The sequence below is a fragment of the Cyclopterus lumpus genome, chromosome 21 (genome assembly GCF_009769545.1).
Source record: "Cyclopterus lumpus isolate fCycLum1 chromosome 21, fCycLum1.pri, whole genome shotgun sequence".
Taxonomy (NCBI): Eukaryota; Metazoa; Chordata; class Actinopteri; order Perciformes; family Cyclopteridae; genus Cyclopterus; species Cyclopterus lumpus.
This window is the reverse complement of record NC_046986.1, coordinates 7,008,280-7,078,923: the sequence shown is the minus strand read 5'-3', so window position 1 is coordinate 7,078,923 and position 70,644 is coordinate 7,008,280. Positions and strand designations below refer to the sequence as shown.

At 43.6% G+C, this 70,644-nt stretch overlaps 5 protein-coding genes and 1 long non-coding RNA gene across 8 annotated transcripts in view; 2 read left to right on the top strand and 4 right to left on the bottom strand.

Annotated features, from left to right (window-relative positions):
- Positions 1–2,888, bottom strand: part of il1rapl1a (interleukin 1 receptor accessory protein-like 1a) — a 167,320-nt gene extending 164,432 nt beyond the window's left edge. The window contains exon 1 of the mRNA XM_034561803.1: positions 2,813–2,888. Coding sequence (XP_034417694.1) covers positions 2,813–2,888 — 76 coding nt within the window. The remainder of the gene's footprint in view (positions 1–2,812) is intronic.
- A 25,930-nt stretch (positions 2,889–28,818) lies between these two features.
- On the bottom strand, positions 28,819–31,946 carry LOC117750786. Its single transcript, XR_004611820.1, has 5 exons — positions 31,463–31,946; positions 30,927–31,013; positions 30,595–30,714; positions 29,931–30,194; positions 28,819–28,966 (listed from the first exon to the last, which is right to left on the bottom strand). It is a non-coding gene; the product is annotated as an uncharacterized LOC117750786 (long non-coding RNA).
- Positions 31,947–38,273: 6,327 nt separating this feature from the next.
- LOC117750035 (filamin A-interacting protein 1-like) lies at positions 38,274–42,909 on the bottom strand. 2 transcript variants are annotated; one of them, XM_034560880.1, is made up of 3 exons: positions 42,730–42,909; positions 41,145–41,336; positions 38,274–41,071 (listed from the first exon to the last, which is right to left on the bottom strand). In XM_034560880.1, exon 3 carries the CDS (start codon positions 41,059–41,061, stop codon positions 38,818–38,820), a length of 2,244 nt encoding a protein of 747 aa, XP_034416771.1. In that variant the 5' UTR covers positions 41,062–41,071; positions 41,145–41,336; positions 42,730–42,909; the 3' UTR covers positions 38,274–38,817. The 2 variants fall into 2 exon arrangements, with proteins under 2 accessions (XP_034416771.1, XP_034416770.1); XM_034560879.1 differs by having other exon boundaries at positions 38,274–41,336.
- An 8,849-nt stretch (positions 42,910–51,758) lies between these two features.
- On the top strand, positions 51,759–60,848 carry cmss1 (cms1 ribosomal small subunit homolog). Its single transcript, XM_034561801.1, has 10 exons — positions 51,759–51,765; positions 58,136–58,281; positions 58,853–58,924; positions 59,021–59,153; positions 59,260–59,319; positions 59,416–59,518; positions 59,614–59,674; positions 59,771–59,858; positions 59,988–60,076; positions 60,550–60,848. Exons 1-10 carry the CDS (start codon positions 51,759–51,761, stop codon positions 60,631–60,633), a joined length of 843 nt encoding a protein of 280 aa, XP_034417692.1. The 3' UTR covers positions 60,634–60,848.
- Positions 60,849–60,998: 150 nt separating this feature from the next.
- tmem30c (transmembrane protein 30C) lies at positions 60,999–63,985 on the top strand. Of its 2 annotated transcripts, XM_034560884.1 has the most exons (7): positions 61,002–61,584; positions 61,741–61,857; positions 62,034–62,141; positions 62,461–62,551; positions 62,651–62,800; positions 62,888–63,100; positions 63,239–63,985. In XM_034560884.1, the coding sequence occupies exons 1-7, from the start codon at positions 61,387–61,389 to the stop codon at positions 63,424–63,426; spliced, it is 1,065 nt and encodes a 354-aa protein (XP_034416775.1). In that variant the 5' UTR covers positions 61,002–61,386; the 3' UTR covers positions 63,427–63,985. The 2 variants fall into 2 exon arrangements, with proteins under 2 accessions (XP_034416774.1, XP_034416775.1); XM_034560883.1 differs by having other exon boundaries at positions 60,999–61,584; positions 62,651–63,100.
- dcbld2 (discoidin, CUB and LCCL domain containing 2) overlaps positions 63,962–70,644 on the bottom strand; it is a 13,049-nt gene continuing 6,366 nt past the window's right edge. The window contains exons 5-15 of the mRNA XM_034560882.1: positions 70,478–70,550; positions 68,674–68,807; positions 68,546–68,586; positions 68,049–68,264; positions 67,821–67,945; positions 66,945–67,095; positions 66,692–66,838; positions 66,498–66,591; positions 66,357–66,406; positions 66,135–66,269; positions 63,962–65,806 (exon numbers count right to left, since the gene is read on the bottom strand). Of these exons, the coding sequence (XP_034416773.1) occupies positions 65,388–65,806; positions 66,135–66,269; positions 66,357–66,406; positions 66,498–66,591; positions 66,692–66,838; positions 66,945–67,095; positions 67,821–67,945; positions 68,049–68,264; positions 68,546–68,586; positions 68,674–68,807; positions 70,478–70,550 (1,585 nt within the window). The 3' untranslated portion in view covers positions 63,962–65,387. The remainder of the gene's footprint in view (positions 65,807–66,134; positions 66,270–66,356; positions 66,407–66,497; positions 66,592–66,691; positions 66,839–66,944; positions 67,096–67,820; positions 67,946–68,048; positions 68,265–68,545; positions 68,587–68,673; positions 68,808–70,477; positions 70,551–70,644) is intronic.

The following is a 70,644-nucleotide window of genomic DNA, read 5'->3' as shown; positions in this document are numbered from 1 at the left end:
CTTCTGTATGATGTTTATCTTTCAATATTTAAAGATCTTGATTCCGCTCGCGCTCGGTTGTGCGTTTTCGGTCTGTGATGTGTTTGCTTCGCCTGCTGCTGTTGTCGCTGTTAATGACTTTGAAGGAGCTTGGTGATATATTTAGCTGCTAATCAGACAAAATTAATCTAAAGTCGTCTGGAATTTTTTTTTTTTTGTTGCAGTCCAATAACTTGCAAGAATGCATTGGATAGCGAGTGTGTGTGTGTGTGTGTGTGGGGGGGGGGGGGGGGGGGGGGGGGGGGGGGGGGGGGGGGGGGGGAGGGGGAGAGGGGGGTGTATCCACAAGCGGCTAAAACAGGGATATAATTTCATTTGATTGCCACACTCATCAAATCCAAATGAAGATTAATGAACACATGATGGAGGATTGAAAATAATAATATTCCCGTTGTCTCAAAGGCTCTAATTAGTTTAAGAAACATGCTGTCATGCTCCAGAGGGCTTATTGGCATTTGCTAATGGACTGCTCATTGCAATGGAGACGAGGGGGGGCATCTCGTAAAGCCACTAGCTATAAGTGAGATAATGTATGTGTTTCATAAGTGCTATTTGAGGTGACTGTGATGAAGAGAAACATTGGAGTGTGTGAGCAGAAAGGAGTTGGTGTATGAGGAGGGGAGCGCCAATTCCCTAAATAACTTGCTCATTGATCGCGGCAAGTAGATGCAGTATTGATAGTGTTGTTCGCCCAAAGGACCCAGATCCACTAATAATTAATTGCAATAGAATAAGGAGGCAGGGCGTCTATACTGCATTGCAGCTCTACGCAGTACTGGAGATACAGTATATCCATGTTCAACCAGGGCTCATATATCACACTTCCAGCAAATACATTTTGAGAGAGTAATGCTGCCACAATTAATTAATTTGTTGTTGTTGTTATCAACAGAATGATAAAACCTTCTAAATTAACTCTCTCGGGCCGAGCTGCAAAAAGATCTTACACGTCATGTAAATAACATATTATATGTTTTATTTATTTTGAAATTTTCTTACAATAGACTCAAAGCATGAAACAACTTTTCTATGTCGATGTCTAGGCACTAAGCCATTTAAGTTGTGTATGTTTAGTTGCTTCTTATATTATAACTTTTTTTGTGTTCAAATAAAACTGTTAACTGTTGTTAAACCCACTTATAGCAGTGACCCTGGCAGCTTGCTGGGAAGTCCCAGTGATCACATCACCCCTGTTCTCCAGAGCCTTCACTGATACTAATTTAATGTAATACTTCTTTGAGTATTCTGAAAAGCGCTATATAAATTAAATGCATTATTATTATTATTATTATTATTATTAAGTCCAACCAAATAACGGGACACCCCACGTCTTCACATCATTAAAAAATAATAAAAAAATAATAAACCGCTTGCATTTAACTCGTGAAAAGGAGCAGGGGTTCACATTCTCATTTTAACATGGTTATATAATCATGGCTTAGTAATTACTCTTCGGTTGGACAGCCACTGAAATATGAACAATACGTACTAGCTGCCTTAATAATCGTTAAAAATACAAAAAACAACCTCTCAATATAATAATGCCACCTTCTACTATCTGAGTGCATCTCAAAGAAAAGATAAATTGCACCTTTAATGGGGAAAGAAAGGGGCTACTGTTTTAAAATGTCACAAAAAAAGCTCTGTGTTGGGCTTCATCTCTGATTCTCAGTTATATTTATGATATGAAGATTCAGTTTTCATAGACTCGAGCCTCCAGACCAGCTCAACAGCATTGGATATACAGCTTTGCTTTGTGTTCCACCCACACAGAGTGATCTTTACTTTAGATAGAGAGCACACAGGAATAGACCAATCACTTCACCATGACACTCACACACTGCCCTTTATGTGTGTGTGTGTGTGTGTGTGTGTGTGTGTGTGTGTGTGTGTGTGTGTGTTTGTGTGTGTGTGTGTGTGTGTGTGTGTGTGTGTGTGTGCGTGTGTGTGTACACAACACAAACAGATTGAAACTGATCAGTCAATGATACTCGAGCAAATACCTCACAATGCTGTATCAACAATGCATGTGTGTTCGTTCGATGGAAATCGCCACATAATAATCCCTCATTACACACAAAGCAATGCATCAATCTGAGAACCGTGAGCCTTATTCGGGGTCATTCACTAAGATAAAGGTCCGTATCAGGGATCACTATCATTGTCTGCTTCCTCTCATTTGTTAGGAGCGAGGGACATTCAGTGTTTTTAAGCGACCCAGCTCATCAATACCGAGACTTTCTAGTCTTCCGACCACTCAAAGCGCTTTACACTTCACCCATTCATACACTGATGACAGGGGCTACCACGCAAGGTCCCACCTGCCCATTAGGACCAACGACATTCATGCACCGACGTTACAGCCCTCAGGAGCAATTCGGGGGTTAAGTGGCTTGCCGACGGACACATCGACATGGACTAGAGGAGCCAGGGATCGAACGGCCAGGCTTTCTGGTCGAGGACCCGCTCTACCTTCTGAGTCACATGAGTTATTAATAACAGCCTGCTCTTGATGCTCATGCTCTCAGCGTTGGCTGACACCACAGCTGCACACTTGTCTTATCCCTGTTGTCCAAATTGAAAGCGCGGCAGTACCTGAGGTTTATGAGTTCGGTCACAGTCGGGGCAGGGAAAATCACGTCCAAGACGCTGCCCAGATGACATGCGTGATTCGAAAGGAAGGAGATGGCGTCCCTATTATTTCCTGAGTCAGCAAGCATCCACTCTAATACCTTCCGCCTGCCCTTCGTCACATTTCTTCTTTCACTCTCACTGAGCTCCAGCTCGCCCACAGCCTCCGGTGATCTCTGCTGACACTTGCGCTTGTCTGCAGTTGATAATGACGGCATGACATTGACATCGTTGTGCCTGTGACTTAATGATGGCCGTAACCATTGTGTCCGTGTGGATACAGCGCTTTGATTGCTGCACGATCTAGGCATGAGGGTCTTCTTTTATCTAAAAGATAAATAAAATAAAAGCTTGCAACTGCAGCGGGCTGTGACGACGGCGGCGTTGACTGTAATGAGGTGGTTTGGCGGCCTTTGTTTGATGCTAAAAAGCACAAGCGGCACTTTGATGCCACCTCTTCCACCAACCCCCTCTCTCTCACTGGCGGGAGCAGTGGAGGATCTGCCTGGATAGAGTGGTAGGTGATCTGTGGCCCTGGTGGAGAACCAACACATCAACCTCCTTGAGCTACAGGCAGTTATCCTGGTCCTCTGATACGGGAAAGGCATGCGTGGTGAGGACCAACCACTGCATAACGCTAGCCTCTATCAACAGGCAGGGCAGACTTCAGTCTGCTTGAGGATGGCAGATAGCTTGTGGTTGTGGGCCTCAGAAGCACCAGTTGTCTTTTGAAAAGCTCTTCACATTCCCAGGTTCGGGGAAGCAGAAGTGGATCTGTTTGCCAACCGACGCAACACCTACTGCCCGCTACGGTTCACCCCGGCACAGCGGAACAATCCACCCCTGGGGCTGGACACCCTTCCACCTCTCATCCCTTCCCTGTTGGAGAGAAGGAGGCAGGAGCAGTGTATGCAGCAACCATTTCTCTCGGCCAAAAGGGTTTTGGCGACGGCGTCTCTCCTTGCGGGTGGGTGTCAGGAGGCAATGCCCGGTGATGCATGCCTCCTCCCTGCAGTGGAAAATGCCATTGGTGAAGGCCTTGGTAAAGGTGATTCCTCTGGAGCGCTCCTCTCTGAAAGCATTGTCATTTATTTAGATAGCTTTGCTGCTAGCACTGACCTGAGCAAGAGCGTATGAAGTCTTCCACCCCATTTGCATCTGATTTCTGGTTCTATCTCTTGTTGGGCTCCTTTTCAGGGTCATTGGTTGTATTGATGTTATGTTGTGGCAGAGCGTGCATTGATCGTGTCCACCTACTATACCCATAGAGTCGAGTAGATGGGGAGCCGGTGTGAGTAAGAACCAAGGCTACAATATTGTAGTCCTTTTAAAAGCACATACAGCCCTTTACCAAGGGGGTCTTGCTGCTCCTATGCCGATCGTGTAGGATGTTGATCAAAGATGGGTACTGCCTTATAGGTTTCACACATATTCAGGTGGACATTTCCTGATTGGCAGATATGCTTATTAAAAATGTCATTTGACAAATTGCTTGTGACTGGTGAAGAGTAGTACCGCTAGAGTCCAGTAGAGGGTTCTGTCTGTACTTATAGAATTAAGGTTACAATATCGTAACCTTCTTTCTGAATTGAAGCGCCGGGCACTTTTATTTTCATCCTATATTAAAGCATAGGGCCATTTGCATTAATGCAAAAAAAACAAAACGTAAGAATGCTGCCGCTGCCTTACTCATCGCTGGGGGGGATAATGTGTGGGTGGATCCTTTGGGCAATTTCTGATTCCTCACACCACCCGAGACAGAAGCAGAAGGTGAGAGAAAAAGAAGCAAGAGTGTGATAATGAGAAATAAGTGTGTTTGTGTGTGTGTGTGTGTGTGTGTGTGTGTGTGTGTGTGTGTGTGTGTGTGTGTGTGTGTGTGTGTGTGTGTGTGTGTGTGTGGAGGAAAATGTGGAGGATATGTAAAGGAAGCAAAAGCAATGTCAGCTGTTGACATCTTCCATGAACTTTTGGAAATACAGCTTTTAAAGTAGACTCATCGCCTACAAAGCAGAATAACAAACCGTGTATAAGTCTATTTTGGAGTTTGAGAATGCGAAGGAAGTGGAGAGAGAGTTAGTCAGTAAGCATGCCAGCAAAACCAAGGCATTATGTTTACCCGTGCATTCATCAAACTACACGTGTGTCAAACAATGTTAAGAAAACAGAGGTGTGGAAACCGGAAAAGAGCTTGATCGTTTTAAAAAGTGCCAGGTATGTTTTTTTTTTTTTTTACGTGGCATCACGATAATGCATTAACGTGTAGGTTGCCGATTCCATAAACACAGACACGGTCAGTTGTTGTAGTTCAAATCAGCCAATGAAACACTTATTATTTGAGTAAAAAAAAGTATGGTCCGGACCACCAGCTGCTTTTACACCAGCCGGACACCAGCTGATTCAAGTTATGGCAGCCATATGTATGTTTAATTGTGTGTGTTGTGTATGTAGAAAATGCAAAGGGCAAGATTATAGTGAAATAATCATGTGAATGACTTTGTGCAAGACAACAGTCGCGTTCATATCAATGTAAATCTCCATCAACAGATTCTGCAAAGGTTTCCGTATGTAGTATTGACCGATCGCGTTGGAAATGCAATCTCTGAAACCCGCAACGGCTAACATCGGACGACGATGTAAAACTTCTTAGTGGTTTAACATTGGCTTGTTAACTGGCTGCTTGTGAAACATTCCAGTTGTACACGTTGTCTTTTAAGGCCAACTCCAATGGAGAATCTCAAGTTGCTAATCGGACCATGAACTCAATTTCCGTGTGAGATTAATAAAGGATTATCTTATCTTATCTTAAACAATGAGCATTTTAAGAACAAGGTCTTTTGGCCACTTGCCGCAACCACGAACCACAGAAATAATAGATTTCGCCACCACCCCAAGAGACTTTCTGGGTCTGCGGACCGATTGCGCTTTGGGTTTCCCGAGATTGACATCAATGAGGCCTTTGACGTTATTTTTACAAACGACTCGACAGGAGAAGAAATAGAAAGACGTTGTGATTTAACAAGCAGCGTGACTGACTGCGGCGGTGACATCGCTTCAAAAAATGGCCTGTACCTTTTTATCGAAGCTGCCAAGTTCACACGCCCGACATCTCTGAACCAAACGCAGAGGATTCCTGAAAGAATCACTCGCCAGTGACTACATGCAAACAACATTGAAAAGGGGGGATAATTGGGATGGACCTGTACCGACGTCCATGAGAGCAAACTCTGGGTGGGTGCAGGTCATGATAACCATGTTCTGCTGTTGGTGAAGTTGGCATTGTGCGGTCGATGTTAATCTGTGTACAATAGCAGTGCGCAAATCCACATTTCTGTGTCCCCTGTTGGCTCTCGTCATCCCTGGGGAGTTGTCTTCCCAAAGTAGCTCTCAGGTTTCACTGAGAAAATACGCAACATCATCTCCGCAAGATGGAATTTATTTTAATTGCGTAACCTCCGCCTTTATGGCTTTTATGAGCACTTTCTTTTCACACTTCATTACTATACGCTCCTGTACCCTTGGTGCTTCTAACACTTATCTGATTACAACTTTGGGTTTTTGCATACTTTTAGTGCGGGCCCTCGTCGTCACGTATTGTCTTCACATCTCGCTCCACGTGTCCCTGCGCATATCCTCGCGTCTTTAACTCGAGCTGGCACATATTTTGAACCCAGAGAGGAAATCACGCATGCCCTGATTTATAGTTAAAAGGCCTTTTCATCTATGAAGAAGAAAAACGAGTGTGATGAACCAACACGCTTTTCACCAAACGCGAGCTCATAGCATCACAACTGAGTGTTCCTGGAGGCGCTCACACCTCAGGAGTGATGATGTGTGTGATCAACCTGAGGCAGGACAGCAGTATACATCAAACCTACTAGCGTTGTCAGTAACGAGATATTGATTTGGATCCGTGCCAAATAGGATGATGATACGTGTCTGCTTGGTTTGGCGAGCTGACAAAAGTTTTTTTTATTTATTTATTTTACTCCTGTCTTTCTCTCATCCATTTCAGAGTGTCCTCTCCCGGTGTAGAAGGAGACCCGAGAGAGTGGCAGGGGGCATCTGGGACGTGACACGGAGATAAGGGTTACAGCGCTCAACAGACAGTGTCTGTCTCCAAAACCCCAAGGCCAGATGGCCACTGTCTGCCAGGGGGAGATGGCCAACCCCCCCCCCCCCCCCCCCCCCTCCCCGCACCTTCCCTGGTTCACAAATCCAAATGCACACACAGACCAACACGCGGCAAATAAATACAACACGCAATAAATCATTATCAAGCACACAGCAAATGGATTCTCACGTGAGAATCGCCGGATCAAATATCACATGAAAAGATCCGCCTCGCCAGGCTTCCAGTGGAACCGCTGCACCGGGCCAATCGGGGGGGGCCCTGTGAGGAGCTAGCGGTCGCAGCTTAGGTGTGATTTTTTCTCCGTGATTGTTGTTTTTTGCTCTTCTCTCCCGACTGGCTTTGGCAAGAGTTTGATTGACAGATGGTTCGTATAATCACCTGCCAAGTATTTCTTTTTCGAAGGTGCCTGCCGTCTTCTAAACACTTTTTTTTTTTTTACCAACGATGACTTCTCAGCTCAGTTTTAACGAACCACCTGGCGGCTCAGATTAGCAACATAATGCTACCGTATACGTTAAACCCCAGAAAATAAAGTAGTCACACAGACATATGCAAAATGGTGGAATATCTAACTTCAATACAATACCTTTTTTCAGGTAAACAAACTGACACAATTTGAGATTTTTATCTCGGTGCGTATGTCCGATGCTGCGCAACATGAGTGTTGAACTCGTTCAAGATAATCAGTATTGGCACGTATCAATAGATCGCTTTGACAGCACTACTGCAGATGGGAGCTTCCTTGGCAGTTAAAGCCCCAAAGTAATGAAAGCGTAAACATGTCGAAGCCGTCGGTGTTTTCTGTGGCACATATGCAGGGTTTGTTGCCCATTCCGTCGCTTGGAAAACACTGCGTCTTAAGTCTGTGTTCCAAGATATCTGCCCAAGACTCCCTGTAACCTTCTGTGAGCCCCCCAGATCCACACACAGATGGAGACACTCATCTTTCCTCCTCCTCCTCCTCCCTCCTCCCTCCTCCTCTCTCTCCATATCCTCCCAGGCGGAGCCGTTCATCCCGCCCTCGGGAACATATGTGCTGCTTCTAGGAGGAAGTGCAGAATCTCGTACACGGGGGCCAACATTTTTTCAGATCTGGCATATTTCCCGAGGGGGGCTTTTCTTTTTTATTGTTCTGTTGGACCTTCTGTTTTGATGGACAGGGTTGGATTCAGTGCCCAGTGTAACACGGGCGGGGGGGGGGGGGCACACTGCGACCTCTTCTGTGGTGCCAGGCTTTCAAGGGAAAGTGCATGCGGTCACAGCCTTGCACCCCAGCAAACCGGAGAAGGATTAGTACGACCAAGAGGAAAAAAGGCAGCTACGGCGCTGATAGCCACCATTGTTAAGCCCGGGTGAGCGTCGTGCGAGTCGCAGGCCCTTTTCAGATTGCCGTTGAAAGCCAATTACCTCATCCAATATTCCTTTCACTTTTAGAACGACTGAGGATGATTAAATGCAATTTCCATCCAGGTAGCGGGGCCATTAAATGGCTCCACCTCTTGCCACTCGACAATCAGCTCTTCATTTAATTTTTCCTTACAGAAGAATAAAGGACTGAACGCGGATGATTACCATGTTGTACATCCGAAGGCAATAATGAAGTGAACCCCCCCCCCCCCCCCCCCACACACACACACACACACACACACACACATTTTTGGGGTAATACCAGTTGTCGTTGTGCCTTCTTGGAAATTCTCTAAAATAGATTTCCTTGTGTCATAGAGGCAGCTTTCATACACATCAGTGAACTATGACGGTCGTCAGCAGTAATGCTATATTCAATTCACAGTTTGCAAACCAGTTGTTAAATATTGTTGTTATATAAGTGCCCTATAATGTACAGTATGTATAGGTCAACCTGGACACATGCCTGGGGTTCATAAAAGGTGGAAGATCTGTGAAAATGTTAAAGTTGTGCAATTCATGTTCTTAATTTTTAGTGAAAAAAATTATATACATACATATATATATATATACATTAATACAATTATATATCACTTGTATTATTAAAATATATGTTAATAAAAGTGATATTAATAATTGTAATTAAACAAAATGAATGACATTAATACAATTATTAATATCACTTTTATTATTAAAATATATATATATATGTTAATAATAAAAGTGATATTAATAATTGTATTAATGTCATTCTTTTTGTTTTAAATACTAACTAAATCAACAGTGATTTAAAGTAAAATGGAACTACAGCTGTTCAGAGTGCGGTGGTTTTAAATATGTGTCAACTGTGTGAGCAAATAAAGACAAATATAAACACTTTAATGGTGGTGGATGAAAATCTTCATCAGGAAAACATATTCTGAAATAAAGTTTTCACCAAAGCGTGATTCAAATGAATCTTGTGTAATGTAATAAGACATTTTTGACCTCGGGGTCACTGACAAATAAAATAATGAATGTGCCTACGATGGCCTCCAGCGTTGCTCAAGGACAGCTTCATATTGTGTTGATCAAGCAGGTGGGTGGATCAATAAAAAACAACAATATTCAGTCTGAACCGGGGGGGGGGGGGGGGGGGGGGCTCGAGGGGGGAGCACAGATCACACGGCTAAGTGTGACGCTAAGAGGCAGCATGGAAAATTACCACACAGCAAATTAACTGGCCAGAGTGTGATTAAAAATAATTTTTGTGAAACTAATTTGCACTTGCTGTAGCATTAAATTGAGGTTGCGTTTGAACAGTTGGTTCAATTTTCAGAGGACCATCAGGACTTTTTGAAAATTTAATGAGGATCCAAATTGCCTCTCTTTCTCTCCCCCGTTCGCATCACGTATTTGTGACAACCCCCAATGCCGTCTCCGTCCATAAAAGACCGAAAAGCCATACAGATGAAACATATTAATACTCACGCTTAAAGCACAGGTGGATCCCGACGGCAGAATTTAGAATTTATTGTTTCTTGCTTCATTGGCCCGTATTTTGCACATTAAAAATGTGTTTTTTATTTGACTGCAGAGATTCAGAAGAGTGCATCTGATGGAAATATATATATATATATATATCTTTTTTTTAATGCTCCCATGTTACTGTGATCCACCATGATCAATCTGTGTTAGACGGTGGAGGTCACAGGTCAGCGAAGGGTTAAATGGATGACCTTTTTAAACTCTTGGATGACATTTTCATCCTAATAGTAGTTTTGTTTAGAATTATTTTTAATTTTTTTTAAATCACTGCCGCTTCCGTCTCACGCACTTAATCATTCCAATTACTCAAGATGGCTTTTCTGGAGGAGGAAAGTAGAAATCCATATCAAATAAAAAAAAAAGATATAACGTTAGCGAATATGCACGCGAGGAGCCATGAAAAATCACCCTTGGCGGGCACCATTGTCAGCCATCACAGTTGAAGTATTTTTGGATGCTTGAAGCACTCTGTAACTTCAGTTTCGGTGATCCACCAGTGAGGTCGGCGCTCAGTGTGTGTGTGTGGGTGTGTGTGTGTGTGTGTGCTGTACCTTTTCCCTCATGCAGGCTGACACATGGATTGGCCTACTTGAAGGGGAAAGAGAGCGGATCTTTTACGAGCTCTTCGCGATAAGGCAAGGGGGGGACATTAGGGTGACGGGTGTTCCAACTGTCCTCCTCGTGGTCATTGTGCGGAAGAGAAATGTTATAAGATGACAGCGGAGAGAGCAAGCAGATTATAATCATCCTTTACCTCTATCGTGGCCTCCCATCCAGTGGAGCGGCTCTTTTTTCCCCCCACAGACAGAATAAGAGGCCATGACTGACTTTGATTTGTTAGAGGTGACATGTTTGCTCGCCGGAGCCGCCGTCTCACTCTGTGTATAAACCCGAAGAGCAGATCGTTCACCGGTGATCACGCCCCGTAGTGTTATCAATAACCCCTGTAGTGACGAAACCTCTGAACCACCACCCACGTATCAGTTTGCGGAGCTTAGTTGATCGTCATTCAAAAAATTGGGACTCCATCTTCCTGACAGTGACGTGAAGTGGCGAAAAAAAAAAAATGTGATGACGTTGTAAATACATATATCTGCAACATCTAAAAGCAACGCATTTCTTTCATATATATATATATATATATATACAAAAAGGTTGTCGAATGTGCAATTGCAAACCGCTCGCATGAAAGTAGTCGTATTATTTTCTGTTACCGTAAAATACATATTTATTGGAGATGCTTTAACTAGTCCTAGTAATTGCAACCGCGGCATCTGTGTCAACTGAAAGTGGAATAGTTGGGACGCATACTGATTGGTAGGGGGAAAAAAAAACCAAAAAACATCCTTAATGGATGAAGCGAAACGTCCGGTTTGATCATCCGGCTAGTGTCAATAAAGAATCACTCGGCTCAAACAACACCAATCAATGCATTAAGATAAGATCAAAAAAATCCATGCCACACGACAACTGATGCGGCCGCTTCATTATTAATGCTTTTCCAGAATATATATACGTAAACCTGCACAGTAGCCCCTCCCCGGGAGTGAAAGACGTCAAATAGAAAAGAGCCGATTCCAGATCTGTGGTTGCGGGGGTAGTAACCTTGTACCTACGGCGAGTGAGCCACAGGAGGGCACGTTTTTCTGCCTCGGGGGCCGGGCACCTGTATAGTTGAAAGGCCCGTCTTAAAGCGACGGATATGAAAAGGCCTGAGCTCCAATGAGAAAGTGTAAACGCAACGGTGTCGGGAGGGAGCAGGCCGCAAGCAGGAAAAGTGGCTTCCCGAAGTTCAACTGATACTAGATCAGTCTTGTTAATGCGATACCGTACTTAGAAAATGTATCCCACTGATCTTCTTTCTTTAATTGGTCGGATTTTGAGAGGTTTCTGTACTAGACGGGCTAACCTTTAGTGGACTCCCTTGTTCTTTACTCTATAATAGTTGGATGTTTTCATTGGAGTCAGTTTAAAGGGTGCCTTGGTGACCACCAGACGGCGTTAGACGGATTGGCTCGCTGCCACTCTTAATAAACCTTAAAACTCGTGAATGCATCACTTTAAAAGTAGCCTTTTTGGGGTTTTTTACAGTTGAAGCTGCTTGAGGTGGAGCTTGTTTTCTACTTTATGGTGGTTTAGTCCAGCGGTTCCCAACCTAAAGGGGGTCGGGAGCCTCCAACGGTCGTTAGATGGTTAATGTAAGAAAAAAAAAGAGGAAAAAAGAAGTGATTCTCCGACCAAAATTTGATTCAATCATCAAAAACCAAATGTCTTTCTGATGGAACTGACAACGGTTTATAAATAAAGAAATCATGAGTTTAATCTTTCTTCATTGTATGGTATTTTTAAGTGGAAGCTCTTTTTTTTGTAAAGCTTTCTTAAGCTGACAACTTAATGTAGTCTTAAACTGAAAATACTAGTACATTTAGTTTGGTAATTTCCAACACTGTGTGTGTGTGTGTGAATGGGTTTCCCTGCTCTTGCAACATTCACTGTTCCCTAAATTGCATCTCAAGGGTCTTCATACCGATACCAGTACTGATTATTGAGAATTAACTGTGACAGTAAACACAAATCTAGTAGTCCCATTATCAAAAATACAATCACAAAACATATTCTTGAACCACAAAGAGTAGATAGTAAACCATCGATTAACTTATGGTTTTGATCCGGGGGTCATGGTGGCCATATTGGTCACAGTGGGGTCACTCCACGGGCCTCACAGCTACAGGCCTGGCTGATCTCAACTTGTGCTACTTCTCTCCTCTGTGACTAAGACTCTTCCACCCAAAGTTAATTTTTAATGACACACTTTGTTATGTGGGTCCATAGGGGGCCCTTAGTGGCTGTGCTTTAATAAAGAGAGTCTCACTGCGTGCTCCCTTCTGAGAAGGCTTCATTAAATCCAGGCAACGAAAAAAAAAAAGAAAAGGTCTTTGATGTTCCAGATTCCTATCGAAACTTTCCATTGGTCTGTCTGGTACTTTACACGTTTATTTGACTTTTTACATCAATTGCTGCAATAAACCAATACAATATATATTGAAGGACAGATGATGTGACCCCCCAAAGGGTACTTCATAACTGTATTGGAGCGAGTGTGTGTGTGTGTGTGTGTGTGTGTGTGTGTGTGTGTGTGTGTGTGTGTTATGTGGGTCCACAGGGGGCGGATGTTAGAGAGAAGGTGTACACCATCGATCTTCATCAATAATCCTTCATTATGTCAGCATCATTATGTATATCTCTCAGAGACAAAGCCAGAAGACACGTGACAATGGTGTTGAAGGTGAAATCCTGTATAAACGGTTTATTATAAGTTACGATAATAAAAGATTCCCCAAAATACGCACTTCTTTTTTGATACCTGGCGAGATGCTGTTGGACCCTTGATGCCTTGGACATGAGTTTACCTGGAATGGTGACGAGGAAACATTTGGATCTTTTTATAATCCGTGCAGGTTTCTCCTCGCGATGAAAAGTTATTAATTTCCTCCGTCCGTCCACGTCTGCATAGGTACAAAAAAATATTGGATGTGCACAAACACAACACACTTTAGTCTGTGTCAAGAAAGGCCAGATTATGTTTAGTTACACGTTCAGATTACCTGCAAAGCATTATTTGCTGGAATTTATAGTGAGTTTTCATATTACAGCGTGAGATCATTCGAGGGTATGATAATTGTCTCTGAAGATTTTTTGACGACTCTATGAAATAGATACTCGACGTAGCGCATTATTTGAAAGGTTGAATTGTTTCAGACACAGGCTTAAGTGAACCCTCCAGGACCTACGGGAAGTTTATTGTGCGCTGCTATGGAAACAAGTGGGCTTCAGACTCAGTTAGTGGTGGGGGGCGAGGGGGGGGCATCCATCGCGGTTTTACATGAAGTGAATGGGCCGAGTGACAATTGAAAGACAAACTATAGCCTCAGCGTCACGTGTAACGTTGGTGTATTCGTCGGTAAAACGTCAGTAAAACGTCGGTAAAACGTCAGTAAAACGTTGGTCTAACGTCGGTCTAACATCGGTCTAACATCGGTGTAACGTCACGTGTAACGTCACGTGTAACGTCACGTGTAACGTCACGTCAGTGTAACATCAGTAAAACATCGGTCTAACATCGGTGTAACGTCCATCTAACGTCAATGTTTCGTCGGTGTAACGTCAGTCTAACGTCAATGTAATGTCGGTGTAACGTCACGTGTAATGTTGGTGTAACGTCACGTGTAACGTCACGTGTAGCGTCGGTGTAACGTCACATGTAACGTCACATGTAACATCACATGTAACGTCGGTGTAACATCAGTCTAACGTCAATGTAATGTCGGTGTAACGTCACGTGTAATGTTGGTGTAACGTCACGTGTAACGTCACGTGTAACGTCACATGTAACGTCGGTGTAACGTCAGTCTAACGTCAAAGTTTCGTCGGTGTAATGTCAGTCTAACGTCAATGTTTCGTCGGTGTAATGTCAGTCTAACGTCAATGTTTCGTCGGTGTAATGTCAGTCTAACGTCAATGTTTCGTCGGTGTAATGTCAGTCTAACGTCAATGTAATGTCGGTGTAACGTCACGTGTAATGTCGGTGTAACGTCACGTGTAATGTTGGTGTAACGTCACGTGTAACGTCACGTGTAACGTCACGTGTAACGTTGGTGTAATGTAGAATTAAAGTACCAGTATGTAGCCGGCTCGTGTAAACTGTAGATGGAGCTAACGATATTAGTCACAGGTTGCGGTACCTGTTTCTTATGATGTAGAGGGAACTTTGAAGTTGAGTGGAGCTGCTGGTAATTGTTCTCTTCTACTTCAGTTCCCTGCCAGAATGAACACCTGCCTCCTGGCTTGTTGCTATAATAATCAAGTGGGGGGAAGAAAGAAAAAAGAAAAAAAAGACTGCAGCTGTGCTATAGTTGTATTTAGCCCGTAAATTAATACATATTTTCTACAGGCCACAACTGCCTTTAATTGCTGAAATTGATTAGACATTTTAACGGATGTGTCTCCCCCTCCACCCTCAGCCTCTCCCATCTGTGAGAAGATGTAATTTTCTTTTTCCTACACTTCTCCATTGAGAAAATAATTACGAAACGGAGTGATGAGAAAACAGAAACGAATGCTCGTAAGCTGGGAGAGAATATGGGCAACTTACAGTACATGGGGTCTAGTCAGCACATGAGTCTTCATTACAACCTGCCCTTTGGGAGACTCTTCATCATCTCATCTAAATATCCTGCACGATATTCAATTCTAATTCATAATTAAGGAAGCAGCGGAATATATATATATTTTTGGAGGTGGCGATTACAACTGCGTCGTATTTCTACGGTGGTTTGGAGACGTAGTGGATAAATAAGGAGAATTTGAACACAAAATATGGATTGAAAAATGTATTGTATTTGTATGTAAGGGTTAGGGTTACATTGGTGTGTTTTGTGTATATATATATATATATATATATATATATATATATATATATATATATATATATATATACATCTGGGCCAGCAGGAAATTCCAGCCCATGATTTTGGAGACTGGTATAAAGTTATCACAGATACCAGTGGAATAATTAATTAAATTAAGTTTACTAGATGCACAACTCTCCCTCACTACTGGACAACAGTGTAATGTAATTAAAAGTACTTTATTTAAGTAAAATTTTGAGGTACTTTTAATGCACTTCAGTATTAACTTATTACGGTACTTTAATACTTCTAATCGATTACATTTCTAGAGGCCAATTGTACTTTCTACTCCACATTTATTCGACAGCCGTAGTAGTTGCTTTTTCACAAACATTAAATACAGTTTCTAAGATTAAAACAACGACGACAAACACCGACACATTTATCCAAAAATCTGCTGAAGGATTGAAACGACGCTGCAGAACATTCTTTCATTTCTTGATTCTTGTTATCGTTGCCCCGCTTCTCGTGCTCTTTGATTGGCATCAATGGGTATTTCGTAGTAGATGAGATCGGGAGCAGTTATTGATTTAACAGAGGGGGGGGGAGGGGGACATCAGAATGATACAGAATGACACTAGTTATTACTTCTCACTGCAGAGGCAGCGCTCTGTGTCCTCTCCTTTTAGTTCATGTGGTTTTGCACTCCTTCCTCGCAGGATGGGAAGAGCCTGTTGCAGCGTTCGCCCCATCTTTTTTCAATAAGCCCGGTACTGTCGGCCCCCTCTTTGACTCAAAACTCACGCGTGGAGTGGACCGTCGACCCCGCCGAGGCCCATTCACTCCGGCACGCGCTCCATCCTAAAAAAAAAAAAAAAAACTCCCCGTGTTCCGTCTCTGCATCACAGCTCACAGTCACGTTTCTGCGGCTTTGATCTTGAATTTAGCTCACCTGCAGTCTCTACCCCACAGCTTACCCATCCCCACTCTCCTCCCAATCGTATAACCCCCCCCCCTCCCCCCATCTCCTTCCTTCCCTCCAGCTCCTCTCTGGGCTACATGATAACACACTTTGGAGGGAACCGCTCTCCCCCAAAGCAGCCCCAAAAACTGTGAGCATATTCACTCCATCATAACAGCACTGTAGCAAAACTGCTGTCACGCCGAGTTTGCCACGCTAATGTGGCTCCGGGGCGCCCACCAGCCTGCCCTTAAAATACGGCGATGGAGGTGCGTGGAGTGTTTTTGTATGAGGGGGAAGAGGACGGGATGTTTTGGAGAGGCTAAATAAGCACAACGCGGGCAGGGCTTCTGGGCCAAGGCAGTGGACATAAGGAGGGAGGTTCGGGATGGCTGTGGAGATAGTTCATATCCAGGGAGCAGTTTTCTCTTATTAAATTCCCGGCAAGGTAAACACTGCCCCGTTGCATGGCAAAAAAAAAAAAGTGAAAACACTCCAGCTAGCTCCTCCTATTCTCCTTCATCTACCCTTTGAGAAGGGTGAGAGAGGAGGCTTCAAAGGGCTCCATTGACACCTGGCAAAGCTTTGAACTATGTCATGTGGAAAGACATACACTCCCTTTAATCACCCACTTACAAATGTCATGTATCAAGACAGATGTACTACGATCGTACAGACATCTCAACATTGCGTCAGTCTTAGCCTGTCACATGTACACACACACACCTACACACACACTGAGTATTCCCTTCTTCGGCTACAGTGAGGGACTGACGGCAGTAACAAGGATCTTACTTTCCTCCACATGAGCAATTACTTCCCACTGGCAACATATTGCAGATGTCAACAGAATTATTGGGAGGTACAAATTAAGGCAATCAACCAATTAGCATTACCACATTTTGACTGTTTCCCCCTTTGCGAAAGATACCCGAATATCCCCGAATGGAGTCTAGACACGTGTGGTGGTGTGCAGAACGATAGCTGGAAATCTGGATGGATTTTACCGGGATTTCCGATGAGCTCACTGGACGGATCCACCAGACAGCTGGTTCTTATCACACCTGGAGTCGGGTCGCATACATGAGGCAGTGAAATGGCAGCCGACAGCAGCTCAGCTTAGGAGGACTCATCGATGTAATATGCCAACCTTCATCAAACTCTTTGGCTCCATTGTCAAACTTTTGGCTAGTGCCAGCTTGTTGGTGTGATGGAAAATAGACAATTGTTAATTCATGTTGCTGATGAATAAGTCATTTGGCTCCAGCGTTGGGGGCCAGGCTTAAAGGCACAGGGCATATGGGGAACGAGGAGGGGCAACAGATGCTCCTCAGGGCCAGAGGGCTGAGAGGCAAACTTAAGAGGGACACGGAGAGGGGAGAGGAGAGAGGAGATGCCGGGGCGAGCGTGAGAGAGGACGATAGAACAGAAAAGGCATGCTTACCCTGCGTCAAAAGCCAACTCTGGTCCCACTGTGCAGAACTCAGCGCCCGAACTCACTCAGCGCCCGAACTCAGCCCCTGACCTCAGCGCCCGAACTCAGCGTCCAAACTCAGCGTCCAAACTCAGCGTCCAAACTCAGCGTCCAAACTCAGCGCCCAAACTCAGCCCCTTAACTCAGCCCCTTAACTCAGCGCCCAAACTCAGCGTCCAAACTCAGCCCCTTAACTCAGCCCCTTAACTCAGCGCCCAAACTCAGCGTCCAAACTCAGCCCCTGAACTCAGCCCCTTAACTCAGCGTCCAAACTCAGCGTCCGAACTCAGCGTCTGAACTCAGCGTCTGAACTCAGCGTCTGAACTCAGCGCCCAAACCCAGCCAGTTGACCACGATCGCCTGTTGAGACGCTGCTTCAAGAGTTTGGCCTTTGAGCATTATAGGTTCTGTCCTACTCTGGACCTTCAACAAAAGTAAATTAGCTCTGACCTCATGTGAGTGGACTAGAGCAACTCTACAAAAACATACAGACCACACACCTCCTGGAATCTAAATGCATTTCAATAATGTCAATGTTCATAATCACAAGCATGCAGCAGACATGCAAAAACACCCACACAAATGGACACACGCTGGAACACTATCCCCGGAGCGGGTGAGAGGATCTCGGCTCCATCTACTGGTGGCATTGCGAATAAGCTGCTCTCCACTGTGGCATGAGGGGAAACAAACACCAACTCGGTTCCCTCGAGTCATTTTCTCCACCGTCTCTGCCAAGCTTCCCTCTTCCCATTTGCACCTCCTTCAAGCCAAGAAACTAATCTGACATGATTAGTTACACTTTGCCACTGCAGCAGTATGGTATCTTTTATCGTCCATAAAGACCTTCTTTTATATCAAAGGAGGTGGAAGATAGTTTCAAATTAGATTTGATCCAAAATTTGGGCACAAAATGCCCCCCCCCCCCCAAAAAAAAAAAAAATGAGTCATGCTTTATGTGTAAAAGGAGTAGAAGACATTTAAACCTGCAATGACTGATTTTGTTGGCCACATGTAGGCAGCAGAAACAAGCTGTGGACACAACATTGACATATTATCTAGGTTGGAGGTTAGTGTAAAATATATATCCCTCTTAAATATCTGTCTCTTAAGCTGCTAAATGCTCCGCTTTGTCCACCAGTTAGTCGCCAGTCTGCAGTGTGGTGCTGGTACACTGGGATATGGGAGTCACGGTGGTACTCTCTAACAGAAAGGATATTGGTGCAGAGCCTCTTTCATGTAAATAAACATGCAATCACAAATAAGTAACACAAAGTCACATCTGCCCTTTTAGGTCATGCAAACATGACACATTGGCATCATCAGCTTGATCCCACAATGCATTTTTCCCTAATGGTGTTAAGTTATTAAAAGAGATCTTTAAATGCCATTTGAGGACATGTGTAGAAATGATTGACTTGTAGGTGAGTCACGCTCTAAATGCCCATCAGACAACACAAGGCTACAGTTACTGGGGGAGGCTTGAAGTGGGTATTTCTATCGTTTTGACATAATAATATATATGTAGTACTATTCCACTAGATTCTACTGGCAGTGTGCTTTTCTGTTCTTATCACAGTCGACAGCAGAACGGCAAAAATACTAATAATCTATTGTGTGTCTACTTGTGACACGCTCCTCCCAACAACAAGAGCGTGTGTGGACATCTCCCACGCAACACGCGTGTATATAGTTGACGTAGAGGTTTCAGATAACATTGGCAGAACATATCCACAGGTAAAGTGGGAGCTAGATAACTGTCGCCCTGCATCAGCATACAGCGGTTATGAGTCTGTGCATGAGTCCTCCCATCATCCACACTGTTACAGACAAATGCATCAATTTGTTATCAATGTAAACAGCTGCTCGAGGACGGAGTGTAAAAATGGTAATAAGCAGCTGAGGGGGCCCGCAGAGAAGCAGTGACAAGATAAATCTTCCTCTTGGGAACATCTTTTTTTTTTTTTTATTAAGAAAAGCACCGACGCGGTCCCTCACAGTCGCTATATCTTCACCGAGATCATACAATGAATTGCCGATCGCACGTGTAAAGGATTCCCTCCTTTGTCCAACGGCTTCGTTGTCAGAGCAATGACACAACGAGCTCTAAGGGAATTTATTCATGCCAGTATTTTTGTGTTTTTCTCATGAAAAGTTAGTTCATTTGTGAGAGTCAGTCTTTTTTTCCCTTCTTTTTTGATGAAGAGAACACGATGAACTGGCGGAGCAGAGGTTTCCTTGATAACATCACACACACACACACACACACAGTTACAGAGGGCGGTAGTGAGGGGCTAATAGCTTCTCTAAGGATGAGATCCAACCTAATTTGCACCATGCAAATTTCCCGTGGTGACGTGCACCTGTACAAGATAAACCGTATTAACGTTCAGCGAGCGTCTGCGGTGTCGTGGGAAAATGTACAGGATGTGTGCGTTGTCGCATTCAGGGACGGAAAAAGAAGAGAAGAGGGTGAGAAATACAAAAATAATAAGAAAAAAGGAGAACAAAGGGAGAGAGATATGATTCAATGTTACTAATCTCTTTGATATCCACACTGTGACGTTCTGTCCCAGCCTGAGAATCGCCCAAATTATTCTTTTCGTCTTTTATTCATGACCTGCGGGACATCCTGACTTACCCTCTTACTGCTTTGCTCCGAGGATAACTCAACCTCCACCCTCTCTCTCTCTCTCTCTCTCTCGCATTCTCCTCATTCTTTCATTTCCCATCTTCTCATGCCCATGTGCAATATCTCACTAAGCTCATGCATTCATGAGTGATTTACATAAAGTATATAGTGCATTATTGGGTGGTGGGCTAAGAGCATTAGCATGTATGCTTTTCCATGATTATGATTACCGGTTATTATATATTTATGTAAGTAATGTCCCTTTGAGAAATGAAATATGCAGATATTTGTAAGTAAATGAGTTGCATTACAGTACATGAAGGCAATTATATCAAACTGTATTACATCTTAAGGTTACTGATGAAACACAACTTTTGAATGTATTCTGTGCAAGCTCAATTAGTCAGAAGAAGGCTTTAAAATAGGTTTTGTAAAATCATGATTTACAATTTTGAGTTTTCTATTTGATCCAAATTAATAATAGATAACCCGTCTCTAGTGTATTGAGAGTTCTATTCATATAATCATGGCTCGGTTCGAAGGGAAATAGCTTTCCTTATTTCAGGTAGAAGAAAAGCGCCGTTGCAGTAAAGCCGTCGCCAGGGAATCTAATTAAATCTCGTGTTAAAAATAATTCTGTGCTAATTTATGAAGCTGGTTATCTTCATATCCAAATGGGTTAAAGAATTCACATGAATTAAAAAAAAAAAACGCTAGCTAGCTAACGTTCCTTCTAATGCAGTGACAACAAAAGTGACGTGGGGGGGGAGGAACCCTGCGCCAGTAAAAAGCATTTCATTTGGATTCACAATTTACCAGACATTGGCAAAATACATATTTACATCCCAGTTTTATTTAATTTATTTGGGAATGAATCATTTCTATAATCAAGTAGGCATTGGCAACCGCTGCTCTTGATGGTTTATCTCTTGGCTACGTTACTTATGACCAGAAAAAAGATGTCAAGTGAAAACATTCAGCGTTTTCAATCTAGTTTTTGGCAACGAGCGCACACGGTCAGGCTGAGGAAAAGATTGTGGCGCAGCTTAAAATAAGAACGTTATGTTTGTTACGTGAAATAAGCACTTTGTACGTTACTAGCATTACGTGGGCTACGTAAGTTACAAACAAAACTAAGGTAAAATAAGTAAGAAAGAAAGGAATGTACAAATTCTTCTCTGCATTTGCACCCATCGAGCAACTGGGGGGGGGTTGAGTGCCTTGCTCAAGGACACTTCGACATGCAACTTAATGGGGACGGAGGGGTATCGAACCGGGTACCTTGTGGTTACGGGACAACCGCTAATCCCCCCCCCCCCCCCACTGGGCTACGGCAGACCACGATTGTGATCATTTTCTCCATGAAGGAATTAATTTACTCCGTTGCAACAGCAGCCAGCTGCCATGAACAGATACGATCCGATCCGTCCTGCTGAGTAGTTTCACATCAGAGAACATGAATTCAGAGGTGGACCGTAACCGTGGAGGGAATCAGATTTGTGTAAATGTCAACTCTCCATCGTAGACTAACAATCAATAAATGCAGATGTTTGACCTAACATTTGACACTAAATTCAATAATCTTCACACTGAGTTCCTGAGCAATTGGTACTGATGGCTGGTGATAGCCCGACAGTGAGCTCACGCAGGACGTTCTGTAGCTTTGCTGCTTCTGAAGCGCGCGGAATGGCCGGGACATTTTCAGTATTGAATGTGGAGGCGATTGTGTGTGTGTGTGTGCGTGTGTGTGTGTGTGTGTGTGTGTGTGTGTGTATTACATTCCCTAACTTTATACAACAATTTCACAAAAGAAATATAAACACACAACAAAACCTCCTACTCATTTTAATCTGTTATATTGAGCAAAGAACTTCCAAAGGTCCAAATAATATTGCGTTTTCACATTTGAGGGCGAGAGAGTATACATACATAACATTACATTAACCTTTTATTGCTGCAGATACAGAAAGTAGCCGATTCGATACCTAGAAGTCACATCTCATTTAGCCGACGACGCAGGTATTTCTTTCATTCTCCAGCTGTCCTGGCCTTGGTCTGCCGGGGTCGCATAACAGCATCACAGGCAGCAAGGTCTTATCTGACAGGTGCATCACCCAGAAATCCCCTCTCACCTTGTTTTGTGCCACTGCGTCTCTTCAAAATATGTACGTGTGGCTGAGCTCCCAGCTGTGTGGGTGGCCCTTCCGCCCTTTAACGCTGTCACTTGTGCAGCTAACAACAAATCCCTCTCATCGCTTACCATAATTAGAGAGGGGGCAAGATGTCATGTCACTCGACCCACGATGTAGAGTCTGCAGCATCAACAAGCTATAGCGTCCATACTTTTGAGAGGTATGAGTAAGAACACTCGTTTCCAAAAAAAGGCTTTCAAATGTGCCGGTGGAAGTTTTTGAGCAGCATCGTTATTCATTGTCTGAAAAGCTTTGAACGGAAGTTTCTTGATTACAATTTTGGCCCTTTGCTCTCGTGTGAGCTCACACAGGCTGACTGGCAATGTTTTTGCAATGCGCTACATTGCAGAGGAGGGTTTGAAATGACTTTGCAACGCATTTCGGGAAGATATCATTTAAAAGAAAATATATACATGAGCTGTTCAATTAATAAGTGAAAGGAAAAATGTGTGATTTCTTTCAAATACTGAAGGAGGAAAACCTACATTGTATTGGCGGCTTGTCAAAATGGGGTTCTTACATTTATTCTCTTCACTTTCTCTACACGGACCGTTAAAAAAAATACAATTAAAATAGATAGATAGATATTTTTTATTTTATTCCCATGGATTATCTTTTTCTTGGTGCCTGCCGACAATTCGATCAGAGGTTCAGGTGTCTGATTCTCAGGTAACAAAAAAAACACAACGGCGCTTCATCTTCAGGGGATTACGCAATAATGAAAACACAGTTATAAATATCATTTCCTGCCAATAAATCCCTCCTTAAAGCCGACACAAAAGAGAGCAGAAGAGATGCTTAGCGCCATGACCTCACGGCCTCATTGGCTGTAGCTTCTGAAACGCCACCGCAGGTCACATCAGCCTCGGCTGCAGGAAACACGAGGAAACACGAGGCAACAGTCGGCGGTCGGCCGTCTATATGTTTGAAAAAGGAGTCGCGCTCAAATAATACCGACGCCGGGTTTGCACGCAACCGGAAGATTCGACCGGACAGCGTGTCACCGTGCAACTTCTGAGCTGTCGTTTCCCCTCCGGCGCACGCTGCAGAGCGCGGCCTCAAAACCTCCATCAGGAGCAGCCAGACCCATGTGGTCAGACAGTCGGTCCGAGGTTGACAGGAAGTGGGACCATCGCCATAACGACGAGATACCGTCTGTCTTACCTCTAACTCCCCGTGACACGTCTACATGTTGATCTCAGCTGCGGTGTACACGTGACAACAGACTGGCGCTGCGTATAATCACACATGATGTTTAGGATGTATGCTCCAATATATCTCAGCCTGTCAAATGCGTGTCAATATGCTGCTTGTTGTTGTTTTTTTTAGAACAAGACAACAACCAAATGGATGTTGGTATTTAGAATGCGGCGCATCTCCGTGCAGGTCGGCCTCGGCCAGACGCTCATGAATACAGTTGTAAGTTGGAGACCTGCACGTGGGGAGATGCTTATATCTGTGGGGAAGTTTTGGAAAGCTCAAGGTCACTTCCTGTTTATTTGCACCTGGTCGCATACGTGCTTGTCAGGCCGCTGACCACCTCGCTGACACCCCCCCCCCCCCCCCCCCCCCCCCCCCCCGCGCTCTAGCTGTGGCACATCAACATGACAGTTACTGTATTTCATTCGATATTCATTTGAATCATCTTTCTTCTTTTTTTTTTAAACCCTCATTGAAATGGAGAGGGCTTTTTTAGCAAACGTAGATACGTTGTTCTCCTTGGAGACAAGGTTATATATCGCAATTAGGCAGGTAATAAAATAATCTATTGTCATCCAACTCATCGCGTATAGGCTTTATAGACCACGATAAATCTGCTAGCTGGTTTGTATGGAGGACAGAATATCACTTAAGTATAAATAAATAAATGCATGAATAAATACAGGAATAAATAAATAAATGCTTAAATAAATGTATAAATAAATACAGGAATAAATAAATAAATGCTTGAATAAATGTATAAATATATAAATAAATACAGGAATAAATAAATAGAAGTTGATACATAAACAGGACATCATGAAATAAATCTATTTCAACATTTCTATATTTCTTCATTTATTTATTTATTTATTTATGTGTCCTTGTATGCAAATGAGCGGGGTATTGGAGCAAGACAGAAGCAATGGTAGGTTTCTGCAGGGAACATGTTTCCATGCTAAATCCCTTGTGTAGACTAAATAACTATCGGCGTGATGAGTGATTTTATTTATTCATGCTGTGCGTCATGTGTGATAGGATTTAGTTGGCCAACACGTTTCTTCTGCAACGTCCTTATTCTCTTGTACTGACTTATAGTTTATGCTCGATCTTCACTTGATTCTAGCCGAGGTTTCAAGACTGTTTGGTCGGTGCAATGGAGGAAGGACGAACTGTTGCTGCTCCTGCACAAGTTCATTCGTACACTCACTCTTTCTGCTGTATTGAGGATAAAAATGCGTCCATAGTCCCCAACCGATAGGCTAAAGATAGACTTGCTGCTGCAGGACCAGGAGAAGAACGTCCTAAGGTATGTCAGGCATCGTGATTGACAGACGTATCTTTCATGAATAAAGTAACCTTTCAGAAACATTCAATGTTATTATATTTCAAGTTTGATTGGTTGATTGTATTATCATCTTCTATTTTCAGGTACTCCTACCAATCCAGATGATTTTAGAGAATTTATTTTAGAGGCATATCCCAAACTCAGACAAGGGGGAGGATTTGAGTTGCTCAAAATCAGTGGAACAACACGAAGTCGCCAACTGATCCTCATACCATGTCCCAATGAGGGTTACCATGTGAGACATTTAGAAAGATCCACAAACACAGATTGGTCACGCTACAATTTTCATCCGACCACTCCAAAAGAAACCTGAATCTCGACCCTGTAAGATTCTCACTTTTAAATTGTGGTTCCCACATGAAAATAGCAGATTATAAACATTCACATATAATAGTTTGTGTTAAATTTTGAAATTAGTGCAGTAATGAGCTAGTTGGACCACCACAGAAGTGTGTGACATGTGGAGAGGAGTTCCCTTTTACAGGAATCCAGGCTCACAGTGATGAATGTGTGAGGTATTGCTCTACAGAACTAAAATGTCACGTTTTTTTCAAGCACTCAAGAAATCGTACATCAGACATTACGCATTAGACTTTGGGAGTCTGCCAAAAGATGTACAGCATTTTGAATGTGGATATAAGATAAAAAATTATAGCTATAACTGTAAAAATGCAGGGCCAACATTATGTGTCTTAATTATGGGCTATACTATTAGTTATTTTAATGCCAACAATCTCTGTAAAGCCAAATTGTTTGTTTTCAATAACGCATACAAATATAGAGGATATGATCCTAAATATTGGTCCAGAGGGAACGTTGAATTTTAATAGATTTATTCTATTCTATATATTGGACCATTCTTTTCTAGTGGCAGTGTTTTTGTGAATGTGTAATATAAAATATACTAGGCCCACTGAGGAGAGAGGCTTCCCAGGTGTGTTACATCATTTAAACGTTACATAATGTACTGCAATACATTGTTGCTCTCAACTTATCAATTCCTCCAGTATTAATCTGAACAATTTCAAAACTTTTTTTAGATTGGAAAATGATTTCAAATCCAACTGCAACTGGAAAACCATTATATCTCACTATGGATCTTGGAGACAGTGCTTACTTTTTATAAGAGGGCTAATGTTGAGTGGGCTTGCCCCATGACATGCACACTCAAGGGTAAGTTGGTTACACACACAAAACTAAAGATACAAAAGTATCATATATTCATTTAACTGTCAATACTGTGTTTTTTTCTTTTTCAGGAGATCCAGCCATTGGTGATGGCGTGAACCGACATTTCTTTGCAACCATCATGTCCAAACTTCAGTATGGTTTAGAGGTGAACTTTGGTAAGTGAATATTATCTTTGGCTGATTATCAGGCTGACAACAGATCTGTGTACTTAGCCAGAGAAATACCTAAAACCTTAAAAAAACAAACTAATGTGACGAAGCTGCTGTCATCATGTTTTTTACAGAATCACCCAAAGTATTCAGTGGCTGATTGATATCTCCTTACTAATTCTGTATGAACGTTTGAATATCTATGTCCTTTACATTCTGCCCTTTTGATGTTCTTTCACTTTTTCTCTTTTAATTGAAGTGCCAGGAGGAGCTCTTCTTTTTCGAGGGGGAACAAGATCATCTCATTCCCTCCACTTCACATTGCCTTTTGGAGAGTGATTTCTTTGTTGTTGAATGATTGGTCATTCATTCCTCCATAATGGGCCATGCCTTGGAGGACTCAGCTATCCTGCATGTGCTCTCCGGTGGATCCCCGGAAGAAACCATGATATTAAGGATTGTGCTGACCTTGATATCCGTGAGACAATCACAGTGGTACAAAACATTTTTTCCAGTAAGATTTTAATGACACAAATTTGGGGCAAGGACAATAAAAGTAATACCTGATGTCAGACATTTCTCAGATATTTATAATCCTACAATCACATAGTTTACTAATTTAAACCAGCGAGGTGCTAAAGCAATATTTAAACCATAAACGTAGGTACATTTCTTTAAAACGTGCAATTATAGTGACTGATGTCATCATGTAAAATGTGTTTTTAGAGCAAGTTTTAAAAGGTTCCCCACACGCTGTTAAAAAGTGATAATAATTATATTATTTGGCATGTGTTTTGAGACCTCAGTGTGTTATCAACCGCGTGATGGAAGGTTATTGACAAATTGTCTTATCCCTATTTGTTGTATCAACTCTGAATATAATGCAAGACTTGAGAAATCAGGAATTCTAATCTATTCTAATTCTAATTGTCATTATTAGCTGAAGGGTACAGAAGAACTGTCATCAGAAGAAAAGGTCATCATTAATGAGTTGGCTGTGTCCTCAAGTCACATCAGAAGACGGCTCCTGGACAAACTGATCCTCCACGCTGTGAGTATTCTGATCTGTACTTAACAGATCTTTATATTACACCGACTAATCAGAGTTGGAGTTCAGATGTTGTCTTTCACATGTTGTCTTTTTTGTGCTATACACAGACGAATGTTGAGTTTATTAATTATTGCCAATTAGGCTATTGGTTCAAGATTAGTAAGATGCTTTGCTTTTTTTTGTGATGCAAATGTTTTGCAGGTCCTTGGAAGAACTTCAAGTCAAGTTAAACAGTTACGAAGAGGGTTAAAAGAGACACTGATCTGGCCTTTGCTAACTGAGAGGAAACACACAATTCCCCTCCTCTTTCCAAGAGCATCTGCTTTACAGTGCACACCACAGGTCAGTGACCCCTTGATGCTAAGTCAAACCCTCTGAAACACTCAGAAATGATATGTTTTCTCTTTGGCAGCCATTTGTTTCAGTTAATTACAATAAACAGAAACCTTGTGAGAAGTGAAACGTTGCAGGGAAATAATTTAATCCCCTTTTTTCCCCATTTAAGTTCAACCTACATCACTGCATAGGCAAGTACTGCTCAAACATGGTTGTCCTGAAGTCTTTGCATGTTGAGTTTCATAGAAAATTAACTGACCTTAATTGCTGCCTAAAAAGGGAACCGATTCAAAACATGTTTTACGATGCAAAAACCTCAAGTATGGTTCTTTAAAATAACAATGGATTGATTTAATTAAAGTGTCATTATTAGAATTGAAAATGTCTCATTTTCCTTTCTGCTGTTTTATTGTGCTTTCTATTCTCTTGTTTGTTTTGAAACAAGTGTTAACTTGATAGTATAAAACCAATCCGTCAGATGGTCTTGGAGAAGATAAAGTGGCCAACAGAAGATGAGGACGAAGACAGTGATGTCTCTTTGGAGGATACATGTTGGGAACGGTGAATTAATAGAAACTTGTAATAGTTCCCCAAAGGTTATTCATCTGTGTCAGTTGGGCTTCCTCTACTTTTCTTTTTAACTATAAATTATCAGCTACACTAACAACCCAAAGCACTAATTAAGTAAGGTCATTATTTCTACATCGCATTTATGGTTGTAACAAAATCCTTCTCTGCAATTAAATAAATATTGACTTTTCTTTTTTGAAAGCGTCTCCAAGCATCCTTGGGAAACTAATGCAGTTCTGGATAGGAAGGAATGTGCTTCCCAGCTGGATATTAACGAGGTGGAGAGCAACTTCCCCCACTTCTTCCACCTTCTTGTTGCTATTTGTAGCAATGACACTGGGTTTGTGTTGGTCTAAGGAGACTGTACATCAAAAATAACACCGTATTTATAAACACACAGTGCTGGCATTACCTTTTCTTTCTTTTTTAAACTTGTATTAAGCTTTTTACTCATGTGAAATAAAGGAGTTCAGGAAATAACTATGCTTAAATCAGAGCATTTATTTAAACTACAGCTGGTGACACAGACATTTACTGGAGCATTTCTGAGATCAAGCTTACAGTCTGAACAAAGACATCCAACACATTGGACAGGGGGCCATCAGGGTCTGGTAGATGTTCAACTTCCTGCTCAGTTAGTGCAGCTGAACTTCAGGGACCACAACACCAGGCCGACGATGACCACACGGTCCATGTCAGCTCCAAACTCCATGTCAACCTGCAGTTAAAGGGTCTGTTCAGCCAAATGTAATTAAGTTATTATGGTCAACATGTCTACAGAACTGCCCCACTACACGTCTGGTTGAATTGAGGAGCCTTTTGTTTTTTCTCATGCAAAGATTACATTTAGTAGGAAAGGGAGACGTGAATCTGAGTTTCACATTCTTAGAGTCATTAGATGTTTAAACTTATAAAACATTACTGCATTATTATATTTGCTCTCTAAAACACTGCTCCTTGTTTGATCACAACATTTTAACAAGTGCCCATGCTATGCAGACTAAAAATAATCCACATTTACAGGCCTCTCTGCTAGTTGCATCATGCTTCTGATGCATGTACATTGGAATGAACCTTCCCTATATTATTAATATGAAAAACTTTAGTTTCAATTCTGATGGGGAAAGAAATGATTTAGTCTGCCGACAATGACAGTTCATTACAAATATTTGTGTTAATCTCTTAAAAATGATAAGAAGACTGCACGCCACTTAAAATCTATTTAGCAAAGCTCTTCTTCAGACTACACAATATAAATAGAAGGTTAGTCTAGGGTTAGCACCGTTGGAATATTAGCTGATCACAGTTTAAAACTCTTCAATCAATATTTACAGTTCAATAATCAAACTAATTCAACATCAAGTTCAACAGGATTCTTCTGTAACGTCACTCTGGAGACCTCCGCTGGGGAAGTCTGAATCATTTTATTATTTTTATGGGGACACAACTATTCACTTTTTTTATACTATATATAAAATGTAAATAAAATAGTTGGTGTCTTGATTCTACTTTTATAATTAAACGTGGAAATAGTTCTTGTTGAAGAAAACAGAGCGAAAACAGCTGATTACTAACATTTTACTGCAGTGTATTAACATAGAATTGAAGAAAGTTTATCTTGCCATCTTTTACAGTGTTACAGGTGTTATTTTGATACATGTTTGAATGGGTGATCATGGTACCTTTTGATTATGGACGCTCCTGCCAGCAATGTGTGAATTTCTGTCCAGTCCTCTGTTCTCCACCATGTAGCGTGCGATGTTTCCCTCGCCTTTATCTGACCTCACACACATTTTGTTTTTTTATCTACGGCACGCCGTAGACACCCACAGCTTCAATAAAACTTCTCAACACTGTTGCTGCTCGGTTGTTGTTGGTGGCGGCACTCAAGAACACGATTAAACGATTAAAGCCGTCAATACCACCGTGCACAACAATACGGCCATCTGAAAAAGAAATGGTATGAGCAAAGATCAATATCAGTAGCACTAAAAGTCACTGCTTGACTGTAAACAAATCCAAAAGAGAAAGTTTAATTTTGAAAATATTTTCTAACTGACCTGTGCATACAGACCACTTAAAAAGCCCTAAAAGTTTAAAGAACCAACCAGCTTTACTCTTAATTTTGATGCTGGCACAAGCCAGGTACAACTGATAGTAATGTGCTAGAACTCTAATGGATTTGCTTCCTCCATCGTGCATAAATCAAAGGCTGGCTTGCAGTGATGCTGATGGGTTAATTAAAATTGTACATGGGCATATCTTTGTAACTCTCTGGATATAAAGTATACTGGGTAGTAAGTTTCCTAAAGTAATACAATCTACAATGAAGTGAATGTTTGATACCTTGTCAATTTATGATTTCCGTCAATGTGCCATAAACTGTTTGGTTTATGAGTACCTCCGGCGTCTTCTTGGGTTCAGCTGAAGGGTCCACACGCCGCATGGATTCCTGGACACGCTGTCCTATGATATGCAAAACAATATATGGTGCACTGAAAAAAGTAAAACATCCCCCAATCTTACAGTAAATTCTAAAGTAGCACAACATCTACACTGGTACTAAGTAAAACTGCCTTTTACCAAATTGTGAGGAAATCAGCAAGTAAACCTCGGGGAAACATTGCAGCATAAAAAGGTAAATAACCACCAAACAAATGGTGACTACTGTCACTTACTTTGTATACGTATGCCTTGTGCAGTCAAATGCCCAACCACCATCTTGTATCCAGTGTTGGGATGTTGCCGTTAGTAGATCGTGGACTCTGATCATCAAAAATAACAAGACAAACTTCAAAAGAGACGACAAAAGAAATGTCACATAACTCACAGTACAAACAGAACACAATGATCACAAGATGTACGTTGGCCTGTCGTATACAGCAGTTTAAAATTGAGATGATCTTAAGCCTCATGTGAAACTAAATGTGTTTTAGTTCCTGTGTTAGTCTAAACCCAGCTATGTGCTGTAGAAATAAATTAATAGACAATAGTGGACTGTGTATTGTGAAAGCTCAGGAAACCTCTGTATCACAACTTCTATGTTTTTTTTTAATTAAAACCACTTTATTATAACGAATCCTGAAGTTCCTCGTCCCAGCCTATAAGATTTTTTAACATAACATTATCATGGATAAACATGACGTACATACTGCCACTTTTAAAAAGACAATAAATGAAACCAGAAAAAAAAAACACACTTGACATGACCGACCTTCTTCCGTACCGCACCATCCTCCGCCAAATCGTTCTCTCGGACACGCCGAACACCTGCGCTATGTCCCCAGCGGCATGTCCCCAAAGTAGATGTGCTTCGATAATATTTGGAGATCAAATGTACGATGGACGTCACCTCCTCTGGTTCCGAGAGCAATGTCAAGTAGGCGGGCAGCTTCTTCCAGAGTGCCGAACACTGTTTGGTCAACTTCCACATCCATGTTGGCCTTGAGCTGAGCGAGTCATCGGTCACTTTATCCAGCCGAAGCTGAAGGACGTCCTCATCAACGTGGTTCTCTAAATCGTCTGCTAAAGATCGCAATTGATTTGAAATGGCTTGTAATAACAACGCCATGTTGCCAAGTACTAACGACGACTTCTGCTAACGGTTAGCTGAGCTTGCCAACTTCAACAACATGTGCAAGGCAGAAGTAGTAGCGCATAACACCCCAGGTGCGATCACACTCCTGAGACCAATCAATGCTTTAGACAGAGGTTCGGACCGCCCCAGCTCATTTGCATACAAGGACACATAAATACGGAAATAAATAAATGAAGAAATACAGAAATGTAGAAATAGATTTATTTAATGATGTCCTGTTTATGTATCAACTTATATATTTTTATTCCTGTATTTATTTATACATTTATTTAAGCATTTATTTATTTATTCCTGTATTTATTTATTTATTTATACATTTATTTAAGCATTTATTTATTTATTCCTGTATTTATTTATACATTTATTTAAGCATTTATTTATTTATTCCTGTATTTATTTATTTATTTATACATTTATTTAAGCATTTATTTATTTATTCCTGTATTTATTTATTTATTTATACATTAATTTAAGCATTTATTCCTGTATTTATTCATGCATTTATTTATTTATACTTAAGTCATTTTCTGTCCTCCATAGTTTGGAAGCTCGAGGTCAAAAGATACAAACAAAGAAAACTAAATTATTATGTTCCTCAATGAGTAAAGAAATCTGAGGGGTCACTGTACGGATCTCAGATAAAGAAGAGACGGTGTACGTTAATACCGGAGGAAATCCAATGGCGTGAGAATAGGTAGGAAACAGATGCCTTTTTTTTTTTTTTTCAAAGCCACAATTAAACTGCGTCCGTCCTCACTTCCTTCATCCTCCCTCATGTTTCTCCTCATTCTGCGGGAACGAGAAAAAGCACCAAAAAGGAGAATGGAAACCAAAAATAAACATCTTTCTTTGCGATCATTAAAGTGAAAAAGGGAAAAAGTGGAGGGAACAGCTGCTTACAACAAAACAAACACATTAACACCAATGCTCCGCAGTGTGCAATCACAGAGGCCAGAGGAGACAGCTGTCCGCCTTTAATTACACTGATGCTCATCTTCTCTTTCACTCCTTTTTTCTTTCTTTCTGCATTCTCACAACTTTCTTCTTTGCCTCAGTTTACATCTCTTTGCCTCTTGTTTTTTTTTTTTTTTTATTTTATCCTGCGTTGCTCCGGCAACTCAAACGGTGAAGATCAACACCGCTCTCAAGAGATGTCTGTTACATTTTGAAGCTACAGACCGCAGCTGGTTAGCTTAGCATAACAACTGGAAACAGTGGGGAAATAATCAGCCTCTGTATTTGTAAAAACTTAAATCGGAAATTGGATGAATATGACGTATCTTATCCAAAGAATGAGGATCATTTCCATCTCGTCTTAACGTTTTACATAAATGTACTCGTTGTGCAGTTTTCCCCTTTTTTTTTAAAAGTGCTTTTTCGCTTTCAAATGCAGGTCCTCTGATTAACGCATGGTTTTAACCCCCCCCCCCCCCCCCCCCCCCCCCCCCCCCCCGAGGTTTAGAGGGAAGGAGGAATGTGCTTTTGTACAGCGTTTTGTTCCCAGTGAAAAAATGCAGCCAAACGATGAACAGAGAGAATGGCAAATGAGTTAGAGGCCTGTGTTTTACAGGAACGCTGCTTAATTACAGACAAAGCTGCCATTTAGAATCCATTGTCCTCCCTCTGAATGTTGGCGAACCTCAGCACAATGTGTTGACTACCTCCTTCCTTGTTCTCTCTTTCTTGATTTGTCCCCCCCCTCCCATTTTGAATGCCATACACCATAACCGTTCTGAACCCGTTATAATTTCCCCAGTAATCAGTCTGTTCTTTTTTCTTTTCTTTTTTTTGTGGCAAAGCTTTAATCGAACATCTCGCAGCCTCCACGAGCCAGAAATGTGTTATTCCCGACAGAAACACAAAAAAACATGCAATTACTCCCAGAGGACCCGTCCCTCCTCTCCGCTACAGCTGCAGAGGAGAGGGCACTATTCCAAACACGTCCTCCTCCTCCTCCTCCTCTTTTCCTTCAGTCTTTTCTTTTTGCTGCGTGCTGCAAAATAAGACCACCCTGGCCAAACCATAATGACAGAAGATGTAAAGACGTGTATTGTAATGTCCTCCATGGAGACACACTCAGTATACAGTAGGTCAATGCTCTCCTCTCTCCTCTGCTCTAAACATCCCCTTATGATGAATAATGAGGATTTAGCCTATAATTGCATATATGTCATTTGTGAAAAGGTTAACATTTGAGTTTTAGAGGCTAAATATAATTACAGAGATCCTCTATTTGAAATCTAATTAAGTGTCAGAGACAACTGAAACAAGAGGATCTGCCTCTTTGATCCTCTTTAATTTGCATAACATGTTTTATTCTATATGTGGTTGAGAGGGGGCGATGCATATATATATATATATATATATATATATATATATACTGTATATATATATATATGCATGCATGTATATATATATATATATATGTGTATATATATACACATATATGTATATATATATACACATACATATACACTATATATATACACACATATATATACGTATATATATATACATATATGTATATGTGTATATATATATATATATCCATGCATGTATATATATATATATATATATATATATATATATATATATACATATGTGTATATATATATACATATATACATATATATGCAAACAACTAAAATGATGACCTGGACTTAACAGTCACGATTATGACTCGGCCGTCATAAGACAACTGTATATATATATATATATCTGCCATTTCTACTGTATTGGCAAAAAAAAAAGAAATAAATGAAATGTAATTTGGGCAAAAGTCCAAACTATTAAAAACCCAAGCAAACAGACAAGTTAAAAGGAGAGATTAAAAAAGTCTCTCTCTTGAATTTGGAAAAGGAAAACGTGACAGTACATCACCCTTGCTTACCACATAATTACATATATTAAATATATATGCATATTCGTATAAAGTGTCTCTTTTAAACCCAACATGAATCTATCACACTATCATAACTAATGTAAAGTATGTTGTGGCAGTACTTGTGGTTTAATTTCCATTGTGTCCCGTTGCCGTTTTTACGTGCTGCCTTTGAACGCACCCCTCACGTGCTCTCTCTCTCCCTCAGCGGTAGATTCGGATAGTACAGACGAGCTTAGAGGAAGATGGGAGACGACCTGGGTGACGAGTGGTGGGCGCACGAGGGCAACTCAGGTATCTTGCGTTACTTTAGTATCTTTTACGTTGTAGTATTTCTGAAATGCGCATGTCCGGAAGGTGTTTGTTTGAAAGCGATCTGTTGACATTAACTTGTGGCGGTCGCGAGGTACAGTCGGGTTGCTAACTGTAAGCTAACGTTAGCTAGCCACGGCGGTGTCCGTTAACAGTCGCTGCATGCCGGGTAAAAGTTAACTTCGTTTAACCGTAGCGACGGGTGTAACACGCAAAGCACCCGCACGTGTGTGGTTTCGTGCAGTTTACCTGTGCTTTGTTGGGCCAGGGGACGCAGAGAGGACGCTAGGAGCAGAGGATGCGCGAACACGTGCGCGCCGGTGTGCCCGTGCGAGTCATGACAACAACTAGTTATGGTGTCGTGAATGTTGCCCTCACGTTGTCTGTCATGTCCGGGCGTTCATCGTACAGTTACGTCCCTTTCTATACGTAACATTCTTCTATTTTTTCTGCTATGCCCACCCTCATCTACACACACACGCACGCACATGCACTAACACGGGCAGTCCCCTGCGGCTGTTCCTCGGAGAGCTTCATGCACTCTGCATACCAATAGAGGGCAGTCCTGTTTAATGTTCCCTGGACTATTGGCCTGATTGCTTAGGACGGCAACGTGTTGCTGCGTTGCGGAGCAGAATGTGACCAAGTCGAGTCACTTGAGGATTTCCATTGTACACTACTTTAACTTCATGCTTCTACTAAACTTCATTTCACAAAGACATTTTGGTTTCTGGCTACACTTAATTTACTTGATATTTTTTATTTACACACGTATCTAAAATGATATATTAAGGTTTATAATACTAATGACTCTTTTTACTCCATAAAAACATATTTTCACCACTCCAGATCCATGCACAGACGACACTCACCAAGCGTATTACTTTTATTTATTTACATTTATTCAGAAGAGCAAAGAGATTCTGGGGAAATACAATTGTATTAATAGAATATGTTCCATCTTAACTATTACAGGGAGTCTGATTGTTTATATAGCAGCTTTACAACACTGTAATCTGAAAGTGGCAATGAGCCTTTCAGCATAAAAAAAGACTAAGAAACTAAAGAAATATTATATGCATATAATAATAATCAATTATTTGTGCTTGTTTCAATATCTTCCTGATTCTCCCCTGGCAATCCAATCACAATCCTTGAATTTACTCTGTTGCACCTTGTTGGGCCAGGCTTCTTTAGTGACCCCAAAAGGGATCCGATTGGAGAAAGGAGGCATACGTATCTGTTAGTTGTTCATCGTAATGTTAAATTAATTCACTTTTTTCTTTCCTGAAGCATTTGTTGTTGTTTGTAAAGATGTCATATTGTCACACTTTTGAAAGTGGAATATACGGCCTTTTAGTGCCACTTTAGCCGCACCACGGTGCCCTGATCTGGGATCACGTGCATTTTGCCCTTTAAAAAAAAATAATAATAATGTTTCTAGGTCGGCATCCCATCAGTGCTTACATTTGTCTCTGAGCTGCTTGGCAGACAGGGCTGTGACTGACGAGGAGAGTTGAAGTCCGTTAGTTTGTGGCACTGGCTTTTGAAGTTATAAGAGTGAGGAAGAGATTCGTCTTGACTTTTATGGCGATTGAGTCTTGTGGCGAAGTCCTCATGAGGCTTCTGTCACACTCCAGCCTGCCCTAAACTCTCATCAAATGCCCCATCTGGCTACTCCCACCTTGCCAACCGGTGATGTCAGCGTGGTTAATGTTCCTCCATGTTTTGTCATCATAAACCTGCTCTGCCAGCCTCTCCTAACCACAGTGAGCCTTATTGTGCCCCCACCCCCCACAAACTGTCAGCTGGTTTCTTATTTAGATGACACAGCTCATCACAGCTTTTATTCAAACTAAATAACAGGTCGTTTATTTCTGCCACTCTATGAAACCACATGTAACCGTATATTTTGTGTTTTTAAATTATTATTTTTTTACCTTTTTCAAAAGTTGACATGTTGGCGACTAAAAACTATTCATGTTGTACCTTTTTAGGTTTTAGGGTATGAGGTATTCTGGAAGTTGCATACTGTGATAATGGATCATGTATGCTCCTCATTAGTGTGCTACATATTTTTGGCAAATCCATCTCACCGTTTAATCTTCTGGATAGGTCTCCTTCCCCTGAATGCCTCGGTGTGCAGTTTTGAGCAATTGAAGTCTAGTGTGTATTTATATTGTATTATCGTTAAGTGACATTCTGACCACAGACGAGTTTTGACTCTGGTGCTTTCATGTTTCACGGGCAATTCACAAACGGGAAAGTCTGATAAATGACCCAGGAAATATTTATAATTCAACACAACAATTAAATAAACTTCCTGCAATGGGAGGTTTGACTGTGCAGAATTCTTTGCATACGTGGCTAATAAAATAAGATCGTCATTGGCGTTCTAATGGCTGCACTTTGCTCGCAATCGTGAATTTTTTGATAGTAAATGATGAAAAACTGAGAATGTTTCAAGGGGTATTCAAACGTATATTGTTTTCATCGTGTTAAGACGATGGTAATTACAAATGACTTTTTATTATGTTTGTAACAAATAGGAAAAAAGGGCTTTTAATAGTCCATCCACCATAAAGCGTTAACAGATCGGCCATCAGTAGGTGTTCCAAGTTTAATTGTTTCAGGAAAAAACATGAGCAGAGTTTTCCAGGGCACATTTGAAGGAGGTTTCACACTTACACACACTTGTTTGGAATTTTCTGCGGTTGAAAAAGCTGGTGACTCAACTGTTGACTCAAACATGGCAATGTTCTCGGGTGTACAGAATGCACTTCTTTTTTCTTTTTTTACATTCAAAGCTTGGATTGAGTCATTGGGGGGGGGGGGGGAGTCTAAAATTGATATTTAATGACGTTATCACCTTCGGGCAATTGAGAGAGCAAACTGGTCTCTGACTGGTTTCACAGTGAATATGTTTTGAAAGGCTAAACGAGTTTGTTATGTTAGTTAAAAAATATTGTCAATTTTGGAATTGATTACATCTATCTTTTTCTGAATGAAATTAGATTTTTAGAACTTACAATGCTCGGGAGATGTTTGGATCTCATGAGTCGAAAACAATCCATTGAAATAATCTACAAATTGTATATTATAATATTAGTGGCCAAATCTGTATCTGCAACTGTACAAAACTACATGGTTTAGACAATAGATGGACGATATCTACGTAATGAATAACATTGTGAACTATTTGGTAGTAGGTACCAACCCTACCTCCATTTAATTTAAAATGCGTCACGTAAACGGGCATGTGCTTGCTCGTGTTTAGTTGACCCTGGAGGAACAAACATCAAACCAGGTTTTGGTCTTTTCTGATTCCAACGGTTTTACATTTAAACTGTCTGGCAACCTGTCAGCTGGGTTAATGCCAACCCACTCTCAAAAGTATTCAAGGTGAATGAATAAAGTCAACGCAAACATTTTTAATGAACAGAAAATAAACATTGATGAAAATTGAAGGAGGAAAAAAAAAAGCACATCACATATTTGGTAGCGGTACTGCATCTCTTAAGCTCTCACGCGGATATTCGGCACACATTCAATAAAGGGTTGTTAAAGTCAGTCAGTGTAAGGATGCCCTAACTAGACCAAATATGATATACAAAGGCTTTCATTGGACAAATACACAAAGCATTTATTTCATGAATGTTACAAAATACAAAAAAAAAACTCTGGGTTGTCATTAGATCAAGGGAATTGTTTTTGTTGTCTGGCCAGGGAATGTGACTGAAAACATAATACTGTATGTTGAGAATACATCCATGTTCCTCTAATCAAAAAGGCCACTTACTGTGATGTTTGAGGAATGTGACGCTGAAGAGGCAGCGGGGGATATAGTGATGCTACTCGTAATCATGCCAACGCCTTTGACGTGACAGCCATTGGTGAGCACTTGAGTCCTTTGCTCATGTCGGAGGTAGTACGGCCCAACGGGCTGCGGGATGCCGTGAGTCATACCATTCAGAGACTGGCTATACGGGCTCCCCAGGTGGATATGGATCTTGTTATCCTCCGTGGCGATGATGCTGGGACTTGTGTCTGTGCTGCCGGGCCTTTGAGGCTGCCAGCTGTTCTGCCTCCCCGGCGTCTTGCCGTAGGCCACCGGATTTGCAGCGTCGGTCGGCTCCGGAGAACAGGTCCTCACGGTCACAATCTGAACGGGGGAGTTGCCGTGGTCGGGCGTTGCGCAGCGCGGTGGATTTGGATTCAACGCCCGAGAGACGGGCGTGCCGTCGAGCGGGGAGACGGTGCGGTCGGGGCTCAACGGTGGGCTTTTAGCATTGACCGCAGACAGAGACGAGTTTTGGATGATCGTAATTCTCTGCTTAGGCGACGCTCCGCTTGTCGGTATGAGGGCCGTGCTGGTGTAGGATGTGGCGGCGTCGCCATTGGGGCTGCTTATCTCGAGCGTGGCCGTGTTGAGTATATGATGGGGTGTTACTTTGATCTGCAAGGGCTGCCCTGGCGTGTGCGTTAACATCATCACCTCTCCGTTTGCCGCTTGGTGCATATCTATGCCATTGACTGAATTGCCGCTGTATTGGCTCATGTTGTTTGTACTGTTCAAGCTGTTCAGGTTGCTGACGAGAGAGCTTTGTCTGTTTACGACTTCTGCGTTGTGGTTTGGTTCCTCGTCCTCGTTTTCTCCACCAAGTGCCTCGCTGGACTCGTTGAAGTCAGGCGGCAGGCTATCTGCGGGGTCTGTCTGAACCTCTTTGGTGGTCTGACGGAGGTCTGCACGGCGTTGTCGGTTAGCACCAGGCGTAAGAGTCTTGATTTGCCCGTGCCTGTCTAGCTCACTGCTCAGTTCCTTCATCTCTCTGGCCAGCTCTTGGTTACTGGCTTCCTGCTGGGTCAGCTTCCTCTGCAGCGTGGAGTGATCCGTCTGAACCCTGCAGATGGACTCCTCAGTTCCCATCAGCTTCTGGAGTTTCTGCTTCAGGGTTTCAACCTCTCTGCCCAATAGTCTGGACTTGACCTGCTCCTTCTGAAGACGGCAAAGGAGAAGATGTTCCTGGTTGACCTCCTGCTTCTCTGCCTGCTCATACCTCGATAGCTCCCTCTTTGCCACCTCCAGCTCCTCTGTCAGAGCGTGGGACCTCTTTTGTTCGTCCCGAAACCTCTTTTGCAGGGACTCAAAGTCATTTTCCACCTTCATCAATTCTTCCTCCAACACCTCCTTGTCTCGTACTCTCTTTTGCAGCCTTTCTAGCTCCACGGTCAATTCCTTGACTTTGTTGTCCTCCGAGTGGCAGTGGTGGTCGGAGTTTTTTGGAATAGAGGTGTGTGTGTACCTCTCTCTCTCTTTCCTGTTTTCCAAGATCTGTAATCTTTTCTTCATTGTAGTGATTCTACTCTGCAGCTCCCCATTCCTCTCCCCTTCGGTTTTTAGTCTGTCTTGAAGGTCATATTTTTCCTTTGCTATGCCCTTAATCCTCTCCTCTAAATCTGCCTTCGACCTCAGTGCCTGCTGCCTCTCCTCTCTCAGTCGCTCTGTCATCGTTGCCAAATTGCTTTGCTCGTTTCTTTTGCCCTCCTTCCTGTTGAGTTTTTCCTCCGCCTGTCGGAGCTTCTCGGCCATGGTCTTTCTGTCCTCCACCAAAGCTACAGTCAGTGACCTGAGCTTGGCCAGGTCCTGTCTAATCACCGCCTCACTCTTTCCCAGTTGGCCTTCAACGGCCTCTAGCTCTCTCACCTTGACTTTCAGAGCGTCAAGCTCACCAGACAGCACCTTGCTGGCCTCCCTCTCTCGCTCCAAGCTGCCCTTCAGAATGCCACAGTCCTGTTTGCTCTTACCTAAAGCCTCCTCTATCCTGTCCAACTCGCTGATCCTGACATTGAGTTTATCCACCTCAACCTTCAAGCTACGACAGTGGCTGGTCTCCCTCGCCAGGCTGCGGTCCAGGTCTCGACACTGGTCCCACATGCGTATCAGCTCCTCGTCCTTCCCCTCCATTTCTACGACCCTTCTCCTCAGCAACTCGACCTCTGACAGCAGGCTCGGGGTTGTCATGGTGCCCTGGCTTAGGTGGAAGATGGAAACTTGATTATGGTGCAGGGGTTTGAGCTCCTCCTTTTGCGATAAGCGTCACTGACCTCCTGCTCGACGTGGTCGGTGATGGCGGTCAGTTCTTTGACGTGGAGCCTCTGCTCCTCTGGCAGCTCGCTCAGCAGTGCAAACGCCTTCAGCTTGTTGAGCTCATCCTTTTAGAGTCAACACTTCTTTTTCACTCTTCTTCGCCTTAATCTCCTGGTATTCTCTCTCCTTTACAAACCAGGAGCTTGAGCCTGCAGAGAAAAAGGAAAAAAAAAAGAATGTTTTGGCATGGTTTTATTGTCTTATTGTTGTTGTTTTTTATTCCAGCCTCCACGGACACTTTGTAGTGTTTATACTAAACCTCTTGGCCACAACTTTTAAACACAAATACATTTCCTAAATTGTGTATTTCCAACATAAACATTTATTTATAATTTTCCGAAGAATTCCCTCCTTACTCAAACCTCTACAGAAGCCGGTAATGCTTTCTTTTCGCACATGTACCCGCGTGTCTGTTCCTACTCGTAATACCTTAAAACACGTAGCTGCGTCCATGTAATTCCACGTCTCTTCAGGCAGCATGCATTCTGTAGGATGTTTAGACTATCGCAGCAGATGGTCCCTTGGCAGGGAGCGTTTTGTTAATTAAGAAGTTCTCTACCCTTGAGTACCCTCAACACTGCACCCAATCACCCTCCTTCTGTGCTCCTCCAACGCTACCCCATTTCCAGCAAGGAGAGGCAGGAATTCCCCCCTGTTCCATAAGTAATTACAGACTGGCTACATTTACAAGTGCTGACACTCCCCACATTTCCCCAGATTCATGCCAGCAATGTGCAAATGCATTTAATACACACTGTACAAGTGTGTATTAAATGTCCATTTTCAAAATATCTAGAATCAATGTCATGTGAGGTTGGGGACTGTTGTTGCTGGTGTCGAGTACTGGATGTTTCTAGAGTGCTGATGGGTCTGCTTGCACTCATGGTCTATATGGTTAGATACATGTAGGATATTTTAATGATGAGAAGCATGTGGAGAGCTTTGTATAAGGAATGATTTGTGGTCAAGATCTTTAGGGCAACTAATGGAACGTGTAAAATACTGTCTGCACATTGTGTTTAAGGATTATAAGGAATGTGGCTTGTGAGGAATATATATATATATATATATATACATACATACATATGTATGTGCCTTTGTGTGTGTTGAATTGATCACTGGTCTGACAGATAAGATATTACTTTATTCATCCCCAGGGGAGCAAACATATATACAATAAAATAAAATAGCAGGGCAGGCCATATTACATTTAAGAATTAGGAAGTTAATGGTTTATTGTTCTAATACATATAATAGGTTACACTTCCGAACCTCAAGATTCATATTTAATAGTCTCACTTTAGTTGTCTTGTCAATAATGCTCCTTTTTAAAAAACGGTTTCAGTGAGCCTTCATTAATTGTTTTTCAACACACAGCTTGTTATTTGATACCAACTTGACATTGAAATATATTCTATCAAAACTCTGCTGGACTGGTCGAGAACTCAATCTGCTCGTAACTCATCCGGCAGTTAATTCGTTTCTAAACACACATTCTAACTCTTTTCCGCTGTTCTCAAGTCTTTGGACTGTTGTTCCTACCTGTGCTCTGCCGTTGGCCTCTGTCCTTTTAAAAAAAAAAAAAAAATCCTGAGAGAATAAATGGTCTCTACTCTTTTACTTCTCCCTTTCCCGGAGATCCCAGTGATGTGGACATTCCATCCGGAAAACCAAACATTATGAGAAGTGCGCTGCACACTGAGTCTCACTCGCAGTCCTTGGCGCCCATTACATCATCAGCAAGTCCTTATATGGGTGTGTGTGTGTGTGTGTGTGTGTGTGTGTGTGTTTCTGGAGTTCAGCCCATTCCAGATGAGGTCATCGTGTAGCGATGCCAAAGAGGCTAATGGGAAGGACAGAATGTATTTGTGTCGGTGTGCGTAGAAAGCTAAAGCTTTAATCACAACTCTGTTCAGGATTAGCTGGAGCAAACATGTTAACTCAGCAGCATAAGTGCTCCTAGGCCTAACTTGGTCTAGGAACTGTAGCTCATACATACAGTAGTGTGTGTGTGTGTGTGTGTGTGTGTGTGTGTTGTTCCCATGTGATTTAAGAAGAGAAACATGTTTTGTGAGTTTTTTGCTTTGCCCTGGGGCCTGATAACCTGACTGTGGGATGACATCATCAGTTCATAGGCCCTCAATTACATCCATATGTCTGTCTCACCCTCTCTCCCTTTCACTCTCTCAATTGTTTTTCAATTCAGCATGCTTCATTGGCGTTAATGTAACATGGGCGATATTGCCAAAGCGTCAAGTTAAGGAGATTGTAAAGAAGAACACCAATGTGCAATTAATCACATCCGTCTGTTTTACTCGCTCTCTTTTTTTTTTCAATTCAAAAGGGCTTTTATTGGCAATAACCTTTTCAAGAGCGTGTTGCCAAAGCATCACAATACAGATGATGATAACACAAATCATCTCTTGGCATCCTCAATGTCGAATGTATCCTCCCTCTCAAGTCAAATGCGTGAGCCCAGCGGAGGGAGGAATGACAGATTATACTCTGATTATTCTCACCGCTAGTCTCGTCTGTCACAACGTGAATACCAAAAAGTCATAATGGGGAAATAAATGATATTGTATCCCACTAGATGAGCTGCTACCACCAGCGCTGCAGGGGAATAACAACATCTTGAATGTTGCCAGGTTCCCCACTGGGAGCACTTAATTGCACTATGGCTCCCGGTTCCAGCTTTCACTGGAAATATATGTATGTGTGTGTGTGTGTCTGGCGTATTTCTGTCTGTCAAGCAAACCCATCGAGTGTCCAATTTTAAAGGAGAGCTATTACCTCTGTGTCACGTTGTCATCGCGCAAGAATTTACAAAACAGCCCGAAAGACTCACTCAAAAAAAGATTTTCTCGAGATTTCGCAACAGGGGGGTTTGGGACTCCTCGATTAGCTCGTATGTTCAAGGAAAACCTCGAGAGGTTGCACAACGGTGACCAACATTTGTCCCTCAGAAAAGTCTGATCATAGTTTATGAATGAGCAAACAATTTCTTCACGGTTGTTGAAGTTTTTTGGTCAGATCCAGCAGCAACACAACACATTTTCCAGGACAATAGTTTCTAAGCATTTGACACATGATGTCATCTCTATTGCATCGCTTGATTGAGTTTCACTTTAACACTTTTTTTTTAATAGCAAAGCCCTTCACGGTTTTTTAAGCCAACAGTATAGTGCAAAGAGTGGTTCTCCAGCATGTGTCCTAAACCATCTGTGTTGTAGTCGAACATGTATTCTTATGGCTGTGTTATATAAGTTGGTGAAGTAAGGCCTCTGTTCTGCTCCTTGTCGGCGTTCTCTTTAATCTCTTAATTGATTGATTACAACTGCGGCTGCCTCTGTTTCATGGTCAGAGATCACTGAGGTTTATAACCTTTTTCTGTTGACTTGTTTCTGTTCGCAACCGCGATAACTTGATAATGAACGGACTTAGTTTTTTTTAATAGCAAGGAAATCTTTGGGGAACGTCATAATGTTTTGTTGAATCATTAGGAAATTGGTCTTGCAGCTCTTCGATCCTACTTTTTGCTAAATTTGATTATCCTGCGTTGGGGTGGCCGCAGATTAGACGACGGTGCGTTTATTAAATCGATGAATGCTCTTTCGTGAGGAAAGATCTCGGTGAGATGAGATAGTTCTCTGCTTGTGGAATGTGAGGGAGAAATCCTCATTCCTTTTCAATTCCAATCCGCACAGAACAACTCCCAAAGCCAGAGTTCACGAGGTCCTGTTTTTGCTTAGGGGGGGTGGGGGGGGGGGGGTGGTTGGCAATCGAAGGCGCCTTTCCTGAATTACAAGTATGGTCCAATCCCTCCAAAGGCATTTCCAAGAAAAGCCTCAAACATCGACCCTTGTGAGAGGAGCCCTCTCTGATCCGTTGTCATAGCGCCTATTTTCATCCAGGGGTGTAATTTGGCAATATTGAATTTTTTGTAGCTGCCGCCTTTGACAAATCCTCCAGATCCACTAAGCTTAATGCTGTATGCGCTTACAGAAAGAGGCATATTGAAGATGCAAAAAAAAATAAAAAATGCGCCTCAGGCAGCCTGGCCCTCGGATTTCTTCTCTTCTCATTCATCGGCATTGTTTAATAAAAATTGGAAGCAATGACTAAGCTGACCTCGTGTGCTTTGTGGCGCTAATGAAGAGGCTCGCGATCAGAACGTCGGCCTCTTCTCTGAAGAGACGCTCCGCCAGACTCATGGGGATTTAAAAGTTCTTCTTCTGACATATTATTGGCTGGCCCGGCAGATGGTGGATGTGCGTCTAGCGTACGGGATGGGACAGATTCAGAACAGCTGCCGGTTTCCGCTACGACGGAGCCAAGTTTACTTTGTCCTTTTTTTTCTTTCTAAAAATGTTTTCCTCCGCCCTGTTTTAACGTTTAAGCCAGAGAGCTTCTCTTTCTTGATTGGTTGCTTGTCAGCCATGTTTGTGGCGGGTACCGCAGAGGTCTCGATGTCGGGGGTTTGTCCGACCTTGTCGATGCGTCTGCCCTCTAGCGCCACCAGCAGGTCGACGTTTTAGTCGCAGTCGTTGTTGTGTCGATTGCCGTGAAATTTAAGTCGGCTATTTGGTTCGTTCGTGGTCCACCTGAGGATGAAATCTAGAAATGTCGGCGCTTCCCTAGCCCACACCATGAGGTCCGCGTTTGTAATTCAACTATGATGGATTGGCGCGGACATTCATGTTCCCCTGAGGATGAATTGTGATGACTTGGCCTTTCACCATTGGGGCAAAATGTAAATTTGCGAACATTTAAATATGTTTGTCTGTGAGCAAATCATCAAGCGTTAACTTGCTAACACACTAAACTAAGAAGATGGACAAGCTAAACTTATGGATCGGCATGTTAGCATTGTCACTGTGAGCATTTTAGCATGCTGACTTTAGCATTCAGCCCAAAGGAAAGCCTCTAAGCGTGGCTGTGGACTCTTTTTAAATCATATTTCTCTCTCCTACATCTGTATCTGCAGCATTTACTGGCGATGATGTATTGCCGAGGAGGCCACATCAGTCGGAGTGAGAAAACAAGAACACTAGTTTTAAAAGTAGTTTGTGGCTTTAGGGGGCAGAGCCTGTGAAAGGTTTGCGATTTGAGAACAGATGAGAGCGCGGATGTCTTTTGGTGCGCTGAACACATGTGTGGTGGTTAATGCCGAGATGCTGTCAGCCCCATCGACAGCCCATAGGAAATACACACAGACGCACAACTTGTTCTGATAGCTGAGGTTGGAACAACCCGATCGACCGCATTGTGATGTGCACTATGTAATCGTCCTTTGACACGCAACGGGGATCATGCTATGGCATAAAGTGATTATATTCCGTGACTGGAATTTGCCTTATAGTTCATCTGTTGTGCACATGGCACCTTGTGGAACTACTTTTTTTTTCTTTTTTCGGTAGGGAAATGAAAAAAGAGAGAGGGGTGCCGATTTTAAGCCGGGCTGAGTGGCTCTCTTAGCTCAGAGCGTACGCTTTGAAAAGAAACAGGGAGGGAGATTGAAAGAGAGTTCAAGTGGATTTGGGAGTAGGAGTGGAAATTCTTTCAGTTAAATATTTAGGCTACTGCAGAGCAAAATGTAAGAAAGACAGGATGAAGGGAGAGATGAAAGGGGACCGGCTGTATCGCCCATGTGCCTTGTGTTGTTTACCCTGTGGATGAACGCAAGCGTTGACTCAGCCCAAATCTGTTTGTGCCAAACCTGAAATGTAGTTTTGGGAACACAGAAATGCAATGTAAACTCTTTCAAGTGTAATAAATATGCACAGGCTAAAGAGCCGTGGGGGGTTGATTGCGAATGTTGCCAGTGAGGAGTAGATCATTTATTGTGTTTTCAGGGACACGGCAGTTACTTTCATCATCAATTGCTCTGCAGATTATTATTATTATTTTAATCAAGTATTTGTTTGGTCAAAAAAAAATGGTGAAAAGCGCCCGTCGTGTTGTTTTAAAGTCCAAGGTGACGACCCTCTTGATTTGATTTTAGTCATCAACATTGTGGTCTGAGACAAAATAAAAAAAGATGATGGAAATTTACCAGGTCGGGGTCACGTGACAAATTCAAGTGTGATGTTTTTCGACGATGTTCTTTAAAAGGGAATCAATCAAGGCGATGAAAATCCTCTTTTGTTCAAACGCTCAGGAATGTATGAGCCACACAGGGTTCACACTGCACCACAGACACGCTGTCTGCTCGCGTATTAATCATCATTAGGACAAGATTAACCACAAAGCCGTCATGTGTGCATGTTTACAGTTTCCACATCGTATTTGAATAGACAGACTTCTGGTAAACTAAGTCACTTCTACAGGCGTGGCTATTTTTGGTCTTTTATTTTATTTTTTTTATTGTGTGCCTGTGGTGGATCAGTAAACCTTTTTCACTTTGGCACGCAGATGCAGACAACTAGTCTCCTCCCCAAGGCCGCGAGCTCGGTGCGGGTCCAGTTTCTACACAGCTAGATTACAGAGTGGACTCTGGTGGGTACGTGAGCCGAGACGACCCGGGACTTCAACACAGCCCGTCGTGGGCCTCAAATTGCATAGGGGAACCAGTGACCTCCTCCATGTTAGACCTAGCTAAACCCCACAGCCACATCTGAATGCGCTCTCTATTTCTGAAGGGAATGTTTTCTTCACCCGCAAGCGAACCATCGGCCCATTTACTCGGTCTAGATGGAGGCCTTACCCTGTGTCGTGTGGTATTGTTGAATTGGGCAATAGGGTGCCTATTTAGACCGTACATGTAATTGCATGTGAGCGTATGTTTATGTGTTTACAACGGAGAGTGAACAGAGCCAGGCTGGCCGCACGGTCTAACCAAGTCCAGAATGTAAGGGGGCGTGTCTGAGTGGGGTAACTCCTAAAGTGCTTGAGGTCACACACACTGGGGGGGTGGTAGAGCGGCAGCAGCTCCGCCATGAAGAGCGTTACGGACCGACGTAGACGAAAAATAATAATAATAATTTACGCCTTGCACAAGTGTACATCACAGAGCTCTGATCTGGCTCGTTCCGGTGTGCTGAAATACTTTAATCCCTCACCTCCTTTTACATCTGGAGGGATTCTGTATCTTCAAGGCAGGCTAACAAGTCAATGGGAATATCAATGTTTGCTTCATCTGAACCTCTAGGGTTCGATGCACCGACCTCCCTCTGTCTCTCCTCCAGTAGAGCGGCGAGGCAGTCGCGCTTATGGCTCAACGCCCCGTGGCTCCTCTCTCGCTCCTGAAGCCCGTGCAGGGCTCTGGCGTGAGAGCAGGACACCTCCAGGAGCTGCAGGAGGAGGGAGCGCTTCTGGGCCTCCACAATTTTGTTGAGCTGGGGGGGGGGAATAACACAGATGTGCAGAGGAAGAAGTTGGTGTACCTTAGTGAAGGTACCAATCTTCCGCACTGTGCCTGAAGGAGTGCGTACATAGTATGTACATTTGGCAAGTGATGGTCCTGTCGCTGTAAAATGTTAATTTTAAAAGATCATGTCACCCAAATTACACTAAGATGCATTTTTTTCAACTTGGCCCTCGTGTAGCCAGAAATATTAGTTATTTCTTTCAGATACGATTGTTTCTGTGCAGTAATTACACGTCGTTGAAACAACGTACAGGTTACTTTGGGATAATCCAAGACTTCACTTGTTTTTATTGGAAACTCCCGTCCTAAAGAACAAAACCGAACAAATGTACACAGCGTTTCCTAATTGTTGCCCGAAGATCAGAGCCAGCGCCTGTAGTACAAGGTAACAAATGTGCGCAATTGTGCAACGATGCGGGGCGTAATGGATTTTATGTCGGACAGTAATGCATTCCCCTCATTAATTTTGATCGCCCGCTCCATATGGTGTCTGGTTTCTCACCGTTGGTACCTCGGCGATGTTTTTTTTGTACACATCCTGCAGGTGGTCCTGCTGGGCCCCCGTAGGGAGTCTCTCTGCAGGGCACGGATCACCTTCTCCGGTCCGCTGAAACCAGCCCCAGCCCCCCCCCCCTTCTCTGTTTTCAACACAGCGATGACCTCATCTCTGGCACGCATTCCAGTAGAACAACTGGCTTTAATTCTCGGTATCTTATGACGGTTGCAACAAACTCTGAAACGGTTTACGCGACTTTGGGGTGTCACATGAGCCAGATCTCACCTGTAGTGCCCCCGCCCAGGGTGCTGAGCAGAAACATCTCGGGGACAGGTCTTCTCTTGGGTGTCTGCCCTCCCACCTCTCGCTCGGGGTGGAAGGGAAGCTTCGAGTTGTGTTTCTTTTGATCGTCTTGATTCCAAGAAACTATTGGAAAGTGGGTGCATGGCTTTTTTTTATCCTAATACAATATTATTGTCTATTTTCCCTTGTTTAAATTTGCCTTTTTTTAAATTTTGTTTCATTATAAAGCGCTATGCTCGACATACCCTCTCGTATGAAAAGTCCTCTATGAAGAAAGTTGATTATATGTGCCGTCTTGACGCTACAATTGGTGATTTTGAGGCTTATGCAGATTATATAAGCCTTTTGTGGGTTAATCGACAATCAGAAGGCATCTTGTCATGAATATTAGTGTGACTGAAATGGATCGGCCTGCGCCTGGCATTAATTTGTTTGAGGCTTATGTCATCTCGCAGTCTTACTCTTACACACACACAGTGTGTGGGGGGGAAGCAAATTACATGAGCTTAACAGTGTTAGCTAGCCAGCTTTTTTCTGACTTGGTGTTCTCATCCCATATTTAGAGGCAGAAAGCAAGCCGGGTTCATATTAGTGGAGGATGATGTAATCTCCGCCGGTCGGCTCTTGCTTCTCCAGTCCAAGCTCTCCCCGGGTCCGGGAACGTCTCTGATCCCCGGGTTGTTGGTTTGTTTGGATAAGTTGGGCCCGTGTGTTTTTTTGGACATTGCAAAAAGCAATTAAGTGAAGTATTTAAAAAAAAAAAAATGTCTGGAGGCCTGTTATGTCACAGTTGTTTTAAGACTGTGATTAAGACCTCCTCGGAGAAATTCAGTTACTGAACAGGAAAGCAATGCGACTACTTTCTTCTTCTCCCCCGCTCCATTTGTCTCAGTCATCCTCTCTTTTACTTGTGTAGCGCACAGACGGCATCTACTTGTTGTCAACATGGGTCGACACCGACCTCCAGTTTCTCTTAAACAAGAAGAACAACACTCGTACATAAGGGACGCACATTGTGTCGGGGAAAAACACCAAACGGAAAAGCCAGCCCCCTTTTTCTAGCTGGTTCAAACCGTAGCCAACAACTCTCCCCCTCGGCTATCGAATCCCCGTGAGAGTGTTGGCTTACTTAATAGATTGTGTTTGCATGGAAGTATTTTTCTCTTGGCCTCTGTGCGGAAGGAGAGTGACTATCTCAGCCTCCCTCCCTTCCTCTCGCCCTCTCTGTATCAATCACGGAGACGGATGAAGCTGTCTTAGCTGTCCCTGCGTTCCTTTTACTCCACTTGTTCTCAGCGACGGGAAGGGATGATGAAAGCTCTTAACACAATTACTGAGGAGTTTTCATGAGGTCACTTTTTAAACCATCAAAACTTGCTGCGCTCGGGGGAAATTTTATATTCCCCGCACACATACGGGCAACAGGACCACTCCCTAATACAATTGGCTGCATTAACTCAGATTATCATATCAAGGCCCAGATTTGAAATAAATAAAATGAGGTTTAGAATTAAAGAGAACCTTTCGTGGGTAAGCTTAAATGGGAACAAGATGACGACGTGTGGTGGCGCTGATGTGGTGGAGCTGATGCGAGCTGGTGATCCTGTATTTTCTTTGGTGGCCCGGGGCCATTTCTATTTCTTTTCCCTGCCCCGTCTTGAAGGTGCCGTTAATGTGAGCGGGCAAGCCAAGACGCATGCCTCCTGCGTCCTTGCTCTTGGCCTTCAATTGACTAATGGTGATGGTGTCTGAACACCTCACTACGCTCATTCTCTGTCACACACACACACACACACACAGATGGCATTCGTCAGACTTGTGTTCGTCTGTAGCGTGCTCACAGTGTCTAGACAAGCACGTGCGCACACACACAAAAAATACCTCTAAATCTAAGTTCTGGCTCAGAGCTAGAGTCTGCCTTAATAACGGTTGCAAGGGTCGCCTCCACCGAGGACTGTCCGCTGGCAGGCAGGTTGGCAGTCGGACATGCGGCGGACCACCTTCTGTTTATTTATCCGAGCAGCACCCGGGGCACCGTGCCTGCATCCCCCTCCCGCCTGCCCCCGTCCAGCTCAAAAGGGCACACCGGCTGCACTCAGAATAAAACATTAACCATCACCAAAAGGAAACTTACACTTAACTCCTGTTCTACACATGCAGGCAGTCGGTACCTTCACAGGAAAACTCAATTCCTTCTCCGTGAGCAGCTCATTTCCACTTTATGTCCACCTGTCAAGCGACGCTGGCTCAGTCGAAGCCCCCGGAGTCCTCTTTGGCTTCCAGTTTCCAGGGTCAAGTTGGCTCGGCACTTTGTAACACACACACACATACACACACACACACTGTACGGCTGCTACATGGCCCATGTGTGCTTTGGCTGCCGCGAGCACAAGCACTGCAGGCATGGCTGGTAAGAGAAATGATGCAGCTAGAGAGAAAGAGGGAGAGAGAGATGTTGAACAGCCCCTGAAATAATTTTGTCACTTGTAATTTATGATTATGAGTGCGGTGAGGCTGCACGTTTCGCGAAATGCTTCATACGCTGAAGACTTTAGCAGAAAGCGTCGGAGAGCGTTGGATGACGAGCGGCCGGCGTTCCCTGCGACTGCTTAAAAGTGTCACACTGTAGAGAGTTTACCATCGTTTTTCAGCCAGTTAGTTGTGACTGACTGTTAACGTGCGTGCTCATTAATGTCTCCAGAGAGGGATTGAGAAACTTTAATAGTGTTCTTGGCTTTTCGCAGCAACTGTGCACGTCTTGCAAAAAGAATCCAAACATGTTGTTATGATACAGATTCCTATGATCTGAACCCAGGGCTGCACTTGGAATCCATATTTTCCTCCTCGCCGTCGGTATTGAAGTCTCGATAATGTCTGGATAATGGTGGTGTATAATGTAATGCAGTACTGTGCAATATTTGTATAGTATTTAAGTTTCATACTAGGCAGTTGAAATTAGACCTACCATCTCAATAAATGTATTTTTTCTTGCCGTCTTCTGTCCAGATGGATGCGTTTGATGCGTTTTGAATGACTTGCGTGCTTGTAGGTGGTCTCCTGCATTACAGTGACTCGGGCCTATAAATCAAATGGTAAGCGTAGCTGCGGAAAAGCTTAAACAACAGCCATTTGTACATCGGTGTTGTCGGAAAATCTGGTCGACATTGTTTTGTGATGATGTCATGTTTTTTTTCCACTGAAAGTTTATTTGTGTGGAACAAGAACTTCTTGACGGGAGCTCGTTGAACAACGAACATGTGAAATTCTGCCATTTTATTGATCCTTGATCTTTGTCTGTGCTTGGCGGGCACTTAACACTGGAACACGATTAATTAACCCTATATATCCTCACTCTGAGACGGACATCGCAGCCTCTTGACGGCGTTCGATAGGGCATGAAAGACGATGCCTGTTGTCGGGGGCATTTATTAAAAGAAGCAAGGGAGGAATGGATGCAAAGGTGAGGTCATGGCGCAAATGAGAACGGGAGGAAGAGCAATAATGACAAGTGGGAAGAGTCGTGTCAAAAGCCTAAATAATCACAGTATATCCCCCTTTTACATACCTTGCAACGTGCTGGCGAGAAAAAGGTTTCCCCATTCGGTTCTTGTGAGAGCTCAAGAGCTTATTGGGTTATTTACATAACCTCATGTCTCTGATTAGCGCCTCCCTGTGCGACATCATCAGGAGCTCCTGTGACACGCTGCCACCTCGGATTGGCTCGACTGTGAATGTCACTGACCCAATTTATGTTAGGGGGGGACTTTACCATCTAAGAAAATGAATTATGCAAAGGACACAAAGGCTGGCACTGAAACAAGTCAATTCGGCTTAACTTTTTTTTTCTGAGTTACCGCTGCCGAGTGAATTCCTGAGCGGGCTGACCTCAGGTCAGATCATAGATAATCAGACGTGTGCTTTGAACTGTAGCAGAAAATTAGGACCAGTTGATGAGCGACGATACTCGCACCAAGACTTTGGATAGATTCAAGGTCTTTACTTTATTCTATACTTTTTATATTCTATAAAACAACGAGTAAGGAAATTGTAAATAATTTTGCCCTGGCTAAGTGTCCCGACGAACCCGAACAAGGACGACCAAATAACACTCCCATCCCTCATTGGGCGAGCTTTTTTAAATGTGGCGAGGCCGTGCGAATCCTCCGTGGATTCGACCTCATCTCTATTTCAACTTCAGTTAGCCCGCTTGAAAAAACAACAACAAATCCCAGGATTAGCGACGCGACGATCTGCAGGGAGCGAAGTAATTGGACACAAAGTCGAAATGACAATGGACTGAACGGCGTGGACGCCGATGCATTTGTAACCAGGATGGTATTCCACTCGACCGCCACGCCGCTTGCTTGTTAATTTTTGTGCATGCGGCCTAAAAGTCCCCATTGATTTAACAATAACACATGCTCAAACCGTGGCTTTCAGAGAGGAAACTGTAGGCCTCCCCCCCAAAAAAATAACTGCTACGCCCGCTCCCAAAGTCGGTCAACACGGCATGTCTTGAGATGAGTTATTGATTTTGTTTTAAACAAGCGCTGCATTGATTTCATGGAAAGTATCATATTGTTTTTATAGAAGCACACAACAGAAATATTACACCGTATCTCCATTCCTATATGCAACAGGATGCGTTTGGTCTTGTAGGGATAAGTTACCCAAAGTGGTATCTTTATTCAGACTAATGGAGTAAGCTGGGTTGATGGTTAAGAGACCACCCATTAAAACCAGTCGCCTCTATCGATCAACCACTAAAGATGGCCGAGCTACATCTGAGCCCTCTCCACTGCCATTGACTTTTCATTTATTTATGGGGAGCCGAGCTGCAGGCTCGTTACCTCGGATGCGACTGACGGGAGGCATCGTTTCCTCCTACTGGGTCCGCCATCTGGAGCAAGCGTGGCATGGAGGGTATCGGGAGGGGGGGGCGGGGGGGGCACGTTGACGATATCGACCTTTCTCGTAGATTATCTACTGCTCGGCAGGCAACACTTGAAAAGGTCTTGTCCGCACAGCGTTCTGCTGAATCGGTTGCTTTTCGCCTCCAAGGGGAAAGTACTGCACACTGATTGATTTGCAGCTTTTAATAGTGGAGTCGACACGTTAGTCTGTTCGCACTGCGTCTTCATCAGAGTCAAAAGGGACAAAGACAAAAGTGCAATCGATGTTCTCTAGTTCTTTTTTTCTCTCTTTTTGAGACACTTTGGACTTTTATTTATCTGGTATGCATTTAGTTAGCCGCTGTCACAGACTCCGGTCATTCGCCGTCCTTTTTATTCTCGGCTAATATATTCATTTGTTGGTTCTTTTAATATCCTACAGATCTTTCTAAAAGGGTACCCTCTTATACAATTAAGCAATTAACAAGCGCCAGATCTTAACCCAGTGAATGTGGACTACACAATGTAGGAATGTATTTGGTAAAATGGTGTTCATCCTTACTATACCAAGAAAAGTTGTTCAGCCCGTCACCGCATTTTAATTTGTTACCCGTTTTATGTCTTATATATTTGTAAGGTTTTAATATGTCAGGTGCTAATTGAAGACAGATTGCATGACTTTAAATAAATCGCTTCCCCCAGGCCTTCATAAATTAAGAATTAGCCGGATAAATATTGTGTTTTAATAGCATGTACAAAGATGGAGGAACCCAATGCTAATTTTTTATTTATTTTTTTATAACCTCTTACTTCTTATTGACCTGTAGTGTTCTCTCAGCTTGCGTACACGGGCGACTGTGGCTCAGTGGTAGAGCGGGATCGTCCTCCAATTAGGAGGATCGGCGGTTCGATCCCAGGCTCCGCTAGTCCAATGTCGATGCGTCCTCGGGCGAGACTCTTGACCCCAAAATTGCTCCAATGTGTGTATGAATGTTAGCTACTCCTGATGGACAGGTGGAACTTTAGCTCCTCCCATCAGTGTATGAAATGGTGAAGTACAGATGTCGCACGTTGTGACACATTTAGGAGTTTGGGAGGAAAAAGCTTCGATAGCATTGTTATTGGGCGATGGAGATGGTTCAGCACCGTCTCTCTCAGGGTGAAAACGATAACCCTTCTTGATGCCTTACAGCCTCCTGTGATGTTACATTGTTGACGCACATCTGTGCACAAATGTGCGTCGTGTCCGTCGCGCTCAGTGAGAATCGGCACCCCATAATCGGCTCGATTATTCAGAGTCGTTCCCGACATAACGGCACATTTAAATACGCGCTGAAACAAGCTCATCAACCTCCAGAGTGCCGCTGAACGGCTCCTTGATCGGTGTGCCGTCGTGCTAATGGAGAGATTAAAAGTGCGCGCTAACATCCGAGGGTTTTTGGTTCCCGTCTGAACCCACAGGCTTATTGTATTGACGTGCACTTCAAAGCTCATCGAGTACAAAAACAGCCTCGTCAGGTGACTAGCGGTGCGCGCTGTCGACTCGGCAACGCAAATCGTGCACGTCGTCGAGCATGCAAATCGTATCAGAAAAGTGAACTTTTGACATTGGCATTTTTTTTACCTGGCTGCCTCGCTTTCTTTAAAAAAAAAAAGATTTGCTAATTGGTTACAATCTTGTTTATACCTCTTAAACTCACAGTTGCAAACACACACACACACACACACGTATAAACCAAAGCCCGATCGCAGGGAAGTATACACTCACCTGCTACAGGTGGACCTCTTACTGGGCATAGGCCTCTACTTTGCTTGGATTGTTATCCATTTATCTCCAACATCTTAAAGTCCTCCCCTGTGATTAGTCTTCCTTCTTCCTGGTCTTAGAGAGAGAGGATCTAGCGCAGTAAGAGAGTGGGAATAGATTGCTTTGACCCGTCAATAGTGGGAGTGGTCTATCGACAGGAGTGTGTGGCTGGAGTGAGGGATGATGTGTTGAAGGGGGTGTGGTTATTGAACAATGGAATACAAAAGAACCGCTAGAGAGAGTAAGAGTGGACCTTTCCTCGTCCATCCTTCACATTGTCCTTTTTTTTGTTCTTTTTTTTTTTTATGGTCTTCAACGATAATGGCCCCAAAGAAATAAACAACAACACCGACAAAATAAAAGGGGTTGTGAGGGTGAATCGATAGTAAGATAGTAATTAAGAGGACAAGGCAGAACATCTGGAACCAGGTGTTAGGCTGATGCCAGATGTTATCGTGAGGGACGACGATAAAACAACTTGAAACGGAATCAACTTTTGGTGGTATCACGTCACCGGGGATCAATGAAGGAAAAGTTTAAAACCGACACGCACGCACAAGAAGGAAGCGTGCATTTCTATTATCAGATTAGATTCGTGGTGATCGAATGAATGCTACCCACACTCGGCTAACCACTCCATCGAGGCACCGGTGGGCTTTAAGGCGTCGCAAACACTCAATTCAAACTCAAAAACAAGCGGAGAAGTGTGCAGGCAATCTGTGTGTGTGTGTGTGTGTGTGTGTGTGTGTGTGTGTGTGTGTGTTGGTAGCTCCGTTAGCCAAACACACACACAGCCCACAATACTAAAAGAGAGTAGCGGCTCTCTGGTGACGCAGCTGTGTTATCACTATTGGTCACGGTAGTGGTGAGGGCTATAAAATGTGCAATAATAAACAGTGTTTTGATGAAACTCGAGTCTCCACAACCACAAAAGGTCCTTGAGCCAATGCAGCCGTAACGGGACATCCCAAAATATCACTCGAAATATCACTCGGGACGATCCTCCTGGCGAAGATGAACGAAAATGATGGATCTTGATGGCTCGGTGGAGGTCTCACTTTCACTCTATATATGATAAAAGGAAGTTTGAGTCAATTAATTAAAATGCTCTTTTGTACTCGTTATGGTAATATTAGGTCCAAAACGTATTCATTTCACCAGATCTGCCTTTTTGGGAAAATGCGTATCCTGAGTCGTCCGTATTGAGGCATTATCTCCCCGAAAAGAGGAGGCCTATTATCACATGTTTGTAATGGCTAAATGTAAACGGCCATCTTTATCGCCCTTACTTTTAAGAATGTCCTCTTTCAATATTTAGGGTTATTTATTGAAACACTCCAAAGTGAATACCCTTTTATGGTGTCAAAGAAAACAACAATTTGGATGGAAATTAATCGAATATGTATCCAGTATGAGTTTAGCCAACATATTATAGCGGTTTCTAGCTATTGTACTGAACTGGCTTTGAGTAAGAAACATGTTTTTTCCTACTCTGGAATCATTTTAAGGACGATTCAATGCTGAATTTTTCAGTAAAGGCACGGCATTGAATCCACGAGTTTATCGCCGAGCTCGGCTCTGGCATTTAGTTTTTCCTCAGGTGCTTCGGACGAGCCTGAGGGCTCCGAGCGTGAGGTATGCACAGAGAAGCAGTAGCTAAATACAACCACATGCTTTGGATTGAGGTCTGCTGCACGATTGTTATCTCGGGGGAGAGCTTGTTTTCTGTAGAAGCCGAAATGTTCTGCTCGGAGGACTCTTTCACCTGAAGGAGCAACCGGAACCGTTTTAAAACTCGATCTCTGGCCCTGTGACTGTGGGTTGTGTCGAATAGCCAAAACGTGTAAGGCGTTGCCTCGTCTTAAAAACATGTAAACATCTGTCGGGTATAAACCTGGTTCGGCTTTTTAGTCGTCTGGCTTCGTCTGTTTCTGTGTGTTCATCGAGAGCGACAGGAAGTCAGTCCTCGATCGGGGGTCCACACACACTTTTGCCGATGAAGCGGATTCTCATCACCGATCTTAGTCGTCGGTTCATCTTGACTCGTGTGACGGGGAAACGTCGCCATCTTGTTCTTCCAGGTGCGTCGGAGGAGGAGGAGGAGGAGAGGCGACAAGAGACGCAACAAACACACAAAACTACCAAAAAGAAACAACCAGGGAAGAGGAAGAGTGTAGCAGAGGAAACGGTTCAGGCCGAGAAGAAGAAGAAGAAGAAGACTGAACCGGTAATATAATAATATCAATAATAATATCAGTCAGATTTATTGTCTCTTCTTACATTTGTGGAAACGTACAGAAGATCTGAAAGTATGTTTCTCTCTCGTAGTAATAATAAAGTAATAAAGTGCAAAACAGACAACATGTAAATTAAGAACTACAAAAAATCTATGAAAAACTTTACATCTGTATTATAGAAGCAGTCAGACATGGAATTTTAGCAGAATTTCGACATAATATATATATATATATAATATAATATAATGCCCTTCCTTTGTAAAAGCAAAGTTTCTTTATTTTTCCAGCGTGTTTAGTAGTAAAACAGTTTTCTGCTAAACCACGACGTGACTATTCTATTGAATAGATATCAAGTAATGTATCGAATTAATAGCACCAAAAATTGTAATGTTGTCATAAGTAGTAAAAAAAAGTTACATTTTGAACATAACAATGTGATGTATTTGATGTAGAGCTGGAACAATTAGGCAATAAATAAGTCGATAACATATCTGATGGATGGATCATTTAACATATTTAGATTTTTACCCCCGAGTGTTCTGCGTGCATTGTCTCCCCCAGAAAGAGTGCATTGTTCCTCAGAAGAGAGACACGGGGGACGGAACGTCAACGAAACCCAAAAGAAAGAGGAAGGTGAGTGTGGTATTTGGGTCTTTTTTTTAATGAGGGACAACCGTCACTGGGCTTTGTGAACATTACCGCACGCGGCCGCGTTTTTTCGCTCCCCAGAAGAAGACGATCACGGACGTCTTGTCCTCTTCGGAGCCCAAACCGGGCTCTCCGGCGGACCTGCAGGCCCTGGCGACGCAGCACTTCTCGGACAAGCTCTCTGTGATCGAGCAGGAGGAGCTCAAACTGCGGGGTGAGTTTTTTTTTTTTTTTTTTAAAGTCTCCTGTGAAGTTCAGTCCAGTATGTGCCGATCGATTTGATTCACTGAGGTCACCGTCTGTCCGCCCTCCGTCTCCAGACTCCTGCTTCCTGTCCAGCAACGACCTGACGCACACCCTCTCCTCGTATCTGAAACAAGGCGAGTGGCGTTCTAAACTTTTTTTAAGTCTCCTTGTTAGCTGTTGACATTTGAACACTCGTGTTTATTTCCTATTTATTTTTTTTCTCCTGCCAGTTTGTCCCAAGTGGTCGAAGATCCAAAAGCAGCACACGGAAAAGAGCTCCGTGGTTCTGCTCGTGGTCTGTGGCTCCGCCCTCCGAGCCATCGAGCTCATCAAGTAAGCGATGCACCGGAGGATCCCTTTGATTTAAAAATAAAAAATAACTTTTTCATTTCTATTCACGCCATTTTGTTCTGCGTCGTTCCCCCCAGGCAGATGACCGCCTTCAAGGGCGAAGCCAAAGCAGTCAAACTTTTTGCAAAACACATCAAGGTAGTGGAGACGTCGTTGTGATGCGTGCGCTCTGTGCACGTTTCGCGGGAACAAAATGAACCGTTTTTAAAAAAATATATATATTTATTTGTACAGATCGAGGAGCAGGTGAAGCTGCTGCAAAAGGGCGTCACCCACATAGGAGTCGGGACGCCCGGCAGGATCGGCGCTCTACTCGAGAACGGTAGGTGTGGGGGCGACCCCGGTGCTTCCGGTCCAGAAGTCCTCCAGAGCTTCTGAAGCTTCTGAAGCTTTTGAAGCTTTTGAAGCTTTTGAAGCCGATCTGTGCAAAACGCTTTTTTTTTGTGTCCAGAGGTTTTGAGCGTGCAGGCGTTGAAATACGTGGTTCTGGACTGGAACTGGAGGGACCAGAAGCTGAGACGGATGGTGGACGTTCCTGAGGTGAGCTACTGCCCCCTGCTGGACACGAGAAGGCTGCTGCTCTATTCATTGGCTTCGTTTGACCTTTGCTCAGTTTAATCTGTGTAACTACCAGCCGCAACATTAATGTTAAAATCCTGGGGTAGAATTAATCAAATATCTTTTTAAAAAAAAACATTTGCACAATGAGTACCTTTTTTTTTTTTTGTGGTAATATCTTGAAGTAAGATTATAAATGCAGGACTTCTAGTTTTTTCACACTGTCATGGTCCAATGTGGATCGTGTGTGCGTCACAAACTCTGAGAATGGACTTCACAGTGAAGTAGGACACATCTTCATTTTTAAATATGAACAATATCTGCATAATCTGGCTTCGTTAATGAGGGAGGAGCAGAGTTGTTGTTTTTTTGTTGTTGTCAAAAACCTTATTAGAAAAGTTCTTATTCGTCAGAAGAGTATTCTCTAATCATTTGTACGTACGTGTCTATTTCAGGTCAAGCTGGACCTCATGAAGCTGCTGGAGAGTCGCATCCTGACTGGATGCAAAGAAGAAAAATTCAAAATTGGACTATTTTAACATTGCCGATGGAAGGACGGCCTTGATGTTTAAAAGCTACTCATTGATGTTTCCTCCCTCCATGCCGAGGGCCTCATCCTGTTTGTGTCAGCGTGAAGTCGGTGCTGCGCTTTGACTGTTTTCCAGAGCGCGTATCAAACGCGTGGTGTTGTTTGTTCGCTGTTGTCGGGTCGGGCGCGACGGATTGAATAAACGGACTCCGAATCAAACCGGCATCCTCGTGTTTGTCTTGTCTGACCTTGGGAAGTCCCTCCTGCCGCGAGTGTGAGGTCATCGGTTTACTTGTCCGCGAGGAAGTGCCGTTTAGCATAACATCCTTTTGATAGAGCGTTTTAAAGCAGCGGGAGGGGAGGGGGGGGGCAGAACTAACAGATTATCTCTTGATGGCAAATTAGAATAAAGATATATTGCACAGTAAATACACGTAAGACAACAAATCTATAAGAAGGAAGCAGAAAACGTCCGCAACACAAAGGAACATGGAAGTAAGAGAAAACAGAAAGGGGTAGTTAGGTAAAGGATTGTGGTTAATAAGTAACAGGCAGTCACCCCCGCCCTGCAGGGCCTGCTGGGAGGAATTATTGGCAAGCAGAGTGTGTGTGTGTGTGTGTGTGCTTGTGTGTGTGTGTGTGTGTGTCTCTGTGCAGATAACGCTGAAATAAAGAACAGGAAGAGAAGATACAGAGAGCAGCGCCATTTCTAAACACCCTTTTGTGGCTCTCCAGCGGTGTCCAGTTCCTCTCTTCCTCTTTCATGGGCGAAGCGAAGGGCAAGTCGGGGCCGTCGGCTCGGAGGCCGGACAACTCTGCCTTCAAGCAGCAGAGGCTCCCGGCCTGGTCCCCCATGCTCACCGCCAACACGGTGCTGCCCTTCTTCTACTTCATGGCGTTGTCGTGCATGCTGCTGGGCGTGTGGCTGCTGCTCACGGTGCAGAGCACTCAGGAACTCAAGGCAAGTGCGTTTCTCAGTATGTTCTAGTCCGTTTGTTTTTAACATGGAGAAATACAAAGAGACGATTGAATACCAATAAAAATAAATGTTGTTTTTTTTAAAAAGGGTCCTTTTTGTGTCCTACTTTCTCCATTTGACTCTCCGTTGTCCTTCCAGCTGGACTACACGAAGGCCGGCTCGTGTGACGAATGTTTTGAGATGCGGAAGAATGTGAGCAAAGCAGCGCTAAACTGCTTTTGCAAAGTGGAGTTTCGCATCGAGAAAGCGTTCAAGGTAACGAACGCTCCTCTAAAGCAGCTTCGGGTCCTCTTCCAATCCTTTTTCTAGACACCCGAGTTATTCGAGTATGGTTGAGAGAACCCTGGTTAAGATTATATTCCTATATTCATTTCTTTTTGCAACACTGTTAATTTGAAAGACATAATTCTGCATCCTGCCGCTTGTTCCAGGGAGACGTCTTTTTCTACTACGGCCTCCAGAACTTCCATCAGAACCTCCGCAGATACATGGACTCCAGAGACGACGGGCAGATGGTCGGGAGGACGACGAACTTAAAGGTGCTCCGCCACAGTTTGTGTTCATGCATCACCATGACGACAAAGACCAGCTGTGTTACTTTAGAGACGATGTATTAAGTCTGCATTTAAAATATGGTAGAGTGTACTTAGTGGAGGTGACGCTAGTTTCAACTTCTTGATGTACAAATGGATATTATATTGTATGGAAAATCTTAATTTGCAAACTGATTAAATATTTTTGCACGTAAAACCTGAATCTGGAAAGTAATGTTATTTAATTTGTTATTAAATGTTCTGAAAGTATAATAAAATCCCCAAATTACAGTACTTGATGTCTTCACCGTTCTTTCCCGACTAGAACCCGAGTACGTACTGCGAGCCGTTCATAAAGGACCAAAAGGGACTCCCCATTGCCCCCTGTGGTGCTGTGGCCAACAGCGTCTTCAACGGTAAGCCCCGCTCATAACACACACTTGTTGTTGTTGTTGTTGTTGTCGTCATCATCATCATCATCATCATCCTCACTGAACTCCCATCGGTTCCCCCAGACTCCTTCACTCTGAGCTACCACGGCGGCTCCAGCGGCCCCGCGGTTCCGGTCCCTCTGCTGCGACAAGGCATCACCTGGTACACGGACAAGAACATCAAGTACCGCAACCCGAAGGACGGCAACATGACCCTCGCTCAGGTGTTCCAAGGTAAAACGGGGGATGAGAGGGGGGGGGGGATATCGGAGTCAGGTCTCTTTTCGTCTCGTCTTGATTTGTGCGACGGCCACTCCTCAGGTACGGCGCAGCCTCGGTACTGGCAGAAGCCCGCATACGAGCTGGACCCCCGAGACCCGGCCAACAACGGCTTCATCAACGACGACCTGATCGTCTGGATGAGGGAGGCGGCCTTCCCCAATTTCAAGAAGCTCTACGGGGTTTTATACCGAGCCAAGAAGCCCTTCATCAAGGGTCTGCCTGCGGGGAACTACAGCGTGGACGTCTCCTACAGTATCCTTTAACCGGGTCTCTTACAGGGTTCAAGTATGGCACACACGTCCGATAGCTTCCTGTCTTATCTTCTGTTGGGGGGGTATCTTAGGACTGTCGAGCTTCCCCCTTTTTCAGCCTTGACCTCCGGCTTCCCAGACTTCCCCGTGCAGCACTTCCGAGGCAGAAAGCAAGTGGTGCTGACCACGGTGACCTGGTTCGGAGGTCAGAACCACTTCCTGCCGATCGCTTACCTCATAACCAGCTGCCTGACCCTCCTCGTAGCCGTCGTCCTCACGGTGGCGTGGTGCAAGTTTGGGAAGAATGGGAGGAACATGGAGGAATGAGAGGAACATGGAGGGCGAGACGTGGAACCGGGATGCTGTTTTTAGAGACGACGGTTTATGCGAATCAAGTTTGACATTTTGGAAAAAATTGCCAGCTAAATGAACCTCATGTCGGGGCTTTTTATTTGTGATGTTTTCTTTGACCAACTGAAGGACTTCTTTTTCATGTTGATTTTTACTTGAATATTATTTACTTTTTTTTTTTTTTTAAATACACACCGTTTTGTCACGCACTGTTAATATTTATTAACATAATGTATTTATTCTAATGATTACAAAAACTATTCACTGGAGGTGTTAAAGCAGTATTTTGTGTCTCAGAAACGACTAGTCATGCTAATTTGTACGGTGTAAATTTAGTTATGTTTTTTTAATATAATTACAGCACAATAATTAGCCGGTGCAAATGCTAAAAACAGGCCTTGCATTTTAAAAGGTATGTCTGCATGCCAATCTGTTTATTAGGTGTGTTTAGCATAATAAATAACATCCGCCGACAACCATGTGTACGATCCATTATGGCCTGAAGATTGCAATAAAACATTTTCTTTTAAAACTCTTTTATTTCTCTATGTACAATCAGTGAGAGCCACATAAACACAAATCCCTCTGACCAGGGAGCACCAAAACCTGTAGATAGATTGCCTCGGTTATGGAGCCGGAGTGGTGTCACAGCTGTGAAGAACACCCCCACCCCTCCCCTCCTCTCCTCAGGTGGCTATTCTGTAAAAGTTCTAAAGCAGCTCGTTCCATCTGCCTCAGTGTTCTGGGTCAGATTGGTACCGCGGTCCAACCGGTGCTCCAAAGACTGAACATTCACATCAAAAAGACAATCAAAACACCCATTTTTTTTTTTTTTTTTCCAAACACGAGACAATCACCATGATGCACGAATACAATCTTTAAAAAAAAAAAAATCAGGACGAACAGGAAATCGCTAAGAAACTATCAGCTGTAACAGATTAACCCATCTCACTTGTACCTTTTCTTTAACTAACTAGGTTTTAAAAACAAACTTTGTTCACACATTAAGACTGCTTCACCTGCGCTGTTGGCACACGTGTGGTTCTGTTGAGGATCAACATTGCATATACACAACAAAAAAGGCAACATTTGGTCTTTTTATGACAGAATCTTCACTATGAATCTCACCCCATTTGAGCCTTTTTCAAGTTCACATACATCTCTGACGAGGTTAATAAAACAAAACAAAAAACCTACAGCGGACGTGTAATCGGTGACTTGTGGGGCTATTTATAAAAAATAAAAAAAAGTTTTTCCTCATCAGCAGGATGTGAAATAAAAAATAAATATCAGTAAAAATCATCTGGAGTTTGAACAGGTGTGCAGTAATGGGGGGTAATCACTAGAACTGTACACACACACTTTTTTTTTTCCAAGTCATGCTTTTTAAACAAAGTAAGACGGAGACGTACCATGAACCAGTAGAGCTCTCTAGAGAGGACGTGGGCCACTTAACATGCAGTTCATTCACGAGGAGGAGAACCCCCTTTTTAGATCTGATGAATGCTTCTCATCAAAAAAAAAAAAAAAAAAAGGTACAAAGTTCAACATGGAACACAAAGATTAATGGAAATCACAGTTTCACAGAACGACTAAAGGATCACAGAACAGGGACAAAGTCTTTATCAAACAGTAGTCGGCTTTCTCCTTTTTTTATCCCCCCCCCCCCACACCTCATCTACGCCTCACACCAGGCACAAACACATTCATCTTTGTGGTTTCAGTGATAGGACTTTAATGGCACTACACAAGCAGGTTGTGGCCATGCAGAAATATTTGAGTCAATACAGACATCTCCGGATGAATCTAAAGCTAAAAAGGTAGTGTTCATTCAAGACTCAAGCCCGGGCTCCGGGTTCACACCACCTCCTCCTCCACTAACAACCCTCCATCAGGGGGAGGGGGGGCAGATTAAGGCCATGTGCATCCCAGACTCCTCAGCTCTTTCCCGTTGGCTTCTGAGTGCTACTCTGAGGTACCTGATAGGTCAGATCCTCAGTGGGCGTGACCTGTCCAGTGGCATTTTTGGGCGTGTCATAAGCCAACCGCTCCGATTGGCTGCCGTCTGTCCGCGGGAGCAGGGAGGCTGGCCCGGCACCCATGAAACTACACGCCGCGGCGGGCTGGCTCAGAGAGGAGCCCCCCGACGGGTGGCAGCCCATGTCGACCACGATGGGCGTGGCGTATTCCGACCCAGACGCCGGCAGGGGCTCCGCGTAGGCGTGGTACACGTCCGGCGAGATGGGAGCGTCGTACAGGTCGGGATCGGAGTATCCCGGGTCGGGCCCCTCGTCCGGTTTGAAGGTCGACCGGGCGCCCAGCGTCGTGACGCCGCTCACCAGCGGCTGAGCGTATTCTGAAAACACAGCATCCTTCCCATCAGTCACCAGCTGCTAGCACACATGTCAAAAAGGTTCTTTCACACTAGAAAGATGTCAAACTAGTTTAAAAATACTTCTGTGTACGACCGGTGGTGGCTGTGATGTCCTTTTTAAAAAGAATAATACCTCATCAAGGTGTTGCAAGGCAGGAAATGGACTTAACTCAAAGTTTATGTTGCACCATCAGGATACTTGTATTTCTGTGATAAACACGTCTCGGCATCTCTGAAGACACGACTCGTCTGCGTGCCGTGACTCGGTCGGAGCACCTGGTTACTCGTCTCCATGGTGAACCGTATTTACCTGCAGGCTCAGCGTGGAGTCGGGGTACGGCGCCTCTCCCCGTGAGCCGGCCCACCTCACTGCTGCTGTACCGAACGGAATCCTCCGTCTCCACCATCTTGGAGGGCAACAGCTGCTTCATGCTTTTCCACCAGTCTGCAGCAGAAGCACAGTGAGAGATCGAGAGATCCACAGTGAGAGATCCACAGGTGCACATACAGACGTATTAGACGCATTACATACCTGTGCGGTCCCAGTGAGGGAGATCGTACGTCCCTTCAGAACTCTTTTTCCTACCGAGAGAGAAAAGTAAAGTCACAATAAAGCTTTCAAAAAGGGATTATTTATTCTTCTTTGCATGATAATGAGAACACACACACACACCTGTTCCTCCAGTGCCAAGCACACACCACTATCAAGATGAGGGCAGTCAGAACCATGACCAACACGGGCACCAGAACCGCTGCCAGTGCCACATCTAGGAGCCAAAATACGACAACAATCATCAGAACGTCTATACGGGATCAAACCAATCTCTCCTTTTTTCTTTTTTTAAATAAAACTAAAATCGGACGCACCTTTGCCAGTGTGAGGAGGCATCGTGGTGTTCCTAATGTCGGGGGTGTGTGTGGTTCCGCCGAGGTGAGGGGTCCGTTTAGTACCGGCGGGTGGGGTGTGACGAGAGGGCGGCGACATCCTCGGCCTCTGCTCGGTCTTCCGCCTCACTGTCAAAAAACAAGAGGAACTTTAAAAACACCTCTTTTCAATTTTGTTTCTGATACAAATCAATAATGTTTTTCTACGTTCTTTGTTTTTTGTTTTTAAACCAACCTGTATTTGTAATCTGGCAGCCGACCAGCTCCAACTTTAACGCGATTCTTTGGTGCCACAGCGTCGGGTTGATCCTCACGAACCGGCCCTCGATCGGGGGAATGAAGTTGTTCCTCACCTCGTGCAGGTAGTTGATGTTGCCCTGGAACACCTGCCACACAGTGAGCCAGAGGTTTTAACCCAACTGTAGCCCAGCGTTGGCAGTGACAACCTTCCTCTACGCAATGACCGATTAAAATGCGCACAACATTTCAAGTTTTGCCCTAATTACAAAAAAAGACAATATTCCTTCTAAGCCAAGTGAAATTCCACTAATATTTCCATTTACATGCAGCCATGCATACTTCAAATAATGGTAATGCCCCCATGATGTACGTGTGGCTGCACACGAGGTCACCTGAGATGCATATACTGTACGTCCGAAGGATGCTCATAAAACGTGGATTATGTCGGCGCATCGCACACGTCTAAAAAGGCCTAATTTTGTAATATCCATGTTTTATATCCAATATTGTTCTCTCCCGAACAATAGTGGAATATTTAGTGTTCACGTGCACACCGAGAGTCCGTGAGAATCCCCAGCAGCTCCGTCCTACCAGCCCGGCCACTAAATCCATATCCATTCATTATTAATGCCCAAGTGTCCCCGGCTTGTCTATCGCAGCACTTAACTCAAACCACTGACTTCGATCATTTCCTGCCATAAACATCTCTTAGTCAATACCAGTTGCTATGGAAACGGTCCAAGTATGTGGCCCCGCAGCCTTCCGACGTGAGATTTTTGTTGTCCATTTGCACTAATTTGAAGGAGAAGGAAAACTAAAAAGCCCCATGATGTAATCGCATAGGGTTTATTGATTTTGGTAATTGTGTTACCTTGTCTTGTGAAGAATTTGCTTCCCTGTAGATGGACCACTGCTGGCCGTTGTTACTGTACAGGACCCGGTAAGCCGAAACGTAGTACTGGTATTCTCTTTGGGTGGAGCCGGTGGTGGTGATGCCTGAATGAGAGGACGGGGAGAACGAGAGCTCAAGGCATACGGTCAAATTAAAAACAGGTAAATGGTGTTTGTGTTTAAGTCATGATCGCAGGTGGTTGTGTACCTGTGATCCTCTTCTCCCTCTTGAGATCCACCTGCAGCCACTGCCGCTGGTCGAGCTGATAAGAAGCCCAGGGCAGCCCCGCCTTATTAAGCCGCGCCCCCGACGGCGCCCACACGCTGTCCTCGCCGAAGCCGGTTTTACACTCGAACACCGACGAAGCCGACAGCTGAGTGTCCGCCACGGCGTTGGATTCCAAACCGAGCCTTCCGGAGCAGCCTGCGAGAGCACGGGGGGGGGGAAAAAATATATATAATAAATAAATAATTGCGTGTAATTTTATTTAAATGTATTTAACCAGGAAAAGCCTCATTGAGATTAAAAAAAAGAGTGTCCTGAAGTTCACTCCAGAGGTCGTACAAACTAATTTTTTTTAAAAAGGACGCACATCAAAGCAACATTTACACACACACAAAATTAGAGATGATTTAATAATTTAATTTACAGGACAAAGATATTGCAGCTCCTTCCGATAATTCTGAATCAAAAAGAGAACTCACCGTTGGTCCTGAAGGTGAAGAGGCTGTCGGACAAAGTTCCTCTGGAGGAGAGAAGTGCAGGATGAGAACTTATTATCGTTCATGTCTCGCATACTTTTTTTTTTTTTACTGTTCTCACAGCGCCTCACCCAGTAGAAGTGACATTGTTGGCCAGTGTAGCCTCGTAGTGAGGGATGCCTTTGCTGTTGACCGCGCTGATCCTCCCGCCCACGCCGTTGGACACCACACCTGCGTGGACAGCCGCCACACACACGGGAGAGGACTGCAGGGTGGAGAGGAAAGGCGAGCTTAAGGGACGCTGGTAACGCACCATACTGGTAATGTGCCAGTAACTAAAGCTCCAGCACAACCCTGGAAAATATGGTTCCAATTTGTATTATATTTTGAGTAATAAAAGATACGACACAGGTGTGTGTGGTAAGTGTCACCACCGACTCTGTTCAGGCAACATATTTTTACTTTAAAAATCGAGTTTCCCCAAAGAGCATCACATGCTACACAATATTTAACTCGATATTGCCTATAAAATGACGGACATCGTTAACATATTTGGCACACAGATTTTTTGCAGAAATGCAGGCAAAAGTTTCCCAGTTCCTAAAAAACAGAAAAAGAAACTGGGGGCGCGGAGAACACGCCGTTAACCTTCAGACTGTTGCAGATAAAAAGGCTGATGAGTCAGCATGATGTCACCCCGTCTGTATAGAGGATACCGAGGGTCGCCGACGGCGATGACTCACCGCCGGCTGCATGACTGTTCCGAACCTGCAGCCACATCACTGGGAAATGGACAAAAAAAACACCACAGATTCCCAGTCTGGCTGCAGAGCTCCTTGTGAACAACTGGCCGAGCGAGGTGGAATTTTATTACTGGAAAAGACCCCACACTGGAATTCACAGCTGACACGACTGTGGGAAAACACACTGGTGACCCCACTCGGCACGTAAATCACACACACACACGCACACACACACGCGCTCGCGCAGTCGAAATGCTGCTGCGAGCGATCAACACTCGCCCTGTGACTCTTAAACTTCCCAGAAGCCCCCGCGGCACATCCGAGAGGACGCCGCACCGCACAACACAAAAGCGTTTGCTCTGAAGCGCCGCGCCACGCCTCCAACAGAGGAAACCACGCTAACACACACACACACACACACACACACAGACAGACATACGATATGTGGGATGTGGAAATATCAAAACCAGTAAATGGATCACAGTAAACTCCAAATAAAAAAATTAAATTAAAAAAAGAGGACAAAAAAATAGAGAAAGTGAGCTTCGGGGTCTGGGTGGGGCAGAATGAAGTATGGCTCCACAGTCACTATCCCCACACACACACACACACACACACACACTATCTCCACACACACACACACAGCGCCCTCTTGCAGCTGGACTGGATTAGAGGCTTATTATTTTCAGCCAAACTATTATCTCACCTCCCTTTCACCCGCTGACCCTGCCCCTCCTCTGTTCCTGTGGGGGACCTCACTCCCTGAAGCACCCCCCCCCCCCGCCCCCCTCTCCCCCTCGCTCCTCCCTGTCCTCCCATTAAGCCAGCAACACCCCTCCCTCCCTCCCTCCTTCAACTAAAGCCCCGAGCTCCGAGCATGAAGTCATCGGCCAGAGACTCGGCGCCCATGACCTCACGCGCTGCGGGGGTGCTGTGAGGTCATCGGTCCAGGACTCGCATGCCGTGGAGCAGAGACACGTTTGCACAAGGAAGAAAAGAGAAGACTTAAAACGGAACGATGTGCACAGAGACCACAACAAAACAAACAAACAAACAAACAATGGGGCTGAGCCACGGAGTAAGCAGACACTGGCTGTCTGGTGGATCCTGTGGGGGCACCGGTGACCCAGCAGCCCGAGGCCACGGTGACTCACCTGGAGACACACACATGCTGCGTCCTGTAAATCCTCACCTCTCTGTATCCATTAGGGATTGTTCCAGAGATCTCCTCGGTGGATGTCAAGCAGCCGGCCGGACAGTATTTACTAAGAAGAAAGGGACACACACACACACTCACTCAATGAATATTGAACGGCACGGTCGCAGCACACAAATATCCACACAAAGCAAATGTTGTTT

Excerpts from the sequence above, each read along its gene's own strand:
- tmem30c (XM_034560883.1), top strand. The coding sequence starts at position 61,387 with ATGGGCGAAGCGAAGGGCAAGTCGGGGCCGTCGGCTCGGAGGCCGGAC. Across the intron at positions 61,858-62,033 it reads GCATCGAGAAAGCGTTCAAG|GGAGACGTCTTTTTCTACTA; the intron begins GTAACGAACGCT and ends CGCTTGTTCCAG. Across the intron at positions 63,101-63,238 it reads CAGCGTGGACGTCTCCTACA|ACTTCCCCGTGCAGCACTTC; the intron begins GTATCCTTTAAC and ends CCGGCTTCCCAG.
- LOC117750035 (XM_034560879.1), bottom strand. The coding sequence starts at position 41,061 with ATGACAACCCCGAGCCTGCTGTCAGAGGTCGAGTTGCTGAGGAGAAGG.
- cmss1 (XM_034561801.1), top strand. Across the intron at positions 59,519-59,613 it reads CGAGCCATCGAGCTCATCAA|GCAGATGACCGCCTTCAAGG; the intron begins GTAAGCGATGCA and ends CGTTCCCCCCAG. Across the intron at positions 59,675-59,770 it reads TTTTTGCAAAACACATCAAG|ATCGAGGAGCAGGTGAAGCT; the intron begins GTAGTGGAGACG and ends TTATTTGTACAG.